Source organism: Telmatherina bonti (genome assembly GCF_933228915.1).
Source record: "Telmatherina bonti genome assembly, chromosome: 18".
Taxonomy (NCBI): domain Eukaryota; kingdom Metazoa; phylum Chordata; class Actinopteri; order Atheriniformes; family Telmatherinidae; genus Telmatherina; species Telmatherina bonti.
In genome coordinates this window covers 35,434,777-35,506,865 of record NC_136616.1, presented here as the reverse complement: position 1 = coordinate 35,506,865, position 72,089 = coordinate 35,434,777, and the positions used below count along the sequence as shown (strand labels likewise).

Sequence of the window (72,089 nt, the reverse complement as noted above, 5' to 3'; positions counted from 1 at the left end):
TTCCCAAGACTTTACTTATTCTGAGTACTTTACTCATTCCGAGTACTTTACTCATTCCCAAGACTTTACTTATTCCGAGTACTTTACTCATTTTCAGTTCTTTACTTATTCTGAGTACTTTACTCATTCCCAAGACTTTACTTATTCTGAGTACTTTACTCATTCCGAGTACTTTACTCATTCCCAAGACTTTACTTATTCTGAGCACTTTACTCATTTCCAGTTCTTTACTTATTCTGAGTACTTTACTCATTCCCAAGACTTTACTCATTCTGAGTACTTTACTTATTCTGAGTACTTTACTCATTCCCAAGACTTTACTTATTCCAAGTACTTTACACATTTCCAGTTCTTTACTTATTGTGAGTTTTTTACTCATTCCCAAGACTTTAGTCATTCTGAGTACTTTACTTATTCTGAGTACTTTACTCATTCCCAAGACTTTACTTATTCCAAGTACTTTACTCATTTCCAGTTCTTTACTTATTCCGAGTACTTTTCTCATTCCCAAGACTTTACTCATTCTGAGTACTTTACTTATTCCCAAGACTTTACTTATTCCGAGTACTTTACTTATTCCCAAGACTTTACTTATTCTGAGTACTTTACTTATTCTGAGTACTTTACTCATTCCGAGTACTTTACTAATTCCCAAGACTTTACTTATTCCGAGTACTTTACTCATTTTCAGTGCTTTACTTATTCTGAGTACTTTACTCATTCCCAAGACTTTACTTATTCTGAGTACTTTACTCATTCCGAGTACTTTACTCATTCCCAAGACTTTACTTATTCTGAGTACTTTACTCATTTCCAGTTCTTTACTTATTCTGAGTACTTTACTCATTCCCAAGACTTTACTCATTCTGAGTACTTTACTTATTCTGAGTACTTTACTCATTCCCAAGACTTTACTTATTCCGAGTACTTTACTCATTTCCAGTTCTTTACTTATTGTGAGTACTTTACTCATTCCCAAGACTTTACTCATTCCGAGTACTTTACTCATTCCCAAGACTTTACTTATTCTGAGTACTTTACTCATTTCCAGTTCTTTACTTATTCTGAGTACTTTACTTATTCTGAGTACTTTACTCATTCCCAAGACTTTACTCATTCCGAGTACTTTACTCATTCCCAAGACTTTACTTATTCTGAGTACTTTACTCATTTCCAGTTCTTTACTTATTCTGAGTACTTTACTCATTTCCAGTTCTTTACTTATTCTGAGTACTTTACTCATTTCCAGTTCTTTACTTATTCTGAGTGCTTTACTCATTTCCAGTTCTTTACTTATTCTGAGTACTTTACTTATTCTGAGTACTTTACTCATTTCCAGTTCTTTACTTATTCTGAGTACTTTACTTATTCTGAGTACTTTACTCATTTCCAGTTCTTTACTTATTCTGAGTACTTTACTCATTCCCAAGACTTTACTCATTCCGAGTACTTTACTCATTTCCAGTTCTTTACTTATTCTGAGTACTTTACTCATTCCCAAGACCTTACTCATTCCGAGTACTTTACTCATTTTCAGTTCTTTACTTATTCTGAGTACTTTACTCATTCCCAAGACTTTACTTATTCTGAGTACTTTACTCATTCCGAGTACTTTACTCATTCCCAAGACTTTACTTATTCTGAGTACTTTACTCATTTCCAGTTCTTTACTTATTCTGAGTACTTTACTCATTCCCAAGACTTTACTCATTCTGAGTACTTTACTTATTCTGAGTACTTTACTCATTCCCAAGACTTTACTTATTCCGAGTACTTTACTCATTTCCAGTTCTTTACTTATTGTGAGTACTTTACTCATTCCCAAGACTTTACTCATTCCGAGTACTTTACTTATTCTAAGTACTTTACTCATTCCCAAGACTTTACTTATTCCGAGTACTTTACTCATTTCCAGTTCTTTACTTATTCCGAGTACTTTTCTCATTCCCAAGACTTTACTCATTCTGAGTACTTTACTCATTCCGAGTACTTTACTCATTCCCAAGACTTTACTTATTCTGAGTACTTTACTCATTTCCAGTTCTTTACTTATTGTGAGTACTTTACTCATTCCCAAGACTTTACTCATTCTGAGTACTTTACTTATTCTGAGTACTTTACTCATTCCCAAGACTTTACTTATTCTGAGTACTTTACTCATTTCCAGTTCTTTACTTATTCTGAGTACTTTACTCATTCCCAAGACTTTACTCATTCTGAGTACTTTACTTATTCTGAGTACTTTACTCATTCCCAAGACTTTACTTATTCCGAGTACTTTACTCATTTCCAGTTCTTTACTTATTCTGAGTACTTTACTCATTCCCAAGACTTTACTCATTCTGAGCACTTTACTCATTCCCAAGACTTTACTTATTCCGAGTACTTTACTCATTTCCAGTTCTTTACTTATTTCCAGTTCTTTACTTATTCCGAGTACTTTTCTCATTCCCAAGACTTTACTCATTCTGAGTACTTTAATTATTCTGAGTACTTTACTCATTCCGAGTACTTTACTTATTCCCAAGACTTTACTTATTCTGAGTACTTTACTTATTCTGAGTACTTTACTCATTCCCAAGACTTTACTTATTCCGAGTACTTTACTCATTCCGAGTACTTTACTCATTCCCAAGACTTTACTTATTCTGAGTACTTTACTCATTTCCAGTTCTTTACTTATTCTGAGTACTTTACTCATTCCCAAGACTTTACTCATTCTGAGTACTTTACTTATTCTGAGTACTTTACTCATTCCCAAGACTTTACTTATTCCGAGTACTTTACTCATTTCCAGTTCTTTACTTATTGTGAGTACTTTACTCATTCCCAAGACTTTACTCATTCCGAGTACTTTACTCATTCCCAAGACTTTACTTATTCTGAGTACTTTACTCATTTCCAGTTCTTTACTTATTCTGAGTACTTTACTTATTCTGAGTACTTTACTCATTCCCAAGACTTTACTCATTCCGAGTACTTTACTCATTCCCAAGACTTTACTTATTCTGAGTACTTTACTCATTTCCAGTTCTTTACTTATTCTGAGTACTTTACTCATTTCCAGTTCTTTACTTATTCTGAGTACTTTACTCATTTCCAGTTCTTTACTTATTCTGAGTACTTTACTCATTTCCAGTTCTTTACTTATTCTGAGTGCTTTACTCATTTCCAGTTCTTTACTTATTCTGAGTACTTTACTTATTCTGAGTACTTTACTCATTTCCAGTTCTTTACTTATTCTGAGTACTTTACTTATTCTGAGTACTTTACTCATTTCCAGTTCTTTACTTATTCTGAGTACTTTACTCATTCCCAAGACTTTACTCATTCCGAGTACTTTACTCATTTCCAGTTCTTTACTTATTCTGAGTACTTTACTCATTCCCAAGACCTTACTCATTCCGAGTACTTTACTCATTTTCAGTTCTTTACTTATTCTGAGTACTTTACTCATTCCCAAGACTTTACTTATTCTGAGTACTTTACTCATTCCGAGTACTTTACTCATTCCCAAGACTTTACTTATTCTGAGTACTTTACTCATTTCCAGTTCTTTACTTATTCTGAGTACTTTACTCATTCCGAGTACTTTACTTATTCCCAAGACTTTACTTATTCTGAGTACTTTACTTATTCTGAGTACTTTACTTATTCTGAGTACTTTACTCATTCCCAAGACTTTACTTATTCCGAGTACTTTACTCATTTCCAGTTCTTTACTTATTCTGAGTACTTTACTCATTCCCAAGACTTTACTCATTCTGAGCACTTTACTCATTCCCAAGACTTTACTTATTCCGAGTACTTTACTCATTTCCAGTTCTTTACTTATTTCCAGTTCTTTACTTATTCCGAGTACTTTTCTCATTCCCAAGACTTTACTCATTCTGAGTACTTTACTTATTCTGAGTACTTTACTCATTCCGAGTACTTTACTTATTCCCAAGACTTTACTCATTCTGAGTACTTTACTTATTCTGAGTACTTTACTCATTCCGAGTACTTTACTCATTCCCAAGACTTTACTTATTCCGAGTACTTTACTCATTTTCAGTTCTTTACTTATTCTGAGTAATTTACTCATTCCCAAGACTTTACTTATTCTGAGTACTTTACTCATTCCGAGTACTTTACTCATTCCCAAGACTTTACTTATTCTGAGTACTTTACTCATTTCCAGTTCTTTACTTATTCTGAGTACTTTACTCATTCCCAAGACTTTACTCATTCTGAGTACTTTACTTATTCTGAGTACTTTACTCATTCCCAAGACTTTACTTATTCCAAGTACTTTACACATTTCCAGTTCTTTACTTATTGTGAGTACTTTACTCATTCCCAAGACTTTAGTCATTCTGAGTACTTTACTTATTCTGAGTACTTTACTCATTCCCAAGACTTTACTTATTCCGAGTACTTTACTCATTTCCAGTTCTTTACTTATTCCGAGTACTTTTCTCATTCCCAAGACTTTACTCATTCTGAGTACTTTACTTATTCCCAAGACTTTACTTATTCCGAGTACTTTACTTATTCCCAAGACTTTACTTATTCTGAGTACTTTACTTATTCTGAGTACTTTACTCATTCCGAGTACTTTACTCATTCCCAAGACTTTACTTATTCCGAGTACTTTACTCATTTTCAGTGCTTTACTTATTCTGAGTACTTTACTCATTCCCAAGACTTTACTTATTCTGAGTACTTTACTCATTCCGAGTACTTTACTCATTCCCAAGACTTTACTTATTCCGAGTACTTTACTCATTTCCAGTTCTTTACTTATTTCCAGTTCTTTACTTATTCCGAGTACTTTTCTCATTCCCAAGACTTTACTCATTCTGAGTACTTTACTTATTCTGAGTACTTTACTCATTCCGAGTACTTTACTTATTCCCAAGACTTTACTCATTCTGAGTACTTTACTTATTCTGAGTACTTTACTCATTCCGAGTACTTTACTCATTCCCAAGACTTTACTTATTCTGAGTACTTTACTCATTTTCAGTTCTTTACTTATTCTGAGTAATTTACTCATTCCCAAGACTTTACTTATTCTGAGTACTTTACTCATTCCGAGTACTTTACTCATTCCCAAGACATTACTTATTCTGAGTACTTTACTCATTTCCAGTTCTTTACTTATTCTGAGTACTTTACTCATTCCCAAGACTTTACTCATTCTGAGTACTTTACTTATTCTGAGTACTTTACTCATTCCCAAGACTTTACTTATTCCAAGTACTTTACACATTTCCAGTTCTTTACTTATTGTGAGTACTTTACTCATTCCCAAGACTTTAGTCATTCTGAGTACTTTACTTATTCTGAGTACTTTACTCATTCCCAAGACTTTACTTATTCCAAGTACTTTACTCATTTCCAGTTCTTTACTTATTCCGAGTACTTTTCTCATTCCCAAGACTTTACTCATTCTGAGTACTTTACTTATTCCCAAGACTTTACTTATTCCGAGTACTTTACTTATTCCCAAGACTTTACTTATTCTGAGTACTTTACTTATTCTGAGTACTTTACTCATTCCGAGTACTTTACTCATTCCCAAGACTTTACTTATTCCGAGTACTTTACTCATTTTCAGTGCTTTACTTATTCTGAGTACTTTACTCATTCCCAAGACTTTACTTATTCTGAGTACTTTACTCATTCCGAGTACTTTACTCATTCCCAAGACTTTACTTATTCTGAGTACTTTACTCATTTCCAGTTCTTTACTTATTCTGAGTACTTTACTCATTCCCAAGACTTTACTCATTCTGAGTACTTTACTTATTCTGAGTACTTTACTCATTCCCAAGACTTTACTTATTCCGAGTACTTTACTCATTTCCAGTTCTTTACTTATTGTGAGTACTTTACTCATTCCCAAGACTTTACTCATTCCGAGTACTTTACTCATTCCCAAGACTTTACTTATTCTGAGTACTTTACTCATTTCCAGTTCTTTACTTATTCTGAGTACTTTACTTATTCTGAGTACTTTACTCATTCCCAAGACTTTACTCATTCCGAGTACTTTACTCATTCCCAAGACTTTACTTATTCTGAGTACTTTACTCATTTCCAGTTCTTTACTTATTCTGAGTACTTTACTCATTTCCAGTTCTTTACTTATTCTGAGTACTTTACTCATTTCCAGTTCTTTACTTATTCTGAGTACTTTACTCATTTCCAGTTCTTTACTTATTCTGAGTGCTTTACTCATTTCCAGTTCTTTACTTATTCTGAGTACTTTACTTATTCTGAGTACTTTACTCATTTCCAGTTCTTTACTTATTCTGAGTACTTTACTTATTCTGAGTACTTTACTCATTTCCAGTTCTTTACTTATTCTGAGTACTTTACTCATTCCCAAGACTTTACTCATTCCGAGTACTTTACTCATTTCCAGTTCTTTACTTATTCTGAGTACTTTACTCATTCCCAAGACCTTACTCATTCCGAGTACTTTACTCATTTTCAGTTCTTTACTTATTCTGAGTACTTTACTCATTCCCAAGACTTTACTTATTCTGAGTACTTTACTCATTCTGAGTACTTTACTCATTTCCAGTTCTTTACTTATTCTGAGTACTTTACTCATTTCCAGTTCTTTACTTATTGTGAGTACTTTACTCATTCCCAAGACTTTACTCATTCTGAGTACTTTACTTATTCTGAGTACTTTACTCACTCCCAAGACTTTACTTATTCCGAGTACTTTACTCATTTCCAGTTCTTTACTTATTCCGAGTACTTTTCTCATTCCCAAGACTTTACTCATTCTGAGTACTTTACTCATTCCGAGTACTTTACTCATTCCCAAGACTTTACTTATTCTGAGTACTTTACTCATTTCCAGTTCTTTACTTATTGTGAGTACTTTACTCATTCCCAAGACTTTACTCATTCTGAGTACTTTACTTATTCTGAGTACTTTACTCATTCCCAAGACTTTACTTATTCCGAGTACTTTACTCATTTCCAGTTCTTTACTTATTCCGAGTACTTTTCTCATTCCCAAGACTTTACTTATTCTGAGTACTTTACTTATTCTGAGTACTTTACTCATTCCGAGTACTTTACTCATTCCCAAGACTTTACTTATTCCGAGTACTTTACTCATTTTCAGTTCTTTACTTATTCTGAGTACTTTACTCATTCCCAAGACTTTACTTATTCTGAGTACTTTACTCATTCCGAGTACTTTACTCATTCCCAAGACTTTACTTATTCTGAGTACTTTACTCATTTCCAGTTCTTTACTTATTCTGAGTACTTTACTCATTCCCAAGACTTTACTCATTCCGAGTACTTTACTCATTCCCAAGACTTTACTTATTCTGAGTACTTTACTCATTTCCAGTTCTTTACTTATTCTGAGTACTTTACTTATTCTGAGTACTTTACTCATTCCCAAGACTTTACTCATTCCGAGTACTTTACTCATTCCCAAGACTTTACTTATTCTGAGTACTTTACTCATTTCCAGTTCTTTACTTATTCTGAGTACTTTACTCATTTCCAGTTCTTTACTTATTCTGAGTACTTTACTCATTTCCAGTTCTTTACTTATTCTGAGTGCTTTACTCATTTCCAGTTCTTTACTTATTCTGAGTACTTTACTTATTCTGAGTACTTTACTCATTTCCAGTTCTTTACTTATTCTGAGTACTTTACTTATTCTGAGTACTTTACTCATTTCCAGTTCTTTACTTATTCTGAGTACTTTACTCATTCCCAAGACTTTACTCATTCCGAGTACTTTACTCATTTCCAGTTCTTTACTTATTCTGAGTACTTTACTCATTCCCAAGACCTTACTCATTCCGAGTACTTTACTCATTTTCAGTTCTTTACTTATTCTGAGTACTTTACTCATTCCCAAGACTTTACTTATTCTGAGTACTTTACTCATTCCGAGTACTTTACTCATTCCCAAGACTTTACTTATTCTGAGTACTTTACTCATTTCCAGTTCTTTACTTATTCTGAGTACTTTACTCATTCCGAGTACTTTACTTATTCCCAAGACTTTACTTATTCTGAGTACTTTACTTATTCTGAGTACTTTACTTATTCTGAGTACTTTACTCATTCCCAAGACTTTACTTATTCCGAGTACTTTACTCATTTCCAGTTCTTTACTTATTCTGAGTACTTTACTCATTCCCAAGACTTTACTCATTCTGAGCACTTTACTCATTCCCAAGACTTTACTTATTCCGAGTACTTTACTCATTTCCAGTTCTTTACTTATTTCCAGTTCTTTACTTATTCCGAGTACTTTTCTCATTCCCAAGACTTTACTCATTCTGAGTACTTTACTTATTCTGAGTACTTTACTCATTCCGAGTACTTTACTTATTCCCAAGACTTTACTCATTCTGAGTACTTTACTTATTCTGAGTACTTTACTCATTCCGAGTACTTTACTCATTCCCAAGACTTTACTTATTCCGAGTACTTTACTCATTTTCAGTTCTTTACTTATTCTGAGTAATTTACTCATTCCCAAGACTTTACTTATTCTGAGTACTTTACTCATTCCGAGTACTTTACTCATTCCCAAGACTTTACTTATTCTGAGTACTTTACTCATTTCCAGTTCTTTACTTATTCTGAGTACTTTACTCATTCCCAAGACTTTACTCATTCTGAGTACTTTACTTATTCTGAGTACTTTACTCATTCCCAAGACTTTACTTATTCCAAGTACTTTACACATTTCCAGTTCTTTACTTATTGTGAGTACTTTACTCATTCCCAAGACTTTAGTCATTCTGAGTACTTTACTTATTCTGAGTACTTTACTCATTCCCAAGACTTTACTTATTCCGAGTACTTTACTCATTTCCAGTTCTTTACTTATTCCGAGTACTTTTCTCATTCCCAAGACTTTACTCATTCTGAGTACTTTACTTATTCCCAAGACTTTACTTATTCCGAGTACTTTACTTATTCCCAAGACTTTACTTATTCTGAGTACTTTACTTATTCTGAGTACTTTACTCATTCCGAGTACTTTACTCATTCCCAAGACTTTACTTATTCCGAGTACTTTACTCATTTTCAGTGCTTTACTTATTCTGAGTACTTTACTCATTCCCAAGACTTTACTTATTCTGAGTACTTTACTCATTCCGAGTACTTTACTCATTCCCAAGACTTTACTTATTCCGAGTACTTTACTCATTTCCAGTTCTTTACTTATTTCCAGTTCTTTACTTATTCCGAGTACTTTTCTCATTCCCAAGACTTTACTCATTCTGAGTACTTTACTTATTCTGAGTACTTTACTCATTCCGAGTACTTTACTTATTCCCAAGACTTTACTCATTCTGAGTACTTTACTTATTCTGAGTACTTTACTCATTCCGAGTACTTTACTCATTCCCAAGACTTTACTTATTCTGAGTACTTTACTCATTTTCAGTTCTTTACTTATTCTGAGTAATTTACTCATTCCCAAGACTTTACTTATTCTGAGTACTTTACTCATTCCGAGTACTTTACTCATTCCCAAGACATTACTTATTCTGAGTACTTTACTCATTTCCAGTTCTTTACTTATTCTGAGTACTTTACTCATTCCCAAGACTTTACTCATTCTGAGTACTTTACTTATTCTGAGTACTTTACTCATTCCCAAGACTTTACTTATTCCAAGTACTTTACACATTTCCAGTTCTTTACTTATTGTGAGTACTTTACTCATTCCCAAGACTTTAGTCATTCTGAGTACTTTACTTATTCTGAGTACTTTACTCATTCCCAAGACTTTACTTATTCCAAGTACTTTACTCATTTCCAGTTCTTTACTTATTCCGAGTACTTTTCTCATTCCCAAGACTTTACTCATTCTGAGTACTTTACTTATTCCCAAGACTTTACTTATTCCGAGTACTTTACTTATTCCCAAGACTTTACTTATTCTGAGTACTTTACTTATTCTGAGTACTTTACTCATTCCGAGTACTTTACTCATTCCCAAGACTTTACTTATTCCGAGTACTTTACTCATTTTCAGTGCTTTACTTATTCTGAGTACTTTACTCATTCCCAAGACTTTACTTATTCTGAGTACTTTACTCATTCCGAGTACTTTACTCATTCCCAAGACTTTACTTATTCTGAGTACTTTACTCATTTCCAGTTCTTTACTTATTCTGAGTACTTTACTCATTCCCAAGACTTTACTCATTCTGAGTACTTTACTTATTCTGAGTACTTTACTCATTCCCAAGACTTTACTTATTCCGAGTACTTTACTCATTTCCAGTTCTTTACTTATTGTGAGTACTTTACTCATTCCCAAGACTTTACTCATTCCGAGTACTTTACTCATTCCCAAGACTTTACTTATTCTGAGTACTTTACTCATTTCCAGTTCTTTACTTATTCTGAGTACTTTACTTATTCTGAGTACTTTACTCATTCCCAAGACTTTACTCATTCCGAGTACTTTACTCATTCCCAAGACTTTACTTATTCTGAGTACTTTACTCATTTCCAGTTCTTTACTTATTCTGAGTACTTTACTCATTTCCAGTTCTTTACTTATTCTGAGTACTTTACTCATTTCCAGTTCTTTACTTATTCTGAGTACTTTACTCATTTCCAGTTCTTTACTTATTCTGAGTGCTTTACTCATTTCCAGTTCTTTACTTATTCTGAGTACTTTACTTATTCTGAGTACTTTACTCATTTCCAGTTCTTTACTTATTCTGAGTACTTTACTTATTCTGAGTACTTTACTCATTTCCAGTTCTTTACTTATTCTGAGTACTTTACTCATTCCCAAGACTTTACTCATTCCGAGTACTTTACTCATTTCCAGTTCTTTACTTATTCTGAGTACTTTACTCATTCCCAAGACCTTACTCATTCCGAGTACTTTACTCATTTTCAGTTCTTTACTTATTCTGAGTACTTTACTCATTCCCAAGACTTTACTTATTCTGAGTACTTTACTCATTCTGAGTACTTTACTCATTTCCAGTTCTTTACTTATTCTGAGTACTTTACTCATTTCCAGTTCTTTACTTATTGTGAGTACTTTACTCATTCCCAAGACTTTACTCATTCTGAGTACTTTACTTATTCTGAGTACTTTACTCACTCCCAAGACTTTACTTATTCCGAGTACTTTACTCATTTCCAGTTCTTTACTTATTCCGAGTACTTTTCTCATTCCCAAGACTTTACTCATTCTGAGTACTTTACTCATTCCGAGTACTTTACTCATTCCCAAGACTTTACTTATTCTGAGTACTTTACTCATTTCCAGTTCTTTACTTATTGTGAGTACTTTACTCATTCCCAAGACTTTACTCATTCTGAGTACTTTACTTATTCTGAGTACTTTACTCATTCCCAAGACTTTACTTATTCCGAGTACTTTACTCATTTCCAGTTCTTTACTTATTCCGAGTACTTTTCTCATTCCCAAGACTTTACTTATTCTGAGTACTTTACTTATTCTGAGTACTTTACTCATTCCGAGTACTTTACTCATTCCCAAGACTTTACTTATTCCGAGTACTTTACTCATTTTCAGTTCTTTACTTATTCTGAGTACTTTACTCATTCCCAAGACTTTACTTATTCTGAGTACTTTACTCATTCCGAGTACTTTACTCATTCCCAAGACTTTACTTATTCTGAGTACTTTACTCATTTCCAGTTCTTTACTTATTCTGAGTACTTTACTCATTCCCAAGACTTTACTCATTCCGAGTACTTTACTCATTCCCAAGACTTTACTTATTCTGAGTACTTTACTCATTTCCAGTTCTTTACTTATTCTGAGTACTTTACTTATTCTGAGTACTTTACTCATTCCCAAGACTTTACTCATTCCGAGTACTTTACTCATTCCCAAGACTTTACTTATTCTGAGTACTTTACTCATTTCCAGTTCTTTACTTATTCTGAGTACTTTACTCATTTCCAGTTCTTTACTTATTCTGAGTACTTTACTCATTTCCAGTTCTTTACTTATTCTGAGTACTTTACTCATTTCCAGTTCTTTACTTATTCTGAGTACTTTACTCATTTCCAGTTCTTTACTTATTCTGAGTACTTTACTCATTTCCAGTTCTTTACTTATTCTGAGTACTTTACTTATTCTGAGTACTTTACTCATTTCCAGTTCTTTACTTATTCTGAGTACTTTACTTATTCGGAGTACTTTACTCATTTCCAGTTCTTTACTTATTCTGAGTACTTTACTCATTCCCAAGACTTTACTCATTCCGAGTACTTTACTCATTTCCAGTTCTTTACTTATTCTGAGTACTTTACTCATTCCCAAGACCTTACTCATTCCGAGTACTTTACTCATTTTCAGTTCTTTACTTATTCTGAGTACTTTACTCATTCCCAAGACTTTACTTATTCTGAGTACTTTACTCATTCCGAGTACTTTACTCATTCCCAAGACTTTACTTATTCTGAGTACTTTACTCATTTCAAGTTCTTTACTTATTCTGAGTACTTTACTCATTCCCAAGACTTTACTCATTCTGAGTACTTTACTCATTCCGAGTACTTTACTCATTCCCAAGACTTTACTTATTCTGAGTACTTTACTCATTTCCAGTTCTTTACTTATTCTGAGTACTTTACTCATTCCCAAGACTTTACTCATTCTGAGTACTTTACTTATTCTGAGTACTTTAATCATTCCCAAGACTTTACTTATTCCGAGTACTTTACTCATTTCCAGTTCTTTACTTATTCTGAGTACTTTACTCATTCCCAAGACTTTACTCATTCTGAGTACTTTACTCATTCCCAAGACTTTACTTATTCTTAGTACTTTACTCATTTCCAGTTCTTTACTTATTCTGAGTACTTTACTCATTCCCAAGACTTTACTTATTCTGAGTACTTTACTCATTTCCAGTTCTTTACTTATTCACAGTACTTTACTCATTTCCAATTCTTTACTTATTCTGAGTACTTTACTTATTCTGAGTACTTTACTCATTTCCAGTTCTTTACTTATTCTGAGTACTTTACTCATTTCCAGTTCTTTACTTATTCTGAGTACTTTACTTATTCTGAGTACTTTACTCATTTCCAGTTCTTTACTTATTCTGAGTACTTTACTCATTTCCAGTTCTTCACTTATTCTGAGTACTTTACTCATTTCCAGTTCTTTACTTATTCTGAGTACTTTACTTATTCTGAGTACTTTACTCATTTCCAGTTCTTTACTTATTCTGAGTACTTTACTCATTTCCAGTTCTTTACTTATTCTGAGTACTTTACTCATTTCCAGTTCTTTACTTATTCTAAGTACTTTACTCATTCCGAGTACTTAGGACTCATTCTTAGGACTTTACTCTTTTTCCAGGACTAATGTAATAATTTCAGGAATATTCTGCGATTTCGAGGACTCCTATTATCATTCCTAAGACTGTTTCACTCATTCCTATTTATTCATCTCTAGAATTACTTCCTAGATTTCCTAGATCTACTTTATTTATTCCCCGGAAAGCTTTGTTCCTTGTACTACTCTACTCCTTTCCAGATGACTCAACCTGCAGTGTTCTGGTTTTCCATGTAAGTAATGTGTTGTTTTTTTTTTTTTAAGAGGATGAACTATTTATATTTTCTACTGTTTTCCAGGTAAATTTACTCTGATAAAGTCACGTTTATATTGACTCTGTTGTATTCTACTGACACAGTCAGGTTTATATTGACACTTCTGTAATGCAACGTTTCAGCTTTGTGTACAGATAAAAATGATTCATACAGCTTTTGTAGTTGTGTAGATATACTTAATTTATTTTCAGTATGTTCTATCCGACATTGTTTAGAGAAGATTAACATCAAGATTATCTTTCATTTCTAAAAAAAAAAAAAAGAGTACAATTTTAAAAAAGGATTTAGGCCATCCAATTCAGGGAGAACTTGGATCGTATTATCTGCATCAGGAACTACAATATTGTGATGGTTTTCTATTCATTTGTAAGCAGGAAAAGTAAAAAGTTTTGACCTGGTCTTTAGTTTCCATTACATCTCTCCAAAGTTAGAAAATCAAGGAAACATTCAGGATAAGCTGTTCTTTCAGAGCTCCTCGGTGACACCAGACTGCTTCCCAAATCGATCGACTGGATCAGGACTTGGTGACGTCCTGGTGACACGGCAGTTTTCCCTCTCTGTGCAGAAACAGCAGAGGTAGAACCAGACTGCTGGGAACCGTCAGGAGGATTCCCAAATCCAGCAACACGCACAATTCATCCACATCTACTGTAAGCATTTGTTTAATGCCGAAACAAATCAGGAGCCCTCCAAACCTCAACGTCAGCACTGCAGTAATGGCCACGACCATGTGCACGGCTCTCCGCTTGGACTGGTCAGCGTGTCCGTTGTGCCTGCCCCCCTCCCCTGGTCCGGGTCGAGTCAGAACACGGAGAACGGACAGACAGCAGAACAGGATAACACACAGACACGTGAGCAGGAAGAGCAGGAATCGCAGGTACAAATGAGACACGATCATCAATGCCGTCCCCACCCATCCAAAGCAACCCACCCAAACCCAAGCGACGAGGACATTTCTCATTCTGACCCCCAGCTTTTCCCTCAGCTGCCTGTATCTGATAGCGTGGACCACAGCCAGGTAGCGCTCCACGCAGGTGAGGGTGTGAAACAGAGTCTGTCCAGGGAAAATAATGTTCAGTAAAAATATTCCTAATTTAAACATCGGATCAGACTTTATGTACATGTCCAAGGAAAAGAAAAGTGACCCCAGAAAACCCAAAATCTCCAAGATCATCATGTGGAGGGTGAAGACGTCGGAGTGTCGCATCGATGTCCCTCCGGCTGATGAACGCTGACGCCTCCACTGGACGAAGAGCACGTAGAGGACGAGGATGAAGAGCGGGACGAGGAAGAGAATGCAGACGAGGGTGTACATGGAGTAGATGACCACGGTCGCTCCGGAGTACTGACATGGCCGGATCAAGGAGAAGGTGGAGGAGTTGTAGCCGGAGGGGAGCGTGGGAAGGTCATGAAAGGTGGGGGACGAGTTGTTCGATATTTCCTGTGGAAAAAAGCAAAAAGGAATAAATGTGACGTCGTGTCTTTAAAAGAAACAGGAAACTAGCGCCGAGTCTAATTCAGCTGCTTCGCCCGCAGTTCGCTGGCGAGATGCAGAGCGAACCCTGGACTGGTCGCCAGTCCGTCGCAGGGCCAAGACTTAGGACTTAGACCTGAGAAGTCCAAAGTCGCTGTCCTGCAGGTTTTCCATGTATCCCGGCTCCAACACATCCCTTAAATGGATCCAAATGTGGTTCTGCACAATGACTGATCAGTTTGAGTCAGGTGTGTTGGAGCAGGGATACATGGAAAACCTGCAGGATTGTGGCTCTCAAGGACCGGATCTGGAGATCCCTGATTTAGACTATCCACTTACCGAACGCATGTGTCTCTGCAGGGTGGGAGGAAAGCAGAGAACTCAGAGTGAACCCATACACAGGCGTGTACGTGGACTTCATGTTCCACATGGGGTTCACATGTACATGGGCATGTGAACCATATACGCATGTACATGTGAACCACATGCGCATGTACATGTGAACCACATGCGCATGTACATGTGAACCACATGCGCATGTACATGTGTACAACATGCGCATGTACATGTGAACCATATGCGCATGTACATGTGAACCATATGCGCATGTACATGTGAACCACATGCGCATGTACATGTGAACCACATGCACATGTACATGTGAACAACATGCGCATGTACATGTGAACCATATGCGCATGTACATGTGAACCACGAGCGCATGTACATGTGAGCCACATGTGCATGTACATGTGAACCATATGAGCGTGTACATGTGAATCACGAGCGCGTGTACATATAAACCACATGCGCGTGTACATGTGAACCATATGCACATGTACACGTAAACAACATGAGTGTGTACATGTGAACCACATGCGCATGTACATGTGAAAGAAATGCGCATGTACATGTGAACCACGTTGGCATGTTCATCTAAACCACATGCGCATGTACATGTGAACCATATGCGCATGTACATGTGAGCCATATGTGCATGTACATGTGAAGCATATGCGCATGTACATGTGAACCACATGCGCATGTACATGTGAAAGAAATGCGCATGTACATGTGAACCACTTTGGCATGTTCATGTGAACAATATGCACATGTACATGTGAACCATATTGGCATGTACATGTAAACCACATGCGAATGTACATGTGAACCATATGCGCATGTACATGTAAACCATATGCGTATGTACATGTGAACCATATGCGCATGTACATGTGAACCATATGTGCATGTTCATGTGAAGCATATGCGCATGTACATGTGAACCACATGAGCGTGTACATGTGAACGACATTTTCAAAAGCAGGGTTTAATTTAATGTAATCCGCCTGTGCAGAACATGTGGATGACATGTAGATAATTATGGTTCACATAGAAATCACGTGTGTCAGACTAAATATGAATCACATGAAAATGTTCCAAAAGGTTCACATGTGTATGGCCACGTGTACGCGACAGTTTTAATTTAACTTTTATTTCGAATGAAAGTTAAATCAGCTTTAAAAAGATGGAAAATGACCAAAACTTCTGGTTCCAAATGAAAAAGACAACTCTGAATGAAACCATTATGTAAACGTTTTGTTTTATCCATGTTTCACACGATCGCCTCGGTCATCATTAGTCTCTTTGTTCTGTTGTTTTACTTTGCTGCGTTTTCTTTTAGTTCTATGTTTCACAGTTTATACAACTATAAAAATCTGTTTGCTGTCTGTAAGTTGTTCACATGCATTCTCTCACCTGGTCTAGGTCTCGGTCTAGTTCAGGAACAGCTCTAGCTCCAGGTCTAGGTCCAGGTCCAGGTCTAGGTCTAGGTTCAGGTTCAGCTCCAGGTCCAGGTCTAGGTCCAGGTCTAGATCCAGGTCTAGGTCCAGGTCCAGGTCCAGGTCTAGGTTCAGGTTCAGGTTCAGCTCTAGGTCCAGGTCTAGGTCTAGGTCCAGGTCCAGGTCTAGGTCTAGGTTCAGGTTCAGCTCTAGGTCTAGATCCAGCTCTATGTCCAGGTGCAGGTCTAGGTCCAGGTCCAGGTCTAGGTTCAGGTTCAGCTCTAGGTCTAGGTCGAGGTCCAGGTCCAGGTCCAGTTCTAGATCTAGGTCCAGGTCCAGGTCCAGGTCTAGGTCCATTTCTAGGTCTAGGTCTAGGTTCAGGTTCAGCTCTATGTCCAGGTGCAGGTCCAGGTCTATGTCCAGGTCTAGGTCTAGGTCTAGGACCAGGTCTAGGTCTAGGTCCAGGTCTAGGTCCAGGTCCATGTCTAGGTCCAGGTCTAGGTCTAGATCCAGGTCCAGGTCTAGGTCTAGGTTCAGTTTCAGCTCTAGGTCTAGGTCTAGGTCCATGTCCAGGTCTAGGTCCAGGTCTAGGTCCAGTTCCAGGTCTAGGTCTAGGTTCAGGTACAGCTCTAGGTCCAAGTCAAGGTCTAGGTCCAGGTCCAGGTCTAGGTCCAGGTCTAGGTCTAGGTCCAGGTCCAGGTCCAGGTTCAGGTTCAGTTCTAGGTCTAGATCCAGCTCTATGTCCAGGTGCAGGTCTAGGTCCAGGTCCAGGTCTAGGTTCAGGTTCAGCTCTAGGTCTAGGTCGAGGTCCAGGTCCAGGTCCAGTTCTAGATCTAGGTCCAGGTCCAGGTCCAGGTCTAGGTCCATTTCTAGGTCTAGGTCTAGGTTCAGGTTCAGCTCTATGTCCAGGTGCAGGTCCAGGTCTATGTCCAGGTCTAGGTCTAGGTCTAGGACCAGGTCTAGGTCTAGGTCCAGGTCTAGGTCCAGGTCCATGTCTAGGTCCAGGTCTAGGTCTAGATCCAGGTCCAGGTCTAGGTCTAGGTTCAGTTTCAGCTCTAGGTCTAGGTCTAGGTCCATGTCCAGGTCTAGGTCCAGGTCTAGGTCCAGTTCCAGGTCTAGGTCTAGGTTCAGGTACAGCTCTAGGTCCAAGTCAAGGTCTAGGTCCAGGTCCAGGTCTAGGTCCAGGTCTAGGTCTAGGTCCAGGTCCAGGTCCAGGTTCAGGTTCAGTTCTAGGTCCAGGTCCAGGTCCCGGTCTAGGTCAAGGCTCAGGTTCAGCTCTAGGTCTAGGTCTAGGTCTAGGTCCAGGTCTATGTCCAGTTCCAGGTCCAGGTCCAGGTCCAGGTCCAGTCTAGGTCTAGGTCCAGGCCCAGGTCCAGTCTAGGTCTAGGTCCAGGTCCAGGTCTAGGTCTAGGTCTAGGTCTAGGTCTAGGTCCAGGTCCAGGTCCAGGTCCAGTCTAGGTCTAGGTCTAGGTCCAGTTCCAGGTCCAGGTCTAGGTCTAGGTCAAGGTCCAGGTCCAGGTCCAGTCTAGGTCTAGGTCCAGGTCCAGGTCCAGTCTAGGTTTAGGTCCAGGTCCAGGTCTAGGTCTAGGTCTAGGTCCAGGTCCAGTCTAGGTCTAGGTCTAGGTCCAGTTCCAGGTCCAGGTCTAGGTTTAGGTCCAGGTCTAGGTCTAGGTCTAGGTCCAGGCCCAGGTCCAGTCTAGGTCTAGGTCTAAGTCTAGGTCCAGTTCCAGATCCAGGTCTAGGTTTAGGTCCAGGTCTAGGTTTAGGTCAAGGTCCAGGTCCAGGTCCAGTCTAGGTCTAGGTCCAGGCCCAGGTCCAGTCTAGGTCTAGGTCTAAGTCTAGGTCCAGTTCCAGGTCTAGGTTTAGGTCAAGGTCCAGGTCCAGGTCCAGGTCCAGTCTAGGTCTAGGTCCAGGTCCAGGTCCAGGTCCGGTCTAGGTTTAGGTCCAGGTCCAGGTCTAGGTCTAGGTCTAGGTCCAGGTCCAGGTCCAGTCTAGGTCTAGGTCCAGGTCTAGGTCCAGTCTAGGTTTAGGTCCAGGTCCAGTCTAGGTCTAGGTCCAGGCCCAGGTCCAGTCTAGGTTTAGGTCTAGGTCCAGTTCCAGGTCCAGGTCTAGGTTTAGGTCCAGGTCTAGGTGTAGGTCTAGGTCCAGTTCCAGGTCCAGGTCTAGGTCCAGTTCCAGGTCCAGGTCTATGTTTAGGTCCAGGTCCAGTCTAGGTCTAGGTCCAGGTCCAGGTCCAGTCTAGGTCTAGGTCCAGGTCTAGGTCCAGTCTAGGTTTAGGTCCAGGTCCAGGTCCAGTCTAGGTCTAGGTCCAGGCCCAGGTCCAGGTCCAGGTCCAGTCTAGGTCTAGGTCCAGGCCCAGGTCCAGGTCCAGGTCCAGTCTAGGTCTAGGTCCAGGTCTAGGTTTAGGTCCAGGTCTAGGTGTAGGTCTAGGTCTAGTTCCAGGTCCAGGTCTAGGTCCAGTTCCAGGTCCAGGTCTATGTTTAGGTCCAGGTCTAGGTCCAGGTCCAGGTCCAGGTCCAGGTCCAGTCTAGGTCTAGGTCCAGGCCCAGGTCCAGTCTAGGTCTAGGTCTAAGTCTAGGTCCAGTTCCAGGTCTAGGTTTAGGTCAAGGTCCAGGTCCAGGTCCAGTCTAGGTCTAGGTCCAGGCCCAGGTCCAGTCTAGGTCTAGGTCTAAGTCTAGGTCCAGTTCCAGGTCTAGGTTTAGGTCAAGGTCCAGGTCCAGGTCCAGTCTAGGTCTAGGTCCAGGTCCAGGTCCAGGTCCAGTCTAGGTTTAGGTCCAGGTCCAGGTCTAGGTCTAGGTCTAGGTCCAGGTCCAGGTCCAGTCTAGGTCTAGGTCCAGGCCCAGGTCCAGTCTAGGTTTAGGTCCAGGTCCAGTCTAGGTCTAGGTCCAGGCCCAGGTCCAGTCTAGGTTTAGGTCTAGGTCCAGTTCCAGGTCCAGGTCTAGGTTTAGGTCCAGGTCTAGGTGTAGGTCTAGGTCCAGTTCCAGGTCCAGGTCTAGGTCCAGTTCCAGGTCCAGGTCTATGTTTAGGTCCAGGTCCAGTCTAGGTCTAGGTCCAGGTCCAGGTCCAGTCTAGGTCTAGGTCCAGGTCCAGGTCCAGGTCCAGTCTAGGTCTAGGTCCAGGTCTAGGTCCAGTCTAGGTTTAGGTCCAGGTCCAGGTCCAGTCTAGGTCTAGGTCCAGGCCCAGGTCCAGTCTAGGTCTAGGTCCAGTTCCAGGTCCAGGTCTAGGTTTAGGTCCAGGTCTAGGTGTAGGTCTAGGTCCAGTTCCAGGTCCAGGTCTAGGTCCAGTTCCAGGTCCAGGTCTATGTTTAGGTCCAGGTCCAGTCTAGGTCTAGGTCCAGGTCCAGGTCCAGTCTAGGTCTAGGTCCAGGTCCAGGTCCAGTCTAGGTCTAGGTCCAGGTCTAGGTCCAGTCTAGGTTTAGGTCCAGGTCCAGGTCCAGTCTAGGTCTAGGTCCAGGCCCAGGTCCAGGTCTAGGTTTAGGTCCAGGTCTAGGTGTAGGTCTAGGTCTAGTTCCAGGTCCAGGTCTAGGTCCAGTTCCAGGTCCAGGTCTAGGTCTAGGTCCAGTTCCAGGTCCAGGTCCAGTCTAGGTCTAGGTCCAGGTCTAGGTCCAGTCTAGGTTTAGGTCCAGGTCCAGGTCCAGTCTAGGTCTAGGTCCAGGCCCAGGTCCAGTCTAGGTCTAGGTCTAGGTCCAGTTCCAGGTCCAGGTCTAGGTTTAGGTCCAGGTCTAGGTGTAGGTCTAGGTCCAGTTCCAGGTCCAGGTCTAGGTCCAGTTCCAGGTCCAGGTCTATGTTTAGGTCCAGGTCTAGGTCCGTACTTAAGGCCAGTTATTTACTTTATCTATTTTTACCAACAAACAGTGAACTTTTTCACTAGTTCACCATTTTTTTCACCGTTCTTCTTCTGTGTTTCTACATCTGGCTTTTCCAAACATCCACCAACAGTTTCACGGCTGTTCTGGTCCAACAAGCCGCCAAAAGTCTAAATATGTACATCCAGTAAACGTCATCAAGCATCCGCGTAGTAAATAAATATTAATAGTAAATAAAAACGATGAAACCATGAAAGTATATAAATTATAGACAACAGTAAACTACATGCGGTGTGAGAATGGGTCAAACCATGTCGGCAGGACGTTTCTGGTCTCTCTGGAACGAATGAAGTCGCCTCTTGCTGCTGGTTTTCCTCAGATTGCAGCCAACCAGCCTCCTGATGGAGCATTTATTACCGTCCGGTGTTTACCCAGAGTTCTTTGCATGCGACCCAACCACTAATAGTTATTTAAATCTGTTCACACTGAAGTGCAGTGATGTGTTTACACAGAGGTCATCTGTAATGATCTGATGGTGCAGGAACCAACCAAACTACTGTTGGGGCGGTTGACTCTGGTTCAGAGACCAGCAGGAGGAAAATGAACCTGAGGGACTGGACAGATGATGAAATGTGGTGAATATGAGATTAGATGGGGGGGAAAGGACAGGATTTACATTATGTCATCATTTATTTATTTATTATTTAACTCCTAAATAAGTGCATAAGATTGTTGTTATTTACATATCCATGATTATCATGACTGCTTTGTGTATTTTGCTTCTGCTTGCGCCCGTCCTCGGACATTAATGTTACATAACTGCAAGCTACAATACAGGCAGTGTTAGGACAACTGGAGGCAACTATATATATATATATATATATATATATATATATATATATATATATATATATATATATATATATATATATATATATATATGTATATACACACACACACACAGTCAGGTGTTTTCTGTTCCTCTCAGTCAGACTTCTGCACCTGTTGACAGGTATTTTGTCCCACTGTTCAACAGAAAAGTCTCTAATTTGTCCAGGACTAATTTGTTTGTTTTTTTTTCATTTTTCAACTCAATTAAATGAAAAAACAATGTCTTATATCACTAAATTATATTTTTGCAAATTTTTAGTTCTTGTTCCTTGTGTAAGTCTCTAGTTATTTGAGTGAAAGGGATGAATACATATCAGCACAACTGTATACATGTCGCTCATAAGTAAGTGGCTTTAGATAAAAGCGTCTGCTAAATGACTATAGAATAGATAGATAGACAGACAGACAGACTGACTGACTGACTGACTGACTGATAGATAGATGGATAGATTACAATAAGAAGGTCTATTTTTAATGTAGTATAAATTAATTAAATTATTTTTGTCATTTTATTGTGTTAAAGCTTGATTTAAAAATGAAAAAAAAAAAATCAAAGTTGGTGATGCGCCATTTTTCCGTATACGCGGAATAACACGTCGGGAGGCGGAACGTTTGTGATTCGTTTCTAGACGGACTGTTTTTATGACCGTACTTGTGCACCTTGAACTTCTCCTCAGATCTTTCTGGAGGCTTTTTGTTCTCATGCTTTTGTTATAAATCAGTTTTTTAAACATGTTTAGTTTTCCACAGTTACTGCGTGTCACGTGCACAACCGCGAGGCCGCGGCCGCGCGGCAGTAGCGCAGAAAAGTGCGTCAGTTCGTGTCTGAAAGCGGACTTTCTGAGCTCTTCATCGCAGTTGTCATCAAACCATGAACACGGAACCGGCTCCAGGTGCTACACGAGTCCAGCCGGGTCCAGAAGGGTCCGGATAGGCTGCGCCTCCGGGTTCTGGGGGGACACCGCCACCTCCGGTACCGGGGAAACCCGTCTAAGCTGTTTACGACACCGCAGACGTCTTTACGGCCCGCGTGTGGTTTCTGCTTTAGCTTCTTTAAATGAGTTTTTTTTAAACAAAATTCATATTATTACAAGATTTAGTCACACAAAGCAAGATTATAGAAACAAGAAGGCGAGAAAAAAAGAGAATCATTCCCAACAGATAATAGTTAAATATTTCTAAACTTTGCCCAGATGTAAAGTTTTATTTACCTTTTAGAGTACAATAAAATGGACAGATGGGACTTTTTAAAGTGAGAGAAAACGGGGCAAGATATTGCGAAGATAATCAGAAAGCTGATGATCTAAAAGTAATTTTTTGTTAAATTTAAGCAGCAGATAAGACTCATTTAGAGAGAAATTTTCATCCAGATGTTACATACGTGCACACATAAAAGTATAAATGTTTAGTTGTTTAAAAATGACATGTTTTTACTTAAGCCAGGTATGTTTTTATAAATGAGATGGTTAACAGGGTTTATTACTTCTTATTTATGCATAATTTGTGTATATATTTATAGTAAAGTCCAGGTTTTACTATCTAGTGTTCAGTCTGTGTATAGTGGGTGGGTCGCCTCCTGACACAGCTGTGTTCAGATGTTTAGCGTTTCTGAGATTTATTGTCGTTTTCTCGTCATTTTTTCTCATTTTGGTTTAATTTTTATGTGTATTTTACTATTTTCTGATCCTTTAAGGAGTTTTTATTTCTTTTTTTTTGCAGGACTTTTGTTGGATCACTTCTCTTTTAGATGTTTCTATGGATCCTTTTGGTTGTTTTCTAGGAAAATCTGACTTCAGAGCCTTTCTTGTATTGTTAGAAAGTTTAGAGTAGATTTACATTAAAACTCCTGTTGTTGAGCGTGAGAGCTGATAGCAGAGCAGCAGGGAAGGTAAAACTGGACTCAAACCACCAACCTGCTCTTGAACGTGTGTGTTTTCAGTGCCTCAGCTGATCTACGGCGGGAAGCTGGACTTCCTGGTGTTTGACTACCTCAGTGAGATCACCATGTCTCTTCTCACCGCCGCCAAGACCAAGATGCCTGTAAGTATCTGGTCCAGTCGCGTTATTTCCCATCTTATCCGGGTCGTTTTCAGTCTAAAACAAACTAAACGATGCTTCAACATGAAGACGAGTCGAAACAAACCCCTGCTGTCGGTCCAAAACCACCAGAATGTGGTGAGGAACCAGAACCGCTTGCTGGGATTGTGTTGGAGCGCCCTCTGCTGGACAACAATGCAACCACATCTGGTAATCTGATTACTCTTCCTGTGCTGGTTCTGGTCTGAAGACTTTGGTTTCAGACGGGATCAGTCCTGAAGCTGGCTGGTAAAACCGAGGTCAGGAACTGGGACCAGAACCAGGTCTGTTGTAATTTAGTTCTGGAAGGATCCGTCCCTCCGTCGGATCCGTAGAGGTTCTGGTTCTGGGCGGATCTGTTCCTCCGTAAGACCCGTAGAGGTTCTGGAATTACCCGTCCCTCCATCGGGCCCATAGAGGTTCTGGTTCTAGGAGGATCCGTTCCTCCGTACGACCCGTAGAGGTTCTGGAATTACCCGTCCCTCCATCGGGCCTATAGAGGTCCTGGTTCTGGGAGGATCCATCCTTCCATCAGATCCGTAGAGGTTCTGGTTCTGGGAGGATCCATCCCTCCATCAGACCTGTAGAGGTTTTGGTTTCGGGCGCATCTGCTCCTCCGTCGGACCCGTAGAGATACTGGAATTACCCGTCCCTCCATCAGACCCATTAAGGTTCTGGTTCTAAGAGGATCCGTTCCTCCATCGGGCCTATAGAGGTCCTGGTTCTGGGAGGATGCATCCCTCCATCAGACCCATTAAGGTTCTGGTTCTAGGAGGATCCGTTCCTCCATCGGGCCTATAGAGGTCCTGGTTCTGGGAGGATCCATCCCTCCATCAGACCCGTAAAGGTTCTGGTTCTGGGAGGATCCGTTCCTCCATCGGGCCTGTAGAGGTCCTGGTTCTGGGAGGATCCGTCCCTCCATCAGACCCGTAAAGGTTCTGGTTCTGGGAGGATCCGTTCCTCCATCGGGCCTGTAGAGGTCCTGGTTCTGGTAGGATCCGTCCCTCCATCAGATACGTAGAGGTTCTGGTTCTGGGAGGATCCATCCCTCCATCAGACCCGTAAAGGTTCTGGTTCTAGGAGGATCCGTTCCTCCATCGGGCCTGTAGAGGTCCTGGTTCTGGGCGGATCCATCCCTCCGTCAGACCCGTAGAGGTCCTGGTTCTGGGCGGATCCATCCGTCCTTCAGACCCGTAGAGGGCCTGGTTCTGGGAGGATCCATCCCTCCATCAGACCCGTAGAGGTTTTGGTTTCAGGCGCATCTGTTCCTCTGTCTGACCCGTAGAGATACTGGAATTACCCGTCCCTCCATCAGACCCATAGAGGTTCTGGTTCTAGGAGGATCCGTTCCTCCGTCAGACCCGTAGAGGTCCTGGTTCTGGGCGGATCCGTCCCTTCGTCAGACCCGTAGAGGTTCTGGTTCTGGGAGGATCCGTCCCTCCATCAGACCCGTAGAGGTTCTGGAATTACCCATCCCTCCATCGGGCCCATAGAGGTTCTGGTTCTGGGCGGATCCATCCGTCCTTCAGACCTGTAGAGGTCCTGGTTCTGGGAGGATCCATCCCTCCATCAGACCCGTAGAGGTTTTGGTTTCGGGCGCATCTGTTCCTCCGTCGGACCCGTAGAGATACTGGAATTACCCGTCCCTCCATCAGACCCATAGAGGTTCTGGTTCTAGGAGGATCCGTTCCTCCATCGGGCTTGTAGAGGTCCTGGTTCTGGGAAAATCCGTCCCTCCATCAGACCCGTAGAGGTTCTGGTTCTGGGAGGATCCATCTCTCCATCAGACCCGTAAAGGTTCTGGTTCTGGAAGGATCCGTCCCTCTGTCAGACCCGTAGAGGTTCTGGTTCTGGGCGTATGTGTAAACCAGCGTCTGGTCCTCCTGCAGAACCTCGGCTACGCTCCGGACTTCGTCCAGGTTGCTTTGGCTCCGTTCATCGACGACATCCACAGGAAAGGTGAGTACGCGATGCGACAGGTCTGCCGCTTACCTCATTACGTCCCTGTTTCCGTGGTAACAGTCAACGGCAGCCTCCCGTCCCGTCAGGAATCCGCGTGGTCAGCAACGCAGGAGGCGTAAACCCTACCGCCTGCGCCGAAGCCATACGGGAAGTCATCAGGAAGGCGGGGCTGGACCTGAAAGTTGCTGTGGTAACCGGTGATGACCTCATGCCTCATGTAAGCCCCTCCTCCTCGACATGACGTCACTTATTTATATGTTTCATTCATCTGCTCGATTGCCGTCACGTTTCTTCCCTCCATCAGAGGAGCAGTCTGTCCGAAGTACAGATGGCCGACGGCGGCGGCAGACAGACGTTACCGAAGACTCTCCACAGCATGAACGCTTACCTCGGGTACGCCTACGGACAGGATAGGCCGCCCCGTGGCAGGGACTCCCACTGACATCGTCCTCTGTGCTTTCAGGGCCGAACCCATCCGCCGCTGCCTCGACCTGGGAGCCGATGTCGTGGTGACGGGACGTTGCGTGGACAGTGCCGTGGCGCTGGGGCCGCTCATGCATGCTGTACGGCCATCTCACTTTCATCACCACGTCCGGGTTCAGAAAACAAACTCTCACCGTCCGCTTGATCTGGTCCAGTTTACTGTGAAGCTTGTTCCATTTTCAACGAGAAGCGAGAACTGAGTTCTTGTTCTCGGGGCTGCAAGAACAAGAAAAAACGTCTTGTTCGTCAGGTCCATACATCCTCCACGAGAAGCATGTCTGTAGTGGTGAGGGATCATTGTGGGGGGCGTGTCTACAGAGAGAAGGGATCACTGTGGGAGGCGTGTGGCAAGGAGGGATCACTGTGGGGGGCGTTACTGCAGAGAGAAGGGATCACTGTGGGGGGCGTTACTGCAGAGAGAAGGGATCACTGTGGGGGGGCGTTACTGCAGAGAGAAGGGATCACTGTGGGGGGGCGTTACTGCAGAGAGAAGGGATCACTGTGGGGGGGCGTTACTGCAGAGAGAAGGGATCACTGTGGGGGGGCGTTACTTCAGAGAGAAGGGATCACTGTGGGGGGCGTTACTGCAGAGAGAAGGGATCACTGTGGGGGGCGTTACTGCAGAGAGGAGGGATCACTGTGGGGAGGTGTGTCTGCAGAGAAAAGGGATCACTGTGGGGGGGCATTACTGCAGAGAGAAGGGATCACTGTGGGGGGCGTTACTGCAGAGAGAAGGGATCACTGTGGGGGGCGTTACTGCAGAGAGAAGGGATCACTGTGGGGGGCGTTACTGCAGAGAGAAGGGATCACTGTGGGGGGCGTTACTGCAGAGAGGAGGGATCACTGTGGGGGGCGTTACTGCAGAGAGAAGGGATCACTGTGGGGGGCGTTACTGCAGAGAGAAGGGATCACTGTGGGGGGCGTTACTGCAGAGAGGAGGGATCACTGTGGGGAGGGGGGCGTGTCTGCAGCGGGGAGAATCACTTCGGGGGGGGGGGGGGGGGGGGGGCGTGTCTGCTTTTACGAGCAATGAACCCGGTTGTTACCTCCACCAAGGAGGTTGTGTTTTTCCCGGCGTCTTTGTGTTCCAGATAACTCAAAAGGTTACGGAGGGATTTCGATCAAATTTTTTTGGAAATGTGAAAGTGAAGAACTGGTGATTCTGGTGATCCGGATCACTGTTTGGACTCAGGAATGTTTTAAAAGGATTCTTTAACATTGTGCTTGGCGGAGGTTTCCGCTCTCCGAGTGCTTTTCTAGTTTCATATTTAACGAGGAACTTCGTCTGCGGCGGGGCGGGTTGTGCACGCGGCAGGGTCCAAGTGTTTTAATGCCACTTGTAAAAATGTTGGTACTTTCTCACCACCTCAATCAGCTGTTTTATCAAAACAATCCGTTTTACCTGCAACCACCAGTTGAACACGTGGACCTGATAAAGTGGACGTTGAGCTTGTGTACGTAACTGTGATATTTATCGGACTAAACCCCGTCTGCCTTTCATGTGGTCCGTTCCCACATGAAATGATGAAACGTCTGCGTTTGTGTTGCAGTTTGGATGGAAGAGAAGCGACTACGACCTGCTCGCTGCTGGGAGGTAAACACACATCCAGCCCAGGTGTTGGACAGGTTACTGATGAATAAAAACACATTTAGCAGAAGTCTGTGTTCATCTGGACACACCAAGCTGCATTAAATAACTTTATACGTGTTATAATGTTTGTTTGACAGATGAAGCTGAGAATAACGATTAAAACGGGCTTCATCTGAGTATTAAAGCGAAAGACGTGCTTAGCAGGTGTCGATAGCAACAGAAACATGCTAACGGAGGTGATTTACAGATGGAAATGTTGATGTTTCAGTCTGGCGGGTCACCTGATCGAGTGCGGAGCTCAGAGTACTGGAGGCATCTTCACCGACTGGCACAAAGTTCCCGACTGGTGAGTCTGGTTTGAAACAGAAACCCACGTTGGCCTGATGAGCTTTGCATTTACAACACAACACAACAAAAACAGAGTGAGGAGACGCGATGGGTCGTATAAACGTGGAGAAGAGAGGAAGCAAAACAACAGATAAAACATAATGGAGACATGCTTATGATCAACAACGTGCAGAATTAGGATGGCAAAAATAAAAATACAGATATATTCTTAGAAAAACTAAATACAAAGAAGAATGAAGACATAAATATTTAAATGTAATTATAAAATTAGATGATATTATTAACATATGGTGATAGCAACATGGTGGTAACAATTTATGTTTTCTCACCACGTCTCTTCATCTGTATCATAACAATGTTGTCGACACTATGTTTTCGACGCTATGTTTTCGACGCCACGTTGTGGACGCCACGTTGTGGACGCCACGTTGTGGACGCCACGTTGTGGACGTCACGTTGTCGACGCCACGTTGTGGACGCCACGTTGTCGACGCCACGTTGTCGACGCCACGTTGTCGACGCCACGTTGTCGACGCCACGTTGTCGACGCCACGTTGTCGACGCGATGTTTTCGACGCGACGTTGACGCGACGTTGTCGACACGATGTTTTCGACGCGATGTTTTCGACGCGACGTTGTCGACACGATGTTTTCGACGCGACGTTGACGCGACGTTGTGGACACGATGTTTTCGACGCGACGTTGTCGACACGATGTTTTCGACGCGACGTTGTCGACACGATGTTTTCGACGCGACGTTGACGCAACGTTGTGGACACGATGTTGTTGGCGCGACGTTGACGCGATAGTTTCATCAGGTGATGTTTACATCACGTGACTGAGAACCAGATCTTTTTATACAAGTGAAACTGTTTTTTGTTTTTACATCTGTAATTTATTCCGACCGGAATGTTTCGGGAACTGATGAACTGTCTCCTGATCTCAGGGACAACATGGGCTTCCCGGTGGTCGACTGTTCCAGTGACGGCTCCTTCGTCCTCTCCAAACCGCCCAACACCGGTGGGCTGGTGTCCTTCGGCACCGTCGCTGAGCAGCTGGTGTACGAGATCGGCGACCCGCGGCGATACCTGCTGCCGGACGTGGTCAGCGACTTCAGCCAGGTGGCGATCCAGGAAGTCGCAGGTACCCGCATGCGCAGCGCTGAGGACGTGACCACAGTTTGAACTGCTGACTGTTTTTACAACCCTGAAAACTGGCCTGCTTGACATTAAACAAACCCATCTGGAGCTTTGTTTCGCCCTCCGACTGAACCTTCACCCTCCGCTGAACCTCCGTTAAACTCTCTATCGGCTATCAGAGGCTCTTTTTTTCCTTTCATAAAACTAAACACGTATCAATCAAGCCGCGGAGAACTCGGCTGCAGCGTCTGACCTTTGCATGAACTCTATGGAAAGCAGAAAAAGCCTTCATTTGATCCGCTGCTCGACGCCTCCTCCCTGATAAGACGCCTCGCTCGCCCTCTTTCGGGTCATTAATTCAGGAGTTTTTGATTTGGAGAGGGAGCAAGCAGCGGCGTTCCCAGAGTTGTCAGATAACTCCCCCCTCCTCCCCCGTTGGAGTAAACAGCCGCGCTAATCACTCTGTTGTGTTTACATCTGGAACAAGCCAAGAAAATTCAGAATATTTCCGTCTGAAAGTGGTTTTATGGAACCTTCCAGAGGACCTGGATGGAGAAAACCCCTCTGACATTTTTCCACCTGCTGGGGAATTCACACGGTCTTAATGTGAGAAAAGGAAGCAAGCGCTGATCTTTCAAGATGCTGATTGATCTAAACCTGCTGCTGATTGGTCCTAAACGTTACCTACGTGTAAGCCTGGGGTGTGTGAAGTTGGTCCTCGACCACCGCTGTTCTGCATGTTTTCCATGAATCCCTGCTCCAACACACCTGGCTTCCATTAAATGGATCCAACAGCCTGCACAATTCATTGAGCCAGGTGTGTTGGAGCAGGGATACGTGGAAAGCCTGAAGGATTGTGGCCCTCGAGGATCGGAGCTAGTGTAAGCGGTTACATCATAGACTGTAAATAAAAGATGGGCAGAGCCTCCGTGACGTCACCCGTAGGTTTCTGAAGAGCTGAGTTGAAGCTCGGTGGGTGGTTCCTACCATCGCCATCTTGGCAGGAGCATGCACGTTGTCTCGCCCGGAAAATACAAATATGGGCAAAGAGGTGGAGCTGAGAGGGGGGTTGTGAGCGTCATGGTGAATGATTGACATCGAGCGAACTCCGAGCTTTCTGTAGCTAAGAGCTAACCGAGCTAACCCGGAGATAACAGGAGCTAACCAGCTAACGGAGGTAAGCGGGCTAAAGCTAAGTCACGTTGTTAACCGGCTAAAAACCGCGGTTGTTCTACGTTCTTCTGACTTGAAGCAGGAGATCGGGTACCTGTCAATCAAAAGGACACGCCCCTAAATATGCCGAACTTCGAGATTAAATTACTTTTAAACGGGCGAGTTAGAAAAAAATTCACTCCCCCCACGGTTGTCATGAAGGTAAACCTGACCTATTAAACCTAAAATGGATTTTTGAACCAGGCTGTAAACATGTTTATTTCTGCTGTAAACATGTTTATTTCTGCTGTAAACATGTTTATTTCTGCTGTGAAGTTGGTCTTTTTAACATGGGAGTCTATGGGGATTTGCTCTGTTTTTGAGCCCCTAGTGGATGAAGGGGGAACTCCAGTTTTATTCACTTCCACATAGACTTCAGTTTTAACCACCGGAGACTCCGTCCATCTTTCATTTACGATCTGTGTGTTACACACATGACAACTTGGACCCGTGTGTTCGTATCCGAACAGAAATAACTCCGGTTAAGGTCATGCGCTCATCACAAAACTACATCGGCTTCACACATGGGATTCATTTCAGAAATCATGAAACGGCTGGACCGTGCACGGATCAGCGTGCACGAGCTCCGAAGGCCCATTTCTGCTTCCATACGTACGTAAATGTAGACGTCCATTTCAATAATTGTCATACGTCGCTGCCCTGGTAATCTGCACATCTTTTACGTTGCTGTGGTTGTTAAGTCAGATCGTCCACTAGGGGGCAGTGCTGAGCTGAGTTCGCTTCCACATTCCGACACTGCTTTGTCGCGATAACGCACCACCATAAGGTTGTTTTCAACCGTCCAAAAACACCAGAAGAAGAAGAAGAAGAAGAAAACCACAAAGACTGTTTTGCTGTTCTTACCTCTTTCTTAATCTGCTTTTATTTTGCCGTTCTTCCTGTTCCTCCTCTTCTTCTCTGGTTTGTCACTTTCAGTCGTGTCAGCCACGTGTCAGCTCAGCAGGTAGACCGCCCCCCAGTGGTCTCCGGTGGTTCTGGTTCATTTTCGGTGTCAGGAAGAGCTGACCATATTGACCACACAGTTAAGAATCACAGCTCTGAACTCTTAAACGTGACGTTTCTACTCATATCGATCAGGTTTATGAATGAATCTACTCCGTTAAACGTCAGCTTTTTAGTTTGAAACGTTTTAAACGTCCAGCTTTGATCCTCAGTGACGTCACTGATGTCTCTGGTTCAGACATGTTGGAGCTACGACACCAAAATGACCGAAATAAACTTTTTTTTTTTCCATAAAATCCAAAAGGCAGAGTAACCATAGCAACTGCAGGGTGGATGTGAACTTTTATTCCCGTTTAATTGAGCCTTGGTGAACTCTTGGCGTTTGTTTTAGCCTGTTTGTGACCAGAAGTTTATCTTTATGGGCGGGAGGATGAAGCGAGGACAAGCCGGCGGTCAGTTTGGAGTTTGGTTCATGTAGGGGTGAACGGAGGTCTACGTGAAGGAAGGAGGGACGTCTCTGTCCTCTCTGTCAGGACAGCAGGTCAAAGAACTGCAGAGTCTGTTGGTGAAACTTCCACACTTCTGTTGACGGATCATTTTTCATTAATGACTTGAGATTTGCCTAATGAGATGAAGTGTTTTAATTTTCTTTGTCGTGTTTTCTGTTAATTATGTCCCTATGTTGTGGAAACAGATGGGAATTTTTCTCTCTGTAATTCAGCATGTTGAAATTGTGTAATATTGTATTTATGTATATAATTAGATCCAAGTATAAATCCATTAAAAATAAAATGTAGTCCAAATGAAATAGTTAAAAATATAAATATTACAAATAAAAAATTACTATTAAAATAATAGTCAAAATTATAACAAAAATGTCCAAATTAAGTAAATAAAAAAGATTAAATGTTTTTTAAAACATCACAAATAAATCAACATTTTATTAAAAATAAAGACATCTCAGTTGAATAAATTTGGTTGAATTAAACATTAAATATTTTCCCAAACAAATAAACTTGTATATTCTTATGTCATAAAAAGATGTGGAGTTTTGTAAAACTATTAATATTTATAAAAAAAAAAAATAATTTTTTTTTTCCAAAAATATTTATCATCATTGAAACAAAGGATACTGTAGTTGTTCAAAATAATTAGGAATTTTTTTTTTTTTTAAATGCAATAAAGTTTTTAAATGTTCTCCTTTACTAAAGTTTATTCTAAAAATTAAACTTAATTTATTTTGTAATTAATTTGTAAGGTCCATAGCTGAATTGTGTGAATAAATTCATTATTAAATTCAAATCAGCAAAAAGCAAAACATTTTTAAGCTCTTTAATGGTAGAAAAAATTATTAATAAATTATTAATAAAACCAAAATAAACAATTTGATGTAAATTCAACATGTGTTAAGGGATTTTTTTCAAATGAAATTTTTCACAACAAGACTTATAAAAACAGAAATATCAAGTTATTGATGATCAAATAAAGCAAAAATATTAGTTATTTATTGAAACGTTTCTTTTATCGATCATCTCTTGGATCGATAAGATGATAAAATGTGTGTTCAGGTATGGAAGGCGGTGCTGTGAGAGTCAGCGGGGCGAAAGGTTTCCCTCCATCACACCACTACAAGGTAAAGCGCCTTCGTCCTCCGCTGGTAAACAGGATGTCTTCATGGAGGACGACTCTGAGCCGGTTGTCCCGCCTCCTCCAGGTTTGCGCCACCTTCATGGACGGTTTCCGAGCAACGGCGGTGTGTCCCGTTGGAGGACCACGAGCAGCAGAAAAGGCCAGACGGACGGCCGAAAGCATCGTCAAGCGGTGCGTTAAACGGATAGACGCACCTCTGCTCGTCCTGTTTGGTGTCAGAATGTCGATGAAACACGTCAACATTTCGTGTGACGGTTTAGGACGAGGCGAATATTTAAGCAGCTGGGTCTGGAGGATTTCAGCGCGGTCAACATTCAGGTCCTCGGAGCCGAAGACATGTATGGTCCCAACGCTCGCAACAAGGTAAGAACCAGACTCAGCGCGAACACGACTGGTTCTGGTCCGAGTCTACTGGTTTTTAGTGGTCTCTCGTTGGATCAGGGGTGTCTTTGTCTGGGCTGGTCTACATCAGGGTGTCCATAGTCGGTCTTCAGTGGACACTGTCCTGCTCTAACACACCTGGCATACGTTAAATGGATCCAACAGCCAACGAAGTTCTGAACAATGACTCATTAATCAAAGTCAGGCGTGTTGGAGCAGGAATACATGGAAAACCTGCAGCGTTGTGGTCCTCAAGGACCACAACTGGACATCCCTGGTCTAGATGGTCTCATCTGGATCAGGTTGTTTGTCGGTCTTCATGGTTTCCAGTTCAGGATCCCATCAGTCCCATTCGGTGTGGACATATGGGCTTCGTGTGGTTCTCGTGTGGGAAAATGTGAAGCGCACACGGAAACGCCTGGTTTCAGAACAATTTCCCGCCCTCAACTCAACACGGCCCGCATGTTTCCTGGTGGAATGTCTACGTTTTCTGCCGCGGTCCTGCAAGTGTTGTGAGTTTCCTTGTTCCAACGCATCCTGAACCCATCAGACTTTCTGATCCCACTAGTGCAGAACTTGACATCAATAAGCCATTGATGTGAGTCCAGTGTGTTGCAGCAGGGAAACTCTGAACATTTGCAGATGAACTGAATGTGAATCAGAAGGGCCGATGTGGAGATTCCCTCGGTTCTGATGGGGTCAAAGGTCATCTGGTTTTCTTTGCTCTCGGTTTTTTCCAGTCCAGTCTGGGTCGGAGGACGTGGTTTTGTCCTGACGTCAGAAACCAGCAACGTCCTCGAAGCCCAGCTTTTCCCCCCTTCTGATGCATTTTCCACAAAATCTTCCACCAGAACCGGGTCTGGGTCTGAGTCGGGTCAGGGTCCGAGTCCAGTCACGGTCCAAGTCTGGGTCCGAGTCCGAGTCCAGTCAGGGTCCGAGTCCAGTAATGGTCCAAGTCTGGGTCCGAGTCCAGTCCGGGTCCGAGTCCAGTCCGGGTCCGAGTCCAGTCCGGGTCCGAGTCCAGTCACGGTCCAAGTCTGGGTCCGAGTCCGAGTCCAGTCTGGGTCCGAGTCCAGTCTGGGTCCGAGTCCAGTCTGGGTCCGAGTCCAGTCAGGGTCCGAGTCCAGTCACGGTCCAAGTCTGGGTCCGAGTCCGAGTCCAGTCTGGGTCCGAGTCCAGTCTGGGTCCGAGTCCAGTCTGGGTCCGAGTCCAGTCAGGGTCCGAGTCCAGTCACGGTCCAAGTCTGGGTCCGAGTCCGAGTCCAGTCTGGGTCCGAGTCCAGTCTGGGTCCGAGTCCAGTCAGGGTCCGAGTCCAGTCAGGGTCCGAGTCCAGTCACGGTCCAAGTCTGGGTCCGAGTCCGAGTCCAGTCCGAGTCCGAGTCCAGTCTGGGTCCGAGTCCAGTCACGGTCCAAGTCTGGGTCCGAGTCCGAGTCCAGTCCGGGTCCAAGTCCACTCCGGGTCCAAGTCCAGTCAGGGTCCGAGTCCGAGTCCAGTCTGGGTCCGAGTCCAGTCTGGGTCCGAGTCCAGTCAGGGTCCGAGTCCAGTCACGGTCCAAGTCTGGGTCCAAGTCCGAGTCCAGTCTGGGTCCGAGTCCAGTCTGGGTCCAAGTCCGAGTCCAGTCTGGGTCCGAGTCCAGTCTGGGTCCGAGTCCAGTCCGGGTCCGAGTCCAGTCAGGGTCCGAGTCCAGTCTGGGTCCGAGTCCAGTCAGGGTCCTAGTCCAGTCGGGGTCCGAGTGGAGTCGGCTTCCGAGTCGGGCCAGGGACTGAGCCAGGGACCGAGCCAGGGACCGAGCCAGGGACCGAGTCAGGACCGAGTCAGGGACCGAGCCAGGATCGAGTCGGGCCAGGGACCGAGTCAGGGACCGAGTCAGGGACCGAGCCAGGATCGAGTCGGGCCAGGGACCGAGCCAGGATCGAGTCGGGCCAGGGACCGAGTCAGGGACCGAGTCAGGGGCCGAGCCAGGATCGAGTCGGGCCAGGGACCGAGTCAGGACCGAGTCAGGGACCGAGCCAGGATCGAGTCGGGCCAGGGACCGAGTCAGGACCGAGCCAGGGACCGAGCCAGGGACCGAGTCGGGCCAGAGACCGAGTCAGGACCGAGTCAGGGACCGAGCCAGGATCGAGTCGGGCCAGGGACCGAGTCAGGGACCGAGCCAGGATCGAGTCGGGCCAGGGACCGAGTCAGGACCGAGTCAGGGGCCGAGCCAGGGACCGAGTCGGGCCAGGGACCGAGTCAGGACCGAGTCAAGGACCGGACTCCTCTTGATGTCTTCGTGTCCCTCCGTCGCAGAGCAGTCTGCTGCCGTCTGCAGCGTCTCATCCTGGATGTGATCCGGTGTGTTTCAGGGCTCCAGGGAGGCCGTGCTCTGGATGGCCGTCCACCACAAACAGAAGAAAGCCCTGGAGGTGTTCTCCAGAGAAGTGGCCCCTGCAGGGACCGGCATGGGTACGAAAGACACGCTTGCCTTTATCCTAAAGCTCCCTCCGACCCCGGCGGTCCGTAGAAGTTCCTTTCTGCTGCGGTAAAGCTCGTGTAACCTGCCGCATCGCTCCCAGCAGGTCAGCTGTGTCCTGAATCTTAACATGAAACGCGGTTTGGAGGAAGACTCGCTTCCGTAACGACGTTCATAACACTGATAGCGAAAGAAAGAACATTTCCTCCTGAACAATGTGACTGAACGACTGTGGAGTCTGAAAAAAACGAGTCTAATCGGAGAGAAAGGCCTCGGTTCGCGAGCATAAAGATTTAACTGGAACTGGAAGAAGGTCATATAGAGGTTATATTTGCTTATCGTAGTATTACTACAGTACTTTCACTAACTTTTACTCATGATGTGATGCGGTCGCTGCCAACATTTGCTGCTCCTTCCTCCTCCTCTTCATCTGTTGGCGCCAAGGCAGACTGGATGCCTTTCCACCTCCCAGGCTCCTCAGTTTAGATTAAACTTTATTGTCATTCCACATGCACAACGCAACGCAACGCAGTTGGCATCTAACCAGAGTGCAGCAAGTGTAAAGTGTATATTATCCGCAGTAAGTACCAGTATGTCTCAGTATACTGATTAGAGTACAATGAGCATGAAATACAGATGGGCTTTTAAATACGCCCAGTGTTGGTAGAAGCCATGAAGATCCACCTCCAGAGGACTGAAAACATGTTTCTGCATGGTTTCTACTGAAAAAAGTTTAAAAATTAACACTAAAAAAGTGTCTCTATTCAGCTTTTTTACATTTTCATCTAATTCTAAGAATAACTGGAGTGGTTTTGTGTCAGTTTTAGTTCAGTGTGCTCCAGATTCTTTAGATATTTACTTATATAAGCCTATAATATGCTGGTTTAACGGTGCGATCAGAAGGAATGAATCATCCTCAGCTGAACTCTTGAGATTTAAACAGTTTACTGAACCAGATTCTTCGCTGAAGGAGGGGAGTTTTCCTCAGATAAGAGGGGCTGTGACCTCTTCAGCCACATTTGGGTTTTGTTTCTGGTGACGGCTTCACCTCGCTGTGAACTCTGCAGTCTGTAGGAGAGGAAGTTAGCTGCTGCTCCACCAGCAGAACATCAACTTGTTGTCTCGCTTCCTCCCAAACGCAGCTCCGGGACTGACGGGCATCGTGGCCGGACGGCCCAAAGTGTGAGTAAGCAGCAGAAACTCTCCCAGTAAACATGTCAGGGTTCAACTTGCTGCATGTTTTTATGGTTTTGTTGTGTCTTACAGGTCTCCTGTCCTGAAGCCCTTCTTCTTCTTACACCCCAAATCTCAGCTGAAGGTCAGTTTGATATCATTAAAAAAAAAACTTTATTAAACTTTCTGACTCGTCAAACATCACGTGGCCATGTGTCATGTTGTCCTGGATTGGACCCTCTTCTTCACCTTCTGGCTGTCTTAGTTCCTGATGCGATGAATTTTACTCCATATTAACATGAAAGCATCACACAGTTGCTGCTTATCCATGATGAGAATCTCCTGTTCCACCCAAGCAGCAACCTCCAGCGGTTAAAAGTGAAGCCTATGTGGAAGTGTATAAACCTGCAGTCCCCCCTTCATCCACTAGGGGCTGCAAAACAGAGCAAATCCCCATAGACTCCCATGTTGAAAAGACCAACTTCACAGCAGAAATAAACATGTTTAGAGCCGAAATAAACATGTTTACAACAGGAATAAACATGTTTACAGTAGAAATAAACATGTTTACAGCAGGAATAAACATGTTTACAGTAGAAATAAACATGTTTACAGCAGGAATAAACATGTTTACAGCAGGAATAAACATGTTTACAGCAGGAATAAACATGTTTACAGCAGGAATAAACATGTTTACAGTAGAAATAAACATGTTTACAGCAGGAATAAACATGTTTACAGCAGGAATAAACATGTTTACAGTAGAAATAAACATGTTTACAGCAGGAATAAACATGTTTACAGCAGAAATAAACATGTTTACAGTAGAAATAAACATGTTTACAGCAGGAATAAACATATTTACAGCAGGAATAAACATGTTTACAGCAGAAATAAACATGTTTACAGCCTGGTTCAAAAATCCATTTTAGATTTAATAGGTCAGGTTTACCTTCATGACAACTGTGGGGGGGAGTGAATTTTTTTCTAACTCGCCCGTTTAAAAGTAATTTAATCTCAAAGTTTGGCATATTTAGGGGCGTGTCCTTTTGATTGACAGGTACCCGATCTCCCGCTTCAAGTCAGAAGAACGTAGAACAACCGCGGTTTTTAGCCGGTTAACAACGTGACTTAGCTTTAGCCCGCTTACCTCCGTTAGCTGGTTAGCTCCTGTTAGCTCCAGGTTTGCTCGGTTAGCTATTAGATACAGAAAGCTCGGAGTTCGCACGACGTCAATCATCCACCATGACGCTCACAGCCCCCCTCTCAGCTCCACCTCTTTGCCCATATTTGTATTTTCCGGGCGAGACAACGTGCATGCTCCTGCCAAGATGGTGATGGTAGGAACCGCCCACCGAGCTTCAACTCAGCTCTTCAGAAACCTACGGGTGACGTCACGGAGGCTCCGCCCATCTTTTATATACAGTTTATGGTTCCACCACATCATGATGAGAATCTCCCGTTCCACCACATCCCAAAGCTGCTCTGCTGGACTGAGATCTGGTGACTGTGGAGGCCGTTGGAGGACAGTGAACTCATCATCATGGTGGAGATGATGTGAGCTTTGTGACATGGTGCATCATCCTGCTGGAAGTTTCCATCAGAAGATGATACACTGTGCTCAGAAAGGGATGGACATGGTCAGCAGCAGGACTCAGTTCACTTCAGTTCAGCCATATTTGTATTGCATCATTTCACAACAGCCAATAATGTCACCTCAGAGCTTTATAGTCACATCTATTCAAGTTTATAAGAATTAGTTGAGTGAAAGAAAGCTAATAGACTGCCTCAAAACTTGACTCTGATCCAAATCCCCCATCCGGAGCTGCACGGGGCGACAGTGGGAAGGAAAAGAAAACACTCTCCACTGGTTAGGGTGGAGAGGACAGGAAAGAAAGACTGTTACGCCCCCTTGCAGGGGTGCAACCTGACAACCACAGATGGAGACAAGACAAGTATAGAGGGTTGTAACATTTATTTACAGGTCTTGGATATGGCAGGATTATGGAACCTGTGGGAGAGGATGGGACATTAGGCTGTGCCAAAATCAAAGAAAACAACAAAACAAAATGAGGCCTATCTCAGACTCTACCTGTAAACCAAAACAAAACCAAATAAACTCCTATCTAACTGATCTAATAACCAGAACTTGACCAAAACATATACAAGGGGTGGCAACAGCCTTACCTGGTCCTCATGCCTCCCCACATACCTGTTCCACCACGCCATGAACAAACAAAGGCAAAACAGAAGAGAGTGGCGGCCTCCAGGTGCTGCTCTTTTAAAGGGCGAGCTCTAGTGCTGATTGGAGCATCTGAATTTGAACCAGCCAATAAAACCCAGGGTAGGCAGATCTCCACTTCAGCTACTTGGAAACACCTGGAGAGATAACGGGGATGACAAGTTTGTACAAGTGGAAGTGATGCACGTAACAAAGACCAACAACTTAGATCCAGGAAGACCTGCAGAAAGAGGAGAAATATGTTAATATTGTTGTGTTTCTACATGGAAGATGAGGAGCTGAGATGAAAAGCAAGAGCTCAGTGCATCATGGCGGTCTAACCCTGCTGAGGAATAACTAAGGGATGGCTAAGCCCCCTAACTGTAAGATTCTGGCTGTGGTGGTTAAACCATGTCATGTCGGCACCAGACTGAAGCGTTGGTCCTGGCGGCAGGATGGATCCATGTTGTCATGGATCCATGAATGTGGAGCTGAAATGGAGAGTCATCAGACCAGTTTCTCCATCTTCTATTGTCCAGTTCTGGTGAGTCTGTGGGAATTGTAGCCTCAGTTTCCTGTTCTTACTGACAGGAGGGAACCCGCTGTGGTCTTCTGCTGCTGGAGACCATCTGCTTCCATGCTGGACCTGTTGTGTGGTCAGAGATGATGTTCTGCATGTCTTGGTTGGAACCAGTGCTTATTAAACTTCCTCTTGCCTTTCCCCAACCAGTCTGTCCATTTTCCCAGTAATCCCAGTTTCTAAAATACCCAACCCAACAACCGTGTTACATTTAAAGTCACTTAAATTCACTTTCGTCTTCATTCTGACAGTGTCTACAGTAATAAACGTTAATGACCGGCAGGTGGACATTCACATCGGTGGACAGCTGGTTGAGTCCCTTACGGAGGCGGTACCAGACACACCTGAGCAGGACGAAGCTCCGCCCACCTCAGCTGAAGACGTACCTGACACAGGTTAACAAGTCTAATTTTATTTATGAACCAATATTGAGAGCAAGGATAATAAAGAAAGGTTTAAGGCAGGGTGCCCAAAGTCGGTCCTCAAGGGCCGCTGGTCTGCAAGTGTCCCTTGTATCCCTGCTCCAACGCACCTGGCTTTAAATGGATCCAACAGCCAATGAGGTTCTGCACAATGACTGATTAGTTTGAGTTATTTGTGTTGGAGCAGGAACACATGGAAAACCTGCAGGATTGTGGCCCTCGAGGACCAGACCTGGACACCCCTAGTTCAAGGCTTTAGTCCTGGAAAGATCATGCAATTCTGTTTCCAGGTTTTATGAAGTCATGAAGTTTTTGTTTCCATCCTTCGTCAGATGGTTCTGAAGGTCCTTGAAGAGATTTGAGAAAGTTTCAAGGGTCCTTGAAAAGACTGATAGACTTCCGAATGGTACAGAGTTTCTAGAGGAAACAAACAATCCCTGAAGACTTCCAGGGACACTTTAAACGTCTTCACGGACTCCATCAATTTTTTTTTTTTTTTACAGGTGTTAAGGGAGTTTAGATCGTCCCTGAAGAGACGAGTAGTAGATACTAGGGCAGCGCCACCTTTGGTATGAATGGGGATATATTATTCAGATTGGTTCGGCTAGTTTGACCAATGTGCAGCGTGAATGCAATACACCCCCCTACAACTGAGCCAAGTCCCCAATCAGACTGAGTCTAGCAGACTATCCTGATGTGAATGCACCCTAAGTCACATTAACAACTCATTTACACATAGATGAAACCAGGGGTCAGGACCACCATGACCATTTTCTTCATTTATCAAAGAAAGTTGGGATTTTTACCAGTTAAACCATCAATGCAGAGATAAATATGTGAAACCTTTTTTTTTTTTATCACACATAAACAACAAAATTTGTACAAATCTTATTAATAGTTATGATTTGGCAGCGAGAGAAGCTGATTTTGGGCATGTTGGTGTCTTGTCACAGCTGCGAGCTGAATCCACCAAAAAGCACTTTATCCTCCTAATGATGTTTCTGACATGATTCCAGCTTTGCATGGAGAAGATGCAGGAAAATGACCGATCTGATCATCACACAATGATCACTACTCAGCCGTCATGCGGTGGTGGGGGGTCACCAACAACCTCTTCTTGGGGGTTGTGACTCAAAAAGTTGGAGAGCCGCCGTTCTAAAGGTCCATTTCTGCTCCCTTATATGCAAGAATGGGGAATGTGAACAACATGTGAATGTACAGTTTTTATGACAGTAATTTGATTTACACATGCTCCATGTGTACATGCACATGTGAACCGCATGTGCATGATTTTTTTTAACATTTTGATCAAATCCATGTTTTTCCACATCTGATTGACATGTGACAACTACATGCGAACCACACACAACATTTTAATGTTAGCCACATGTGAATCACATGGTATATGTGAACCACATACAATTCCCATGCTCATGCATGTGAACCACATGTGCAAATGGGTTTTTGGAACCTTTTAATGTGATCCACATGTGACGAATATGTGAATCACACGTGCTCACATGTATTCACATGCATTTAACATGTGAACTACCTTAGTTTGACACATATGAACCACATCTGGGCGGCTGTAGATCAGGAAGAAGAGCCGTCGTCTTTCAGTTGGAAAGTTAGGAGGCCGGTTCCCATGACTACATGCCAAATGTCCTCGGACAAGACACTGAACCCCAAGCTGCCTCCCAATGTGCCAGTCGGAGTACGAGTGTGTAGTACGAGTGTGTCTGTGTGAATGTGACAAGCGCTTTGATGGTCTGCATGACTGGAAAAGCGCTATATAAGTACAAGTCCATTTACATCAGATTCACATGTGAATCACATGTAAACCACATGTACAAACATGTTTACATGTTCTTTACATGTGTCAAACACAACGTGATAATGTACATACACATTTGGTTTACATGTTTGTATACATTTGGTTCACATGTGGTTTTTCTGTTCGGAAGACCTTACACAAACCCTCAGATCGAGGTTGTTGGAAAGATTTAGACCTCCACACACTCTGATTGGTTTTTTATTTATGTGTTTGTGCATTCCTGAGAAGGACAAGGTGAACCTTTTTTTTTTCAGCCCTTTAAGCAGCTCTTTCCTCAAATCATCCAGAATAACGCTCCACAGACACTTACAAACGTCCACCTCAACCGCATCCTCACTGAGATGCTCACATAAAGGAAGTTTAGTGTTACTGTGGCTCATTTCTCCTGCAGGCTGTGAAATGTAAAAATGTGAATGAAAATCATCTCGAGAGCTGAAGGTGGCTTTGAGAAGCTTTTAATCTCCTCATCAACCATTCAGAGACATTTTATATGGACATTTGGGAAATTTCAAGGCTTTCCACCATCCCTGAGTGGCTGAGCTGAAGGAGGTGTATTAAAAAGGGTCACATTGCTGCCAGGAAGTAAACAGACTCATTGTGTGTTTGCCTGTTTTTATCACCATTAATTCAGCCAACAAACAAGTTTTTCTGGACTCTGTTCAGACCTGCCCAGTGGACCACACAGCTACAGACTGGAGGATCTGGCATACACAAGAAGTGGCGACAAAGGAGACTCGGCAAACATCGGTGAGAGCCAGTAATCCCAAACACCAGTCTTCTTTATGTCTGTAGGTGGTTACGGCTTCTTTTTAAAGAAATTTAGTTTCTTTTTCATACGAACAAATAAAAGCTTGAATGTTTTTAGACACAGTTGATTTTTTTCCATCATGTTACTTTCTAAAAGCCTTGTTTCACGTCATTATGGCCATGTTTATATGAGTTTTAATCCTCTTTCATTGAAAAATTACCATATAAACACCTAATTCTAAATGAAAAAGTCCATTCAGAATTAAGCGTAATTACGAAGTGGCTGGTTTGTTCGCATTTTAAATCCGAACTGATAAATTCCTGTCATGTAAATGTTAATTTGGCTCGAAGTTAAGTCCGATCATTCTGTGCAAGCCCGTTACCTCCGTCCTGATGACGCACATATTTTGCGTGAGTTGTTTAGCCTCCCGTCTTCGGTCGTCTATCTTCCTTCTCCTTCTCAGCTGCTGAAAAGAAGTGAAGTAGTGTGCTCGTGTTGAGCTGGTGCTTCAAAATAACGGCAAAACTGGTATTTATTATGTAGTTTTCCATGTTATGATCGAAAAGACGAGAAACAGGAAGCAAACTTTATTTTAGGTAGATTTGGTCAATACGTCACATTCGCCCAATGTCCAGTCAGAACCCTTCCCAACCTGCCGATCTATAGCAGAACTAAGTAACGTGTTTCATATAATTTCCATGTAAACCCACAGAACAATACTGTTTCTCATAATTATTTACTTCTGAATTTAAAAAATCACCATGTAACCATATCTAATATTAGTAAAATGAAGTTTATTTAGCTTATCTTCTCGACTTGGTTAGCTATTACCAACAACCAGATGTTTTTTCTGAAGAGAATTAACAAAAAGTGCCAAAAAAAAAAAAAAGGCCCAAAGACCAGTTCTGGAGATGGTAATCATCTGTTAAAACTCATCACATCTATCCCATTAGGTTTGCATTACATGAAGGCGTGTCAACCATGACCATAAAAATCTGCAAACAGCAAAAAAATCCATTTAGTAACTGGACCTGTCACGTTTATATGCACTAAAGAAATTCAGTAATATTAAAACCATGGTCTGCATTTCCTAGTCTGTTATCGTGAATCAAGAAGTCTCAAAGTTCCTGTTATGTCCAGAACATCTGGCTTTGTTTTGTTAAACGGAAAGATGACTACGGTTTTAGCGTTTAGCGCTGTGCTAACGTCGGACACAATAAGCTGAAAAACAGGCTGAACAAAAGTCTGCTCTTTATCCGGTTTATGGAATAATCAGATTTTTCAAGTGATGATTTTGACTACAGGTGCCCAAAGTCAGTCCCGTGCAGGTTTTCGATGTTTCCCTGCCCCAACAAACTTTACTCAAATATTCAGTATCAGTATCTCTCTGGGTGTTCACTGGAATGAAAACAAGGTTATGAACTGTTTGAAATGTTGATCAAAACTGGTGGAAATCTTGTAGAAAATGTCAAAGCTGGTGAAAAATGATGTGGTTTCTTTTCAACAAATGAAAGATAAGGAGGCCACAGTGAGATAAATCTCTCTTATTCTTTCTTCAGGGGTCATCGCCCGTCATCCCCTCTTCTACCCTTACCTGAAGAAACACCTGACTTCCTCTGTGGTGGAGGAATACTTCTCCCATCTGATCGAGCCAGGAGTTCACGACTCTGTCAAACGGTGAGCAGAGAAATGAAAAAAATCACCACTACAGGTTCAGCAGGAACATGTTGAACAGGGACCTCTGGGTGGTCAGATGTTCCTCACAACCAACACCACACGCAACACAAACTGGAAACAGCTGGGACGATATTACGGCCACATTCACCTCCACAGCCTCTCGTTTCTTCTTTGTGTAGCAAGTTTAAACCATGTCTCAAGACTTTAATCGACATGTCTTAACAGTAGAACTGCAGAGAGTTTATTTACTTTTATTTTTACAGTTTTACACCATCAGATCAGTAATCTTCTTTAAAAATATAACGAACCATTATGTCCTACCAGCTGTATCTACAGTCTTTGCAGAGGTCTTTTTTTTATTCCACTCAATAGGGTAACAAGGAAATGTTTAGTGGCGTCACCCTCTCAATGTGGCATGGATCAGCTGTAGGTGTCAAGCTGGCGGTGAGGAAGGTGAAGGTGTGGACCCAAATGCAGAGATGAGCAACCAGGGATGCAGGTTTAGGAGGGATTTATTCCAACTAAAAGACTCAGGGGACTAACAACAAACAAAATGATCCCGCAACCAAGAACTGAAACTGAGGGGTATAAATACACCGGGGAACCAAACAAGAAACAACTGAATGAACTGAAACAAGACCAGGTGAACTCAATAAACAGGAAATCAATACAGCTAAACAACAAACAGGAAAAACTACAAAATAAAACAGGAAACCTGAAACTAAGGCACAAACCACATCATGACAGTAGGTTCCAGTAATGGTGTGAATGACATCACAGATAAGCATTCCCAATCAACCCACTCTCATCAAATAAATCAATTTTTATAAATAAAGTTTAATTCAACAACATATCCTCCACCATCATCATGTACAAATCGGACATCTGGATTCGGAAGTGAACGCTGAGCTCTGCACTTCCTTTTGGTGGATATGTTGCCTAGCAACCGTACCAGAGTAAGAGACACATGAGGGTTTGAGAACAGTGATGTTTGAAACAGACGCACCTACTTTAATCTGTTAAGGGAGCATTAAGAAGCTTTACACACATTCATACTTAACTTTTAAATTAACCCTGGTTCACTTTCTCTAATAGAACGGTTCATTTGGAGCAATGTGAAAAGCCCATTGGAGCTCTGCTGTGGACCAAAAAAGGGAACTCCTGTCCATTTAAATCCTGAGGTCTCGGTTCACTTGTAAATGAACTCTGGTGCGATTCTCTTGTCGTGTGAAAGCAAACGGTTCATCCAGTGAATGATATAGAGAATGTAACGTAGAACCATATATTGTATATGAAAGATGGACGGCGCCTCCGTCACATCGTCTGTAGGTTTCTGAAGAGTAAGTAAGTCAGTAAATGTTTATTTATATAGCGCCTTTCAAGAAAAAGAATCACAAAGCACTACAGCAAAACACAAAAACTTTAAAACTACATAAAACATTAAAAAAAAAAAAAAAAAAACTAGGAACAAAACTAAAAGCAAGACAATAAAGATGTGTCTTAAGCTGCTTTTTAAGAGATCACTGACACAGATGACCTCAGACTAAGAGGGAGTTCCACAAAGAAGGCGCCACTGCTGAAAAGGCTCTGTCACCATTTGTTTTAAGCCGTGTTTGTAAAACAGTCAGCAGACCCTGGTCGGCAGATCTCAGTGATCTGCTGGTACAATATGGCTTTAAAAGGTCCCTAATATAGCCTGGAGCTTGGTCGTGTAGGGCTCTTTAAGTTAGAACAAGGATTTGTACTCTGTATGTAATGAGCAGCCAGTGCGGCTGGATCAGTAGCGGAGTGATGGGTGAATTTTGATGATCTAGTAAGTAGCCTTGCAGCGGCATTCTGGACAACCTGAAGACGAGCTGAGGAGCTGAACTGAAGCTCAGTAGGTGGTTCCCTCCGTTGCCATGTTCAAATCAATCAATCAAAGATACTTTATTTATCTCCAAGGGGAAATTCAAGGTTCAAGCCAGCTCATCCAAGGTTAGACATACAGACATTTACATTTGACAAGTTTACAGAACGGAACTGAAACTTAGGCCTCGCAGCCAGTTTTTACCGGCGCTGCCTTTGGCAACTTCACGCTTGTCATCACTCCAGGAAAACACAAAAGTGGGCTGAGAGGGGGGCTGTGGATGATTGATACCCAATCAAACTCTGAGTTGCGATAGCTAAGAGCTAACCAAGGTAACCTGTAGCTAATGGCAGCTAACCAATAAACGGAGGTAACTGGGCTAAAGCTAAGGCATGTTGTTAGCTGGCCAAAAACTGTAGCTGTGTTGCCCTCTGCCTTTAAACATTGGACACCTGTCAATCAGAAGGACACACCCCTAATTAAGCCCAATTAAATGATTTAATAACATCTAATGCATCATGACATCTTCCCCCAGTTGTCATGAAGGTAAAGCTGACCTTTTAAATGTTAAATAATATTTTGCTAGCTGTCAATATGTTTATTTCTGCTGCGAAAGTTTTTCTTTATTTTTATTTAACCTTTATTTCACCAGGAAAGTCCCATTGAGGTTAAGAACCTCTTTCTCAAGGGAGTCCTGGCCAAGAGGCAGCAGGCAATTTACATGGTACCACTTAAACAGAACAAATAATTAAAAGCAACTACACCTGAAGGAGGACATCTCAAAATCTCTAACTTTGGACTTAAATCCTTTCAAAGAAATAAGGTGGCCTTTTTTGAGGCCCTTGTAGATGAGAGGGAAACTGAAAGTTTTGGCACTTTCACACAGGCTCCACCTCGAAACGGGGGAGGTTTCTGCTTGCGTAGAACGTTTTTTGATCCAACATTGTGGATATCTTGGTGCCTCCTGCTGCTTGGACTTGGCAGATTCTGATGAAAACTGGAGCAGATTTGAACAGTAAAAGAAAAGTCAGGCATTTTCTTCTTGGTCAGTCGTTTCAGGCAGTATCGTCCCCTAGCAAGCAGTAGTTGTAACTCCATAATGTTCAGGCAGTGTGAAAGCAAACTGAACTAAAAGAACTAAAGAAATTTTTCATTATTTCCCACCTAATCAAACTTGGTCTCCCATTGAAAATAAATTGATTAGTCAGTAAGGAGAACTGTAACCAGAAACTCTGCTGAAAACATAATCAGCAAATTAATTATTAAACCCAACAAATATCAACCTAAACAAGATAACAGTCCTGTGGATAAACACTACTGTGAAGGGGACTTTAATGAACCAAAGAAGACCAGGACCAGGACCTCCACTGACCTCTCCATACAGATAATCAGCCTTTAATCATGCAGCAGAGACAACAAATCAAAACCAGATGTTTGACAGAAAGACTCCAACAGTCGAGCTTGTCTCAAACTGATCAGTCAGATATTTTTTAGTTCTTTAATTTATTGAGATTTACTTCTTTGTTTTTGCCGGAGTAGCAGGAGAATGGAAGCAGCAGTGGTGATAGACGATATCTTATTGAAGAATGTGGGCTAAAATACTCTTTAGAGGACTCTTTAATGTTTTACATGCAGTCTTTACATTAAGTTTAAGTCATTCAAAAAAATAGTTTAATTCATCTTTAATTTTGTCATTTAGTTTAAATATTTTCCTTCCATTGTTAAAGACAAAGCATTGTTTGGCTAATTTATCCAACGACAGCCTCATAAATCAACACAAAATCCATTTTAGTGATCAATCCATCTAATAAAGTTTAATGCGTACATGATGTATTTGAGCTTTGTTCAAGCTAAGATGGGTTTTAAACATCACCAGTAAAACTTATTGTTGAATGAAGTCTGTGGTTGAAGTTTTATTCCAAATGTTGTTCCATCTGAAAGAATGGAAAATGTCAGTAAATCCTCATTGACTCGATGATTTGTGGGTACAAACAGCAGGTGGTGCAAATGTTACAGCCGTCACCATTTAACACTGCAGAGGAAGAAACTGCAAGAATTCATGCACCTCAGGTCAGCCATTTTTATTGCCCATTTTAAGGGGTTTTGTGAGTCCTTGTTGAGTTAGATTATCAAGGAAAAATATACAAAAATACCGTCCAGGTCTTTATGTTTTGTCCACAAGCAGCCTGATTTGGTTTTAATCTTTTAAAATGACTTCAAGCAATAGTTCTACACACTCTCTGAAGGTCTTTTATTATTTTTCTTTGGGCATCGTCATGATTTTACACTCATTTATAGTTTAATCCCAGTACCTGACCATTCAAAGAGGCGTTTGTTTGTTACTCTGTGGTAAAAACTTTACTGTTTTTGGACTTGTTTTGGTCTAAACCAAGGATATCAAACAGTCCTCAAAGGCCACAAACCTGCAGGTTCTAGTTCTTCCCTGCTTCAGTCCACAAGATTAAAATCAAATAGATTCAACAGCTTCTTGTTAACTTTTCCCACAATGTCTGATTAATACATGCCAAACGTCTAAAATTTGCAGCGCAGTTGGTTTCAAGCATCAAAGTTTTTAGACGCCAGGTCTAAAACTTTTTACACTTGCAACACAACAGCTTTAGCTGTGTGGAAATTTTAGCTAAACGATACCCAACTTGATTTAAAATTGGTTCAGTGACCAGTTTTACAGACACCCAACAGCTCTGCATATGGAAATATTTACATTTCTCAGATTAAAATTGGATTAATCTTTATGTTTTCAGGCATAGACCTGCAGGTAATAGTGGAGCAGAAGTACGACTGGCAGACATTTATGCCCATGACTCAGCGCGGCATGTTAGCGATTAGCTTAATGACGAGCTGCATGCTGTAAATTTCACTGACCTGCATCTCCTCTCACACCTTCAAATACCTCACTGCCGCCACAGACGCTTCATTAGTGCACCTCCACCACTCGTTCACCCCCCAGGCGGTCCACACACACACACACACACACACACACACACAGGTTTGTTTTTATACTCCCATGGGGACAATGCACTCGGTAACAGCTAACAGCAGGGTTAGTTCAGGAGCCACATACAACACAGTTTTATCTCAGTAAAATAAAACCAATAAATAACTAAAATAATCATTTTTACCTTTGTTTTAATAAAGTAAACTATCAGGATGTTTTAGTTTCTTTCACTTTCTTTATGGAAACATATTTTGAACAACTTAAAATTTCCTGACAATTTTTTTTTTTGCAACTTTGTTGCACATTTATACATTTAATTTGATCATATTTATTTTAATATTTATCATTCTACATATTTTCTACATATCAATAATTTTAGATTTTTTTCATAATTTATAATTTTTTATAAAATCTTAATTTATTTCATACATTTTTAAGCTGCTTGTATAATTTTTTTGCTGTTATATTTATTTTATTTACATATGTGATTTTTATCTTTCATAATTTACACTTGCTGTAGAACTTTAAGTTAAAAATTTGTACAAAATCCCTAAACATTTTGTCCCAATTATCTGGAACTGAAAAATACAGCATCAGATCGACTAAAAGTCATTTTAGATGGACATGCGTATATGTTTCCACATCTGTGTCGTAATCCTGACTCACCTTGTAGGACGAACCGAAGATGTAACGGATATAAACAAATTATCTTCTAGCTTTAGAAATTTAAAAACAGTCACATGATCAAAAAAGATCTTAGTAAAATGCAGTGAATATCTTTATTACATTTACCAGACTGAACCAGTGGACCAGATCGGACCCTCTGTTTGGCCGGTTTTGGTTCCATCCATTTGACACCTCTGCCTGATGCTAAACCAGAATCTTATGCTAACCCCAAAACCGCGCTGAAACATCAAACATTTGTTTGTGTTTTTGTGGACCCCACTCGTACACATGGTTCCAATAACGCAGGTGTTCAGACAAGCTTCGGTCCTCGATGTGGACTTAAGTCCTGCGCACACACACACACACACACACACATCTAAATACTTCTAGACAGCACCACATACATGAAGAAGGTTAGTATGCACACACAAATAAATGCTGATTAAGCTGTTTTACGTGACACACATACTGACACACACTTCTTACAGTTAAAGAGAAAAACACACTTTTCACCAGTAAAACAAGCCACACACACACACACACACTAACGCGTAATAAACGGCCACACACACATGGTGCCAGCATGTGCTGGCAGACCTCTGCTTGCTCTTAACATATTTACTCGACTTTGCGGTCTCAGACGTGTGGAGGTTTCCGTTGCCGCGGTAACGGGTCTGGATTCTACTGTGCTTTGCAGATACACTCTGCCGGGGATCCACGGCCTCAACTTTGTCCTGCAGAGTTCGCTGGGAGGGGGAGGGGTGGCCTCGCTGCGCAGCGACCCCCAGGTAACACGCACACACTTGTTGACTTTAACCCAGACCAGGTTTAAACGCTGAAACCGCCTTCTGGTGGGAGTACACGCAGGCCTGCTTTCTTCCTCTTTGTTTCCTTCTCTTCAAGTTTTACATGTGCAGATGTTAAAAAAAAACACCTTTTTCCAGCAGCTCATCAACTGAGAAAGTTCAGCCATTGCAAACTGGTCGATGCACTGGTTTAACAGACGTGGGGGTGTGAGCCTCCTTTGTGTGAAAAAAAACCCCGTGCAGCCAATCCAACAATATTTCTCTTTTTCTTCTGATCTACATTTCATTTGGGAATAAAAGAAAAGAGCTGAACTAACAAACAATCCCAGGATGTTATAACACTTCGGTTTTTCAGAAGTGCATAAAACTCATTTAAACCGTTTTTCTCAGTATGTTCCAGTTCCAGTCATTTCAGGTGTTTTAATCTCCAAACATGTTTTTGAAGGACATTTAGATTTTTCATTTTCCTATATTTGACTTTTTACAAAAATTAAATGCAAAACCTCCATTCTATTGACCGAAGTGTAAAAAGTGTCAAATAAAAACAATGTAATTATTCTTAATATTTTACTCCCAGTCAAAGATAAACAACATTTAATGGAAAATATGTTTGAGTTTTCTTGTTAAAATAGGGAGTTATGTAACTTGTAACTTGATTTTTTTTTATTAGAGCTAAAGTTTAGGTAAAGATTTATGCTTTAAAAGTGGGAAAAATACGTATAACATTACTTTTATTGCAGTTTTTTTACGTGCAATTTTCCTGACGGTCGACCCCAAAGGATTAATTCAATAGATGTTTATTGTATTTTATGCATATGTCCCTCGCTGATGCTCGCAACAACCCAAGAAGGTTAGAAAGCTGAGATGTCCGTTGAAATCGCCATGAACAGGAAAATGATAACAATGCCAGAAAGAGTCGTTGCATGTTTGGCTGGTCCAGTCAAAGAGGAGAGAAGTCACGTAAATGGAAGATGAGTTTTCAGTAAAAACCAGTAATCTACCGAGGTTTATGAACCAACAAGACCAATAACCTCACTGGTCGTCCCAGAAACACATCAGACCAGCAGGAAAATGACCAGTATGCCAGATGTCCAGTCTGTCCATGTGAATGGGGTCAAATGAGACGTTTTTGGCTGTTTTGTGCCAAATGTTCCAGAAACGTTGACATCAACGAAATAGAAACAGATTTTTTAGTCTACTGATATCATAAACAACCGAGCAGGTCTCTTAGGCCTGTTTGACGGTTCCATCCCACGCCTGGAAGGTACAAAATCGGCTAAAATTGTGATTAAAGTTGTTTTAGAGGCTTCTTGGGGCGGTTAGAATAACCTTCGGCAATCTCTCATAATCTTCTTTTCTCCAGCTTCTTTCAATTGGCTTTTATAGAAGCCAAATCATCTGAATTTAATAAATAATCCATGTTCAATAAGAAAATACAATCCAGACAAACCTGTCAGGCTGCTATTGGCATAAATAATTGTTATGGTCCATTTATTTATAAATTTTCATCCTTTTTTTTAAAAAAAAAAAAAAACAATTTACACACAGTCTCTTCCTTGTGTCCATTGTCTTTTAGCACTTTCATCTTATCGTCTTTATGGGTCTTTTTTGACGGGTTTTGGGGGAAGGGATTTGCTTTACGTCTTAGCTAGTTGCATCTATTTTAAAATTATTTTTTACAAAAGAAACTATTAGTTTCAGATGATTTTAGGATGTTAGCGCATGCTTTGCCTGCTTTTAATCAGAAAGTACAGGAGTGTGCTGCGGATTGAAGCATCAAAGGATTATGTGCTGAAAGAACCTTTTCATCATCTGAAATATGAGAAAATAAAGGTTTCTTTAAACCTTTTTATTTATCTCAAGTTTTTTTCCACCTTTGTAAAAACTACAAAACATCAAAGACGCCTTTACGCGTCCAAACTAATAAAACTCAAACACACAAACTGGGAATTCCAACACGTCGGATTGGTCTCGTAAAGTCGCACAGACCTTTTTGTTTGGTCTTTTCTCAGGGTAAAGCCTACGGACAGATGCTGCTGGACCTGAAGCTGAAAGGACTGCCTGACCTCAAATCACTGGTGGACTGAGAGACGCTTCTCTTGACAGGAACAATTAACACAAAGGGATCATTTATGGATCCAGATCACGTCCTTAAATTAAAAATATATATCAAAATAAACTTCAGGCCTTAAGACGGTAACATTTCTTGAATTTATGGTAGTTTTAATCTTAGAAATGTGTGAGATCAGATTCACAGGACTAAATCCAGAATGCAAGTTTTAACCAAACACCCAGGAGACATGGTTAAAACAGGCACTTTGGCAAATAATGTTTTGGTATTTTCAGGAAATTTGAAATGAATTAAACTCCAGTTTTTGCCTTTTCAAAAGAAAAATAACATCCTTACCGCAACAAGTTGGTAGATTTAAACTGTATCACGTTGAACTCGCACATCTCTTTCCTTTTCACAACGCTGATGAAAAAAACAAAAAGAAACAACCATTTCAGGTTTAAGAGTTAACACACTTCATCAATGTAAGAAATACCAGCTGGCAAAGCGAATTTATTCAGACCTGATAAGTCACATCCGCAGCTGATCCACCCTGAAAAATCGTACTTCCTCATCTGAGTTACTGCCAGAGCCTGAAACACAACATCCAGCGTGACAATAAGCAAACAAGAAACCGAACAAGCAAAATAAAACCATGGAAATGGAGAACTTTCCTCATTATGGGCTTAGTTTCTTGTGTTTCTTTCTTCATCATATCAGAAGGAAAATGTGTCTGATGCTTTTGATCCAAGTACATGAGGAAAGTCCACAACAATGTTAAAATCAAGTTGAATGAACGGTACCCACAAGATGCATTCCTAATATCATAAACTACGAGTGGTAAATAACCTACGACATCAACATGTTTGGTCACGCGTTGGTTGGTCATTTTCCACCAATGAGTCATTACAGTCAAACCCCAGAAAGATTAAATAAAAACTATTATTACATTACTTGTTGGTTGAATATACACAACTATTAAATGTAATGGTTGAGTCAAAATTCTTCAACGAGGCAGCAAGTTTACATTCCTTTTATCCGTAAAAAAAAATGCCAAAAAAAGTAATAAGCGCCTCAAACTATGCAGCTTATTTGGGTTATTTTGTTCTGCAGTGATCAGAACTGGTAACACGACCTTGTCCAGGCTAAGGTAGCTGATGTCATTTAAATTTCTGAAAAAGTCAGATACAATGGCAACAAAAGACAGTGTGCAATAGTTTGTCTATGGGGTTGTGTAGCTGAGAATGGTCAGGATCAGACAGCAGAACGTGCCAACAATGTCAGGTCAGGTTTCACAAACTTGGTCTGATGACTCATGTCTTTTTCTCCATTTGCTGGACAGTCTGCTGAGCAGTTCAGGCTTTTCTATCGGAAAACCTCAAATCCTCCCATTTCACATGGCCGTTAACTTTGACACATTTATAAATGTCGCTGACCACGTTGCATGACCACCAGTCCACCATCCAGCCACCAACAAACATTCAGGAAGAGGAGAGTCTTGTCGAAGACTGATAGGTTGACATGAAGCAGGATTCAGACCGCTGTTGGACAACCTGCTCGACTACCGGAGCCACTGCCAACCTCATGAAAGACCCACCTGACAAGTTACAGGATTTAAAGCACCCTTCACGCAGCTGGGTTGGGAACACTGCCTCAAACGATACTCAGCAGTAGGTCTGTCATTTCCATTCAAACAGACTTTTTTCTTTCAACACACCAGTGGTCTGTCCGGGGTGTACCCTGCCTTTAAGCTCCAAGCTGCTGGGTAGCATCACAACGCTGCGTAAACAGGATGGAAATTGAATAAATGAGGATGTTTTATAAAAGCGATGTCTTGAAACCTAACCGTCTGGTTGAGACTCTACATCATAAGTTGAGCTGCTTTTTGTTATTGTAAGGTTAAAGATCTTTTTGGATTAAAAACAGGTGAAGACATTGGAACAGTGTAGCGTCTTGAAGCTCCTGTAAAAGCAGCCGACTGTTTGTTGTCATCGCTGATAATCTGATCAAAGCAGAGGTAGTTTACATCCCAGAGGCTGAGATGTCCTCCTTTATTTTGCTTCAAGGGATCTGCCCCGACCTTTGACCTCTGACCTTTTCAGGTCTCCTTTGGGTTTCTCTTAGAGCAGTGTTTTTCAGTCCAGGATCTCATGGCCTACTGCCCCACATGTCTTAGATGTATCTTTACTCCAACGCACCTGATTCAGATTGAACTTCCTCATCAAGGATTTCCTCTAAAACAAACAAGGCAGTGCATCCTGAGGACCAGGGTTCAGAAACACTGCCTTAGAGATTAAATCTTTGTTTTGGCCTCAAGATAACCCAATCAGATATCTAAGGAGACAGCCGTTGGCCTCAAATCTGACGATCACAACGTTCACCTCAACACGACCCGGCTCTGACCAGCAGCACTGCAGGAATGTACGCCTCCTTCCACCAACCCGACTCTCTGGCTTCCAGTCTGCTTAGTCATAATCACAACCAGGCCAAAGCTGTCAGAGTCTGGGCTCAGATCTCACCATGTCCTCCATCAGCTGCTGCTTCTACAACTCTGTCCTGGCTCGTCTTTGTTGCGTGACCTCTCTCATTCTCCAGGAAAATTCTTCAACTGCCTTCTCGCTCATCTTTGACCTCGTTTTGAAAGGTGTCTCACAGTTTGTTACCAAGTGTTTAAAGCTGCCCTAAATACAGAAAATGTGCAGCGGTTCCCAAACACAAAAGGAGACACATTCAACTGCCTGCCTGAAACAATAAATAAACAGCGGGCCCTGTAAATGGACAGAGACTTTGGAGCACAAAAAGAAACCATAATACATGTCAGCTAGACAAATTCTTTCAGATGTGAGTTGAAAGCAAAGAAAAAATATAGACAATGAAGAGGGAATCACACGGGAAAATGAAAATCCCTCAGCTTGTTCTGTGGAGTTACAGAACAGCCGTGGTGTAGAGAAACACATGGGTGAGGTGTTAAAATTAAAGCTTTATGTCCCAGTTCCTATAAAAACCCCGAGTAAAACGAAATTCAAGCCGCAAGTGTCACCACTTTGCATGGAAAAGAGGAAACATACTGGTGAAAAAATGGAGAAAGGAGCTCTGGGAGCTAAACTCTGGACGCACATCTGTCCGACATATTCTCTCTGGGGAAATGACGAGGCGTTCCAGGCTGTTGATGCTCGTTTTTCTCCCATCTTTAAGTCATTTTGTCATGATAAACTTTCCCACAGCGACTATTTGGGTCAAATCATCGGAATCGAATCATGAAGAGATTGTTGGGAAACCTTTGGCATCATTATCATCAGTCATCGTCATCTTTCCCTTCATCCTTTTCTTTGGAATTGCTTGAACAACTTGGGAAAATTTCGTCAAGATTCTCAGTATAAAAGATTCAGACAGATGATCAGAAGCCACTATAAGCTTAATTTATGTTAATGATGGATCAAATCAAGAGCATGAATGCAGCCTGACTGGTTGGTGGGGTGGAAGAGATTGAGCTACAACCAACATCAAGATGGATGTTACTTGACCCTGAATGCAGCATCGACTTGCATGACTACATGTAACTTGGGGTTGGTCAGTGAATGGACATACTTGACTTATTCCACGCATTAACTGGGATTTAGAACCACTGTCCTCTACTTCACTTCAAAATGCAGCAGCTAATGGGATTGTATATTGGTTGCAAACCAAGCTAGAACCTTCCTGTGATTCGGATATATTGGTAAACTACAGAGTTTTAATTTTAATTATCCAAATATGCATCTTGTCTGGACTATTAAGCACTACATAAATATTATACAAGTATAGCTGTAATGACAAGTAAAAATCTTTGGGAAAGCACATCCACAGGTAGTTTAAATCACATCACTGTTGAAACAAAACTCCCTAAAAAAGAAAAAAAGGCTGTAAATCCTGGACTGAAGTACTCGTATTATTAAACTTGCATCATAATCTAAGTGTTAACTAGAACATTTGCCTAACCTTTTCACAATAAATGAGAATTTTTGGCATTTTTGTCTTCAAATTGGGTTGTTTTTCCATAATCCGTAAAATCTATTCACCCATTCACTGAACCAGCTCAAACACTAGGTTAAAGTAAGGATATATTTTATAATAATATAGTTTTTGGGAATAATTTTACAAAAAAAAAGATTCATCATTTACTGAAAAGAAAAGAAGAGGTCTGAGACTTGAGCCTTGTGGAACACCGCGGATGTTTCGTTCATTTCAACAGGCCTATCCCGACCGACACTGCCTATGAGCATCTATTGAAATGTTTATTAGCAACTATGATAGAACAAAATGTCTTTTATCTTATCAAATGTCTGGGCATATTTTGTTGTTTTTCTGGACAATGAGGGACACACTTCAGTTCAACTTTCTTCACAAATTTGAACAAAAATGTAATCAATGCAAGGATTAATTTATGGACTGAGAAAAATGTTTTTGATGTTTGCTGGAAAGGAATTAAAAAACACTTTAATCTTATTGTTGTCAGTTCACAATGAAGAATTGATCATACGATGAGCATTAAGAAATGTTCGATAAATCAGCAAAAGAAAACTATAAACTTCATTTAGAATGAGCAAGACAAAGACACGTAGTAACAACCCATCTTATTCTTGAAAATTTTGCATCCAATTTACAATTATTTTAACCTTTTGAATATTGTTTCTGTATTCTTGAGACAAACGATAGTTTAGGTAAAGAAATACTCACTTTAAAGTTTAATTTTTGTCATTATTGAGGAAATGTTTTAATGTTGCTGGGAAAGAAAAAAAACAGAAATTAAACTTGTATATTTTAATTCATTGAAAAGCGCTAAACATTTAATATGCATCATAAAATCTCTTTACAAAAACATTTGAAGCGCCATTACAAAGATTATGCAAAGTTTACAAACTCAAATGATAAAATCAGCACAAAGAATTAAAATATTTTGGTGTTCATGTCTGTGTCAGTTTCATGTTAATAATCAGTAGATATTTTCCAATCACAGAGATTTTCATTTTGACTTGAGTGCTTGCTGATGATAAATGCAGTTGTAACAGTTTTGTGAAATATATCACTAGATGGTTAAAACATTTCCACCCTTTTCATGGATATTGTTTGGTTTTTGGATGCTATTATTATCTTTAGGTAAAAAACAAAAAAAAAAAACAAAAAGCGAGGTCCAAGACTGGAGCCCTGTGGAACACCAAACATTTTACTTCTTTTTCATCAGGCAACCAGCAGATACAAAACAAGAAGTTTTTAACAGTTTTTAACACAGCCTTTTGTCTTTAAAGCACACTGAGAACAAAGATAAATAATGCAGACGGTGAGCCATGTAGGACACAAAATGCTTTGTTCATTGAATGTGTGATGTTGCACTTTAATCAGTCTGAAGAAGCCAAACGGTGGAATCATTCGTACTTTCTGTACGATGAAGCAAAACAAGTATTTATTACAACAAGCGCAGCTTTCTTCAACCTGAACTTTGAAGTATTTTACAATTCACTGATATTAATTCATTGGCTGCCAGCCGTTGCTGTAGCATAACACCACCGTGCCACCAGCGTTTTGGCTCATCTTTCGGGACCTGCGTAATGTTGAGTTCAGCAGATGTGAAGGGCCGATTTTGTTGGGTGCTTGTGTCAGGGTGCATTTTGTGTCCATGTACAGAAAGCACATTTCTGGAATGATTTAATCTGCATTTCTGGTCAAATCGGCTTTTCATATACAGAAACGGCTAAAGCGTAAAAGACGTCTTTGGCAGGATACGTTTGGAAAAGATGTCTTCAGCAGCCAGTAAGCTTAATGTTTATAATGATTGTAAAAGCTGAGTAACATGTAAAGAAGATTCATCATGCCTTCATTTTTCATTTAGTCATGTTTGATGTTTAAGCTTCCATAACTTGTTTTCTAAATGCATTTTAAATTTGCTGTATGAAAATGATTTTTGAGAGTAAAGATGTTTATCACCAAATCCTCTGTTCAGTGTTTTTTTCCTTATCAGTCAGCTGATTTGCAGAAATAATTGCCCTGTTAGTGGAACTCCTGCAGAATAATGTCTTCCATTTCCTCCTGTTTATATCCATCAAGATGCTTTTCTTAAGATTTAGAAAACTGCTTTTTCTGCTGAATTACAACCACTTGGTTCGCTTGTTTTTCCTGAAAAAACAAAGCTGACAATCATGGAGAGCACGTATAAAATTAAACCAAGCTGAAGAAAACAGCAACACAAAGAGAAGATCATAAACACAACTAGTTAATGGTGATTAAACCAGCATGATGACACAGTAACTGAGGTTGGTAAATGTGGGACAAATATATTATTAGGAATAAATTGAAATAAATGGAGCGCCTCCAAAGAGCAGAGGCAGACCAGGATGCCCGTAGGACCAGTGAGACCAGCAGCCACCAGGACAAAGAATCCCAGCAAACCCACCACAGGAACAACCACCATCTGCCCAGAAAATGGCAGAGATGACCTTAGCTAAACCCCCCCACAGCCTTGGAAACGCTTTTCTGCGTTAATCACTCCCACCTTAGATATTAAACCAATCACACAGTTCTCCTCGGAGTTCCACTAGAAGCAAGTTCTGCTCAACTGATGTGTCGAAAACAAGTCGTCGGATGTCTCCAACCACAAAAGGACGTTATTTTTTCCTCGTGGCTTTGAGAAAAAGACAAAAATTCTCACGTCTGGTGGAGGATGGAACAGGCTTTATGGCCTGCCAACCAGAGCACCTCCAGCGATACCGTCTGCTCAGACAAGTCACTGGTCCAACCCCAACACCAAGTGCAACTCCACCTTCTTCCCCAAGTCACTGGTCCAACCCCAACACCAAGTGCAACTCCACCTTCTTCCCCAAGTCACTGGTCCAACCCCAACACCAAGTGCAACTCCACCTTCTTCCCCAAGTCACTGGTCCAACCCCAACACCAAGTGCAACTCCACCTTCTTCCCCAAGTCACTGGTCCAACCCCAACACCAAGTGCAACTCCACCTTCTTCCCCAAGTCACTGGTCCAACCCCAACACCAAGTGCAACTCCACCTTCTTCCCCAAGTCACTGGTCCAACCCCAACACCAAGTCCAACTCCACCTTCTTCCCCAAGCAGGGCCTGGGAATCAGGGATGTAAGGACTGATGTTTGTGAAACGTGTGTTTTGTTTGTAATTAAAGCTGCGGAGCAGGAAAGACTCAGCGCTAGGTGTGACCAACCTGGGCAGACCCTGCTACCTGATATGTTTCATTATAATCTGGTTGTTAAATATTCTAATACCAAAGAGCTGAAGAAGGGTTGGGACACGGTCATATAACCATGGAGCTTTTGTAGAAGGCCAGGATGATGAGCTAACACTGTTCTTAAGGAAAGAAGTCTTGATGTGCACGTAATCTGATGATTGAAAAGAAAGTTAACTTTATTTTTGTTGTTGAAAGTAACGGCAAGATGATGCTGTTGGAAGAGGACAGGTCTGAGGACCAACACCTCATATGACTGTAGATAAAGAATTAAGTAAAGATTACTAATAGAGGTGTTGATTGGCCTCCTGGTTCCATGTTGAACATGAGTAGGATGAGCTGAAGAAACAGTTTCATCCATGATGAAACAGAACCTAAAGTCTCAGTGACCACGCTGTTGTTGGACTTGCACAGGATTTATCAGATGGTTGCATGCACATATGTCCCAGAAGAGACGTTGTTTTTACGTTCTGATGCAGCCTGAAAAGTAAAACTATTAGTCTAAAGTCATCAGACTTGTATGGATGGATTGCTCTCATGTGTCGGGGCGGATAAAAGCTTCTCTGCAATGCTGTCACAGCTGATAAAAGGAGATAAATTACATCTCACTGGTCATTTTTCTGTCTGTCTTTGTGGTGGTTTTCTCTTTGTTGGTACCTCGCTGTCTCTGTGAGACTTCTTTGTCACTTTAACCCCCAAAGTTTAACACACCAAAAGGATCACAGCATATTCAGATGGATGGATTTAGCATCTTCGTGGCTGGATAACTGGATGTAAACATGTACTCACAGGGCTTTTTTAACCCTTAAAGCTCCAAGCCAGTTTTTGCTTTTAACGATTCTCCTGTTTGTTTTCTTATGTAAAAATCCAAGAAGCTGAACTTTTTAATCCCAGTCAGGATGCAGACATGATGTTTTCAGGGTAAAATGAAGATATCAGTAGATATGGCAGCATAAAGTCCAACAATAACAGCCAAAATAATTGATCACGAACAGTAATTTGTAGAAATAATTTAGACCAACAAGCCTTTTCTCATCTGCCGTCTTAGTGAAAATATGGAGATCTTTTGTTGATCTTTACTGCTATTGAACCGAATAATAATGATGTGCAATCTCAGGAACCTCACGACTTGATTCGATCCTGATTTGGTGGGCGATGATTTGATTAATATTACAGATTTTCCAACCTTCAACCCCAAAGATAAAATCTCATGGTCAGTACCAGCAGCTCCAAAGCTGCTAGCTTCCTGCTATTTCTCCTGTTTATCATTTAGAAGGACGGACTTCCGGTCCAGGCAACAGTACGACTTTTGGCTTCCTGCTTTACTTGACAGCTGCGTTTATCATTTAATTTTTATTTTTAAAAAAAAAATTGTTTTCAAGCATTTTCTTATCTTATAGTTGAATTGGCACATGTTGCATCAGGATGTATCGATCGGTGAATCGGCCAAACACTACTTCCTAGCATCACATGTCTAATATCAGCAGCCATAACGTCTTCCATCACCGTTTTCTTCCAATGTGTTGCCAAGCAACAATGGAAAAACCTTGGAAAAAATAAGATTAAGACTAAACTTGAAATATCCTGCGTTCATTCCGTCTGAATGGAAGAAAGTCCACAAAGAATTGGGTTGTTTTCCTTCAGCGCTTCTTAAAATCATCCCAACTTGTTTTTATTTGTAGTTCTTGTTTTGATCCCACAAATCCTCCACAAACTGTTCAGACAACATGCTTAATGACACACACATGGATATAAGGCGGCCTCTCTAAAAGTTTGGATATCCACCTGTTGACTTTCTGACTTACGGAGCTACTGAGTTACATCACCCTCGCTGTCAATGTCATTAAATGTCTGATCATCTGAAGAAAACGTGAAAAGCCCTGCATGTCTCAGGGAGGCCCTCAGCTCAAGTTAAAACTAAATAATAAATAAAACATCACAACATCCAGACTGGCTCAATGTGGTCTTTGGATTCACTGACATAAACATCAACAAAATTGCATGAAATGATCAAAAATTAAACAACAAAACAATCGCAAGAAGATGCCAAATGACTAAAACACAACCAGAAGGAAGAAAACCACAAAGTATATATTTATATCTAAAAGGCCTGTAAACAACTGCAACACAGACATGAGACAATGAAAACATCTTGAGCCAAGCGGCATCGAAGAAAGACAAAAACAAGCAGGGAGACAAAAAACAATCAAAAAGATGTAAACATTGACACTTCAAACAACAGATGTAAAACATTAATGAACTAAAATGGACAATAAACTTCTACAGATTCGTATCTGATAGGAAATACCTTTATGTAACACATGTGAAGCGTTTGCAGACAGTTTTTACTGAGCTTCATCTGTGATGTTCTCAGACTGACTAACAGCAACAATCAGAAACATATTGCAGCCGGTCCCCGAGGTCTCCTCGTGGTTTCTCTTTTAATCCCAGACTGCTGACGTCTGTTTTAGTTTTATTTTTATGGGACTTAACATAAACCTGAAAGTTAAAAACTGTCCCAGAGTGTGGATCAGCTGAAACGTCCCCTCTTCGTATAAATGTCCTCATCGTCTCTAAAACAAAACACGGTCCCCAAACCCACACAAAGACCAGGACGTTCACACAGATCTGGTTCTCTCACGGCATCACTGAGCTCCATTCATCTTTTCACAGCAGCTCCGTCGGCATGACATCAACACACTCATTCAGCGTCTAGATCTCATCTGTCGACACTCATTCACCAGCAGTCAGGCTGACTCTGTGGGGGGGGGGGCTCAGTCTGGGGGTCGGAGTGTGGGTTTCATCATCTACTCTTAATCCCTGAAAATCCTCTTCTTCACTTCAGGAGTGAAAGAAGGAAAACCAGGAGGAACAATGAATAAAATGACAATCAGCTGAATGTGACGAAGCAACAAATTATAATATTTATAATAAAATATTTTAATCAGTCTGATAAAAAGGTTTGTTCATAGAAGCTGCAGCAGAGCTGTTTGATGATGATAATAAATGTGTTTGTTTATTTCTGCTGTAAACATGTTTGTTTTGACTGTAAACGTGTTTATTTCTACTGTAAACATGTTTATTTCTACTGTAAACGTGTTTATTTCTACTGTAAACATGTTTATTTCTGCTGTAAACATGTTTATTTCTGCTGTAAACATGTTTATTTCTGCTGTAAACATGTTTATTTCTATTGTAAACATGTTTATTTCTGCTGTAAACATGTTTATTTCTACTGTAAACATGTTTATTTCTGCTGTAAACATGTTTATTTCTATTGTAAACATGTTTATTTCTGCTGTAAACATGTTTATTTCTACTGTAAACGTGTTTATTTCTACTGTAAACATGTTTATTTCTGCTGTAAACATGTTTATTTCTGCTGTAAACATGTTTATTTCTACTGTAAACGTGTTTATTTCTGCTGTAAACATGTTTATTTCTACTGTAAACGTGTTTATTTCTGCTGTAAACATGTTTATTTCTACTGTAAACGTGTTTATTTCTACTGTAAACATGTTTATTTCTGCTGTAAACGTGTTTATTCCTGCTGTAAACATGTTTATTTCTGCTGTGAACATGTTTATTTCTGCTGTAAACATGTTTATTTCTGCTGTAAACATGTTTATTCCTGCTGTAAACATGTTTATTCCTGCTGTAAACATGTTTATTTCTGCTGTAAACATGTTTATTTCTGCTGTGAAGTTGGTCTTTTTAACATGGGAGTCTATGGGGATTTGCTCTGTTTTGCAGCCCCTAGTGGATGAAGGGGGAACTGCAGTTTTATGCACTTCTGCATAGGCTTCATTTTTAACCGCTGGAGGTTGCTGCTTGGCTCCACCTCATCACCATGAGAATCTCCCGTTCCACCTCATCATGATGAGAATCTCCCGTTCCACCTCATCATGATGAGAATCTCCCGTTCCACCTCATCATGATGAGAATCTCCCGTTCCACCACGTCCCAAAGCTGCTCTGCTGGATGTAGATCTGGTGACTGTGGAGCCGTTGGAGGACAGTGAACTCATCGTCATGGTGGAGATGATGTGAGCTTTGTGACATGGTGCATCATCCTGCTGGAAGTTTCCATCAGAAGATGATACACTGTGCTCAGAAAGGGATGGACATGGTCTAATAAACCTCCTTTTCAACCACATGATCCCATTTTATTTAAGGCCATAACTGTGGCATCCTTTTCATACCGTCCCACGTTGCCACCCTCATACTTCCATCTATCTTTTATGGTGCCATACTTGTCCGTTTATCCATTAGTTCAGAGATCATGACCACCGCTAGTGGTTCTTCGCTGCGATAAAGTTCTTTACATCCATCTAAACAGACCAGAAGAAGATTAAAACTAAGAAGACATTTTCCTTCAGGTTCTTTCTTGGTGGTTTCTGCATCGTCTTCTTCCTGTTCTGCATGTTCACATTCCAGCATAAATGGATCTTTACATGGAACATTTAAACACCTTTTCAGGTTTCTCACAACATTCAAGCCGGATCTTTCTGTGTGGAGTTTGCATGTTGTCTGTGTGTGTGAGACTTCCCTCTGGGTTCCCCAGCTTTCTGCCGCAGTGGAAGATGATCGCTGGAAATTCTCCTGCAGTGTGTGGGTGGTTGTGATGAACTGGTGACCAGTCCAGGGTGTATACCCTCCATATCTGCTGGGATAGAAACCCCCCCCCCCCCCCCCCCCTCACAAAAAACAGGCAAACAATTTTTACTCAGATGCTTTAATTGTTGCATATCTGCACATTTGGCTGTATACATTTCTTCTTCTGTGGTTTTCTGAGCAGTTGGAAGAAAATAACCTGTTTGTGTTCAGAAAACCAGCCTGCAGTTCACACACACTTCAGCGACGGGTTCACACTGCCGGTGTGTGTGTGTGTGTGTGTGTGTGTGTGTGTGTGTGTGTGTGTGTGAAGCCATTTGTTGACCCGAACCTCAGCACACTTCCCACGATGGAGATGATACCTGAGTGTCAACAACATTTGCTGAGCTGGAAGTTATGAGGGGCAACATTTGGTTGGCATGAAGTTTAACGCGCATGCGTGCGTGCGTGTGTGTTTGCGTGCGTGTTCAGAGTTTACTGAGTTTTTCTCATGTTGTATCGAAGAAGTCAAAACTATTTTTTCTCCTTTTTAAAAATGGATGTTAGGAGCTGCTTTTTGTGATGCCCCCCCCCCCCTCCCGTGTTTGCGTCTCAGCCATCATGACGTCACTCTCCCAACACGCGCATAAACACGACACACACCTCCACACACCCTCCGTGCAGGAGGAAAAGCCTCCGACAGCAGAAGCAGAAGCAGAACGCAGTCATGCTGGACACGCTGACCTTCCTCCTGGAGAGACTCTTCCTCCTCGCCCACATCAAGCTGTCCAGCCTGCTGCCTCCTCTGGGCAGAGACAGCGGAGAGCCCCCCCGGCGCTGTGAGCGGGAAGACCCCCTCCCGCAGGGGTTCCAGCGGGGAGACCTGCTGGAGGTCCCCCGGACTCTCTTCACCCACTTCGGGATCTACCTGGGCGAGAACCGCGTGGCGCACCTCATCCCGGACATCCTGCCGGCGCTGACCGCCGACAGCCGCCAGATCCAGGAGATGGTGACCAACACGCGGCTGCTGCTGGGGGTGCTCTCCAAGCGCGCCAGCATCCGGGTGGACTCGGTGGAGGACTTCGCGTACGGAGCCGGGATCCTGCTCAACGCCATGGACCGAGCGGTGCGTCGCGGCGCGCTGCCGGCGGAGGAGGTCGCGCGCCGGGCGGAGCGGCTGGTGGGCAGCGTGCCCTACAGCCTGCTGTGGAACAACTGCGAGCACTTTGTCACGCACTGCCGCTACGGGACCGCGCAGAGCCTGCAGACCGACAAGGTGAGATGCTGGCACCGACAGGGCTGCGCCTTTACGCGCCGCGCGTAAAACCGCGCCGTGGAGCGGTTTTACGCGCCGCGCCGTGGAGCGGTTTTACGCGCCGCGCTGCAGCGTGAAGATCCCACATGACTTCATTATACTTAAACAACTGTTTCACTTTTTAAAACCAGGCGTGAAGTAAATCAGATCACTTAAAATCTTAATTTTTTTTTTTTTTTTTTTTTTTTGCGGTTAAAGCAGAGAATCCATCATTTTAACATTTATTTATTGATGGAAGAAAAACCCCTTTAGATGCACCATCTCGTTTTTAATGGGTCCTTCACATAAAACTAACAACACAAAACAAGAGCAGCAGCATCTACAAAAAAAAAAGACATTTACAAACAGGGGGAAAAAGTAAATAGATAAATAACTGAACTTTGACTCATTTGCAGGTTATTTTTTATTATTATGTTATTTTTGTCCACTTGAGAAGCTTTTTGGAGCTTTTTGCTCCCAGGAGGAAAACTTAAGAGATCAAAGACTCCTTACATACACATTCCATGTTATTTATTTTTATTTTATTTTATTCATTTTTATTTTGTTCTTTTATTTCACATGCGACGCTTCAGGTTCCAGTGAGTGTTCACACTGGCAGAGTTTAGCGCCAGAAAGCTGCATGCCTCATAAAGCTGCAGGAGCTGTGGAAGATCTTTCATTCCTGCAGGGAATGTCGCAGAGATGGAGGCAAGCTGACAGGAAGCTCTGATCAGTTTTATCGAGTTTAAGGTTCATTTTTATAAAGAAACATTTTCTGACAGGAAATGCAGCGATGTCCAAAGTGTTGAGGTTCCCGTTCTCCATCATGCAGGTGTCGAACTCCGGTCATCGCTGGCCGGTATCCTGCTGGTTTTGTTGTCTCCATGCTCCAACACACCTGACTGATCGAAGAGGTTCACAAGGAGCCTTTTGGTCCTTTTGATTGGAAGCAGGTGTGTTGGAGCAGGGAAACAAGTAAAACACGCCGCATCCTCGAGGAGTTTGACACCCAGATCCATCACACCAGGTCCAGGTTCTGTGAATCCGTTCCTCCATCAGATCTGTTTCCACCGATCTTCAGTCCAGTTTTCGGGTCATGTGACCTTTTCTGGCTTCTTGACACCCATGTTTCCATGGAGACCATTTCTGATGAGGCTTCAGCCAACAGGAGATGGATCAGCTGCAGGTCCAGATCAGGGGTACGCAACTCGGTCCTACGAGGATCCAGCAGGGTTTCCATGTCTCCCTGCTCCAACACAGCTTTGTACAGACCCTGATAGGCTGTTGGATCCACTTAAAATGATTCAGGTGTGTTGAAGCAGGAATCCATGGAAAGCGGACCTTGTAGGGCCAAACTGAATAACTGGTCCAGATGCATCTCTCAGGTCCTGGTCCGGGTCTTTGCTGGATTTCATGTCGTCTTCTTTTGTCTTTTGTCCTGTAAGTGTCCAGTTTCTGCCTCCATGCTGAAGTTTCCTGCTAAAATCCTGCTTTCTGTCTGTCCGTCTGTCTGTCGGTAAAGTTGGCTCTTTGCTCCGCTGCCCCTGACATCGGCTCATCCTCGGAGTGAGGAGCTTCTTTCCTGCGGTGACGGCTCGGAGGTCGGAGGGAAGTTTACAAAGAGAAAAACACATTTCCAGGAGGAATAGACAGAAAATGAGGGAAAAGCAGCAAAGAAAAGCTAAAGGATGCAAACACAACAAATCGTAAGAAAAGTGAGCAAAACGTTTTTTCTGAGGAACAACGTCATTAATAAGAAGTTCCTAAAGTGTGACTGAGTAAATAAACATCACAGAATCAGTAAAATCCCATCAATGAAACAGAAATGGGAGCAGCATTCCCAACTGGAAACAAGTCTCAGGTGAAAGTTCACACATCTTCTCCCTCCTGCTCTGTTGGAAGACGCCGTGTTCAGGGGAAAAAGTAAATCTGGGTCGCTCCTCGGAAAAGTCCTGAGAACAAGAGCTGCATTCAGAGCCGCGCCGCCTGCCAACGAGCAGACGGCAGCAGCAGCCAGCCAGTCGGCACACTGTGGAGCATTGTGATGATGGAAACCAGTACGTAGCCCTACTGGTGCCTTCAGCACTCAGAGTGACGACTTTAGGATCGGTTCGGCGTCGTCATCTGTTTATTTGGAGCAGATCTGCAGACTCTTCCACCTCCCAGTGTTCACACCGTCTGCTGGTTACTGTTAGCGATGTTTACCTGCTTCAGGAGCCAAACTGTGTGATTTTTGACCCATTTAAGACGATTTTTCACTTGTTTGGTGATTGTTCACCAGTTTTCGACTCAAAATTGTCGTATTTTGTCTAGTGATGACCACCAGGCTCACAAATGGTCAGAAATAATGGATATCCAGATAATAAGACTTGTATAAATCCTGGTCTTCATGAGGGTCTTGGACAGTCGGGACGCCAGTCGGCTGCATGCAGACTGGAGCGGTAATGGCAGCTATTCCGGCTGCAGATCGGACCGTATTGTCCACGTCTTCCCGACCTACGTCGAGTCCACACACGTCATCACGTCTGTGTTTTCAGAGTTCTCCAAAATAGTCGAGGCAGCCGACTTTCTCTGTGTGCGTTTCAACAAACGATGGATGTTGGCGCTTCCGGGTTCTGATGACGTTACGGTTCCCGTCACAAGGGTCCAACGTGTCGGGATGGACCAGCAGTGAGAGCGGTCGGGTCGTATCGTGTCAGAACACAAATGAACTTTTAAACTCTTTATTTATTCGTGCAGTTTGTTCCAGTATTTCTGAAGCACAGCTGCAGTGACTTTAGTCCAAGCTCTCTCCTTTGTTCCGCCCAACAAGCCGGCTGTCGGTAAAAGTGTCCGAATCGGTCGGGACGGCCTTCAGCGTGACCAGTGTGTTGATATCCAGTTGCTGGCTCCAAAAGTCACATTTATTTACAGCACACTGAAAGAGGAAAGAGGAAGAAGAAACAACCCGCTGAGTCAGTTTCTGGGGCTTTAAAAGGTAATTCTTTCTGCTGTTTAAAGACAAATTACAACAACATCAGTAATGATCTCGGTGGATGTGATCAGACGAGCTAATCAGGGTAACGAGGAGCAGATGGCGCTTTCCCTCCTGCTGCAGAGAAACTTTCCCCTCATCAGGTTTCACTTCCTGTAATTCCCAACCGAAGCATCTGACCTGTCTGCTTTCTCAGAGCCCAGTCTGCTTCTTGCAGGTTTATTAACGGGGGGGGGCGAAGGCCAACAGGAGCTCTTAAAAGAGCCTCCGAGGGCCCCGCAGGAAAATAAACAACAGGTCAATTATCCCCTCCATTCTGCTACAAGCTGCGTCTCACTTCGTCGTCTTTTAAACAGAAAACTCAGATTTCAGTCATTTAGTTTCGGAAGAAATTCTCAGTCGGAGAGGCGCTGAAAGCTTGATGGGATTTTAGTGGAAGTTCTCCTTTGTGACACCCTCAGGCTTCACTTTGGGCCGTTTGTTGTTCGCTGATCTATTCACTCAGTAAACAACCGATTTCACATTAAACACCTACAAACCCAGTCTGACCCGGTCTTCAAAGGTCGGGGATGGTGAGGATTTAAGCACCAACAGCGTGGCAAATCCACCAGCAGCTCTGCCAATGCAGTGGCCAAACAGTTAACCCTTCACTCCCCTCTGCAAGCACGACAGTCCCCATGAGGAGGAGGGTGGGGGGTTGGAGTTAAACCAACCCAGCCAACCACTTTTCCATGCAAACACACAAAATACTCATGAAAAGGGTTTGTAAAATAAGACTTTATTGATCCCACAGCGGGGAAATGTACAACATGGAGAAACATTTACATTTCTCGCCCCAAAGCTTTAAAACCAAAACAAAGAGTCTATATACCCCCCCCCCAAAGAAAAGCTCTAAAGAAACGAAAACGTAATCTTTAAATTTCCAGTTTGACATCGGAGGAAACTTCTCAGACCACAACACCTTTCCCTTTCAGCATGACAGACCTCTCAGCGCTCCTTCCCAGATCCATCCATCAGAACGAACCTCGGTGTGTCCAGATGCAACTCTGGAACACCAAACCCAAGAAGCAAATGTGGAGAAAAAGACAGTTTTTAAAACATTCATTCATTTTCTGAACCGCTTATTCCAATTCAGGGTCGCGGGGAAGCTGGAGCCTATCCCAGCTGGCTTTGGGCGACAGGCAGGGTACACCCTGGACAGCTCGCCAGTCCATCGCACGTTTTTAAAACATGTAAAGTCTTTTTTTGGTCTTTTATCACAATAACAAAAGTAATTTTTTATTTACAGTTTATTAGTGTGCAATGTGTCAGGTGTCCACTAGGGGGCAGAAGATTAAGAAAATCTCAAAGTCGCAGACAAATGAACAAATTTACTCCTAAAACATGTTCCTTTTTTTTTTTTTTAGGTTGTTTAATTTGTGTTTTTGTTTTTTGTATTGACAGAGTTTTAATATCAGATTGTGTTCAATGGGGTTTTGAGCAAAGTTTTTTACCATGAAGTGAAACAAAAGGTCTCGGAAACTTTGGCCGGATGAGTCAAAACATCTGATGATGTTAGAACTGACTGTACCCTGGGAAGAGAGGATGGAGGAAACAACGAGAGGAAACACTGGAAGTACCGGGAACTCGTGGAGGAGTGCAGGGGCTGGAGGACATCCTACGAGCCCATAGAACAGGTTGTTCTTACTGTAAAGTCCTCAGCCAACTGGGAGTGACAGGGGCAGCCAAGAATAGGGCCATTAGATCCGCTAGCGAGGCGGCAGAGAAAGCCTCAAGGTGGATTTGGGCTGAAAAGGGCAGATCCGTGGGGAGCTACTGGGACGCAAGCTGGGAATTGATCCCCCCAGTTGGGTTGCCTGGGTGAGGGTGTCCCGGTGCATCCATGAGATGTTTCTTTGACAAGGGTTGAATGTGTATGTCACTTTAGATAAAAGCGTCTGCTAAATAACCATAAAATACAATAGAATAGAATAGAATAATTATGCTTAATTCAACCAAACAGAATGAAATAAAAATGTTTAACAGAACCGAAACAAAGAAAGTATCTTCAGAACACAAGGTGGCTTCAGGGTTGGATGGAAGAGGCTACAAAGCCAGACGGTTTGAGGAAAGGGAAGAACAAAACCCTTCCAGGGGGCGTTCTCCGCTTAGTGTCCATTTCCTCCATATTTTGGTACGTTTTTAGAGAGCTTGCAGATCCCAACACAGCAAAGGGAGCAGTACAACCAGAAAACCTGGGGCAGTGTTGGGAAGTATCGCTGACTCTCAACCGGGTGAATTGATGGCGCCTCCGCCTGCTGCGCTGCCTCTTTTTATTTCTCTTGATGACATCGTGGATAACCATGTTTTCCACTGTTCTTAGCTAAACTGCTGTTGAAACGGAGCTCTGTACTGCCCTCTGCTGGACGCGTTGGGTAACAAGAGCCGAAGTAACTGAGATAAATGGATTCACTTTGCTTTGATTTGGTTTTGATGTTGACTAAAGTTATTGATTCTACAGTCGCTGGTCACTATAACTTACTTGAGTTGGGTTGACGTTGTTTCCTTTTCTCTTCTCTTCAGTTCTGTGAATGGTTGAAGTCGCTGATCCGGGACCAGCGGAACGTCCTCCTAACAGGGCTGCTGGGCCTCCTGTCCATGGTGTGTTTGGGAGTATCCCCCAGCACCGCCCTGCTCACCTTCCTCATCCCCTTCACCCTATGGATGGCCAGCTAAGACCTGCCGAGACCACCGTCACCAGCGTTTGAGCCTCATCACCGGTTACCACAGGCTAAGACTGGCAGAAAGGATGCTGACAAACATTATGAACTTCAGGATTTAAGTCTTATGGTACAGCCAATGATAACTGTTAACAAGCCAGATTTTTAGTTCACTTTTAGAAACAAGAGTGACTTTAAAAAGTCTTTAAATGGCACCAAATGTCTTAATGGGCAGAGACGGGAGTTAAAGCAGATTACCCAAATTACCCAAATAAAAGTTTTTCTGCTCACATCAGGTTTAGATTTCCACAAATCCAACATTGGAGCAATACGATTAACTCTAGAACTTTCCCCACAACCTGCCCATGTTTGTGGATACTGAATGTGACATGTACTCCAAAAATCGGATGATTACCAGATTATTCCAAGTGATCGTGTAGCATAACCTGATTATGCCTTACTAGATAACATCAGTTATCATGAGAAATCAGATTG

The 72,089-nt window shown here is 42.2% G+C and overlaps 2 protein-coding genes across 2 annotated transcripts; both read left to right on the top strand.

The window, feature by feature from the left end:
- The first annotated feature begins 22,236 nt into the window (after positions 1-22,236).
- LOC306769306 (uncharacterized protein) lies at positions 22,237-52,864 on the top strand. Its single transcript, XM_079257872.1, has 20 exons — positions 22,237-22,541; positions 23,508-23,608; positions 25,534-25,603; positions 25,693-25,823; positions 25,911-25,999; positions 26,070-26,169; positions 27,640-27,683; positions 27,949-28,026; positions 28,975-29,171; positions 32,911-32,975; positions 33,057-33,163; positions 33,253-33,355; positions 35,720-35,819; positions 36,969-37,008; positions 37,093-37,144; positions 40,084-40,195; positions 42,720-42,803; positions 44,364-44,481; positions 50,650-50,740; positions 52,771-52,864. The coding sequence occupies exons 1-20, from the start codon at positions 22,301-22,303 to the stop codon at positions 52,843-52,845; spliced, it is 1,998 nt and encodes a 665-aa protein (XP_079113998.1). The 5' UTR covers positions 22,237-22,300; the 3' UTR covers positions 52,846-52,864.
- Positions 52,865-65,354: 12,490 nt separating this feature from the next.
- LOC306769038 (lecithin retinol acyltransferase-like) lies at positions 65,355-71,610 on the top strand (the record flags this gene model as incomplete). The annotated part of the gene is made up of 2 exons (XM_079257538.1): positions 65,355-65,903; positions 71,458-71,610. 2 exons carry the CDS (start codon positions 65,355-65,357, stop codon positions 71,608-71,610), a joined length of 702 nt encoding a protein of 233 aa, XP_079113664.1.
- Positions 71,611-72,089: the final 479 nt, after the last annotated feature.

What these genes read in the sequence shown, in the direction of transcription:
- LOC306769306 (XM_079257872.1), top strand. Translation starts at nt 22,301, where the DNA reads ATGTTTAGTTTTCCACAGTTACTGCGTGTCACGTGCACAACCGCGAGG. An exon ending in GGGGGACACCGCCACCTCCG is followed by an intron (nt 22,542 to 23,507) that starts GTACCGGGGAAA and finishes GTGTGTTTTCAG; the next exon opens with TGCCTCAGCTGATCTACGGC. An exon ending in CGCTGCGCAGCGACCCCCAG is followed by an intron (nt 50,741 to 52,770) that starts GTAACACGCACA and finishes GTCTTTTCTCAG; the next exon opens with GGTAAAGCCTACGGACAGAT.